Source organism: Scyliorhinus canicula, chromosome 4 (assembly GCF_902713615.1).
Source record: "Scyliorhinus canicula chromosome 4, sScyCan1.1, whole genome shotgun sequence".
Classification (NCBI taxonomy): Eukaryota; Metazoa; Chordata; class Chondrichthyes; order Carcharhiniformes; family Scyliorhinidae; genus Scyliorhinus; species Scyliorhinus canicula.
The window spans coordinates 22,818,443-22,890,531 of NC_052149.1; the positions used below are offsets into that span (position 1 = coordinate 22,818,443).

General features: G+C 47.5%; 1 protein-coding gene across 1 annotated transcript; it reads left to right on the forward strand.

Moving 5' to 3' along the window:
* The first annotated feature begins 26,450 nt into the window (after nt 1–26,450).
* LOC119964415 (protein Dr1) lies at nt 26,451–52,392 on the forward strand. The gene is made up of 3 exons (XM_038793855.1): nt 26,451–26,965; nt 40,980–41,143; nt 51,182–52,392. Exons 1-3 carry the CDS (start codon nt 26,746–26,748, stop codon nt 51,329–51,331), a joined length of 534 nt encoding a protein of 177 aa, XP_038649783.1. The 5' UTR covers nt 26,451–26,745; the 3' UTR covers nt 51,332–52,392.
* Nucleotides 52,393–72,089: the final 19,697 nt, after the last annotated feature.

The following is a 72,089-nucleotide window of genomic DNA, read 5'->3' on the forward strand; positions in this document are numbered from 1 at the left end:
CTGGCCTCACCGTACTGCAGTGGGAGGAGCCTAGCTGTGAGCTCCAATTTTCAGTTCAGTGTTCTATTTGGATCTGGAGGGGGAAAACGGGTGGGTCTCAGATGGGGGTTCAGTGTTGGATCGGTAGGAAGATCGCAGAACTGAGCACTGCAGTCAAGAGGGGGAGGGGGTTTAGGTATGGCAAGTAGGTTAGGGCCAAGACTAGGCCAGAAGGGAGAACTGGGAAGATCTCGAGGCTAGTGCTCTTGAGAATGGAAGTGGTGGTAAATTATGCAATGCATCTGCCTAATTTTTTTTTAATTACATGGAGTTTAGAGTTCCTGGAGGTGAGTTGCACTGGCAAACCAAAGCAAAACAAAATTGCTTCAGTGGCTAGAAGCAGGCATTATGCCCCATAGTTACATAAATTAGTAACACCTGCTTCAGGGATGGGTAACAGATGCCTCTCTTTCTCTATGGCTAAGATGACGCCGATGCGCTTCTTGTCCGATGTGCCTGAGCATCTAGGACCCCGTTCTCAATCCTTAAGTGGCTACATAATGCCTGAAAAACCAACCCTATACGGCCCAATCTACCCGTCCAAATATTGCTTCCTCAAAAAAATCCATCATTTTCTATACACCATCTTCTGTTCTTTTGATGCAACCCCACTCCATATGTGCAACCTAATATCTTTATGTGCGGATGTGTGTCTATGTACATATACAATTGCTTAGTTATATGATTAAACCATTAAGACATAATGGGAGGGGTTTAGGAATTGCATAAACCATGGGATGCAGTGCATGATGGTTAGTTATGTGACTAGTAATACAGAGATCTGGACTAATAATCCAGAGATGTGAGTTAAACATCCTGCCCAGGCAGTGGGGATTTGGAATTCAATTAATTAAATAAATCTGGCATAATAATCTGGTATTAATCATGGTTATCATTGATGCGACCGTCAATTCACACGAGACGGAGAGTTGAAGTGAACAGTGGTTTTAATCAGCTAGGACTGTGCCTGCCTGTGAATGCTATGCATTGAGAGCCGCCTGCAGGGAAGCAGTTCTATACATCTCCCCCTGAGGGGGCGAAGCCGGGGCGGAGCCCACAAGGGCACCAACATGATACAATGCAATGTAATAGAATGGTCCATAGGTGGAGCCCACAAGGGCAACAAAATTGCACAATGCAATACAGTGGTGAATGGTTGCCGTAATACATTCACCACAATCATTAATGTTTTCAGGGCAGGAAATTTGCCATTCCTCCCCGGTCTGGCCCTTACCAACAGCAAGGTGATTGCCTCTTAGCTGCCCTCTGAAGGGGCCGAGCAAGCCGTTCAGTTGTATTGTAGAAGGCAGCTGATCACCACCCTCTCAGGGCGGTTAAGAAAAATAAATGCCGGCCCTGTCAGTGACACATGACCCATGAATGAATTTTTAAAAACAAACCACAGAAGATGCCATGTCAAAAATGATTGGTGTGTTTGTAGAAGCATCAATGGTTAGTGTTTGGTTACTCAGTGGGAGATGTGTATGAGGTACGTTGATCTCAGTCATGTGGCAACGTAAGTGTGTCACAATTAACCTCAGTGACAGAGAGTGACAGAGACTACCTTTGCAGAGAATACTTGTCAATCGTGATCAGCTACTGCCAAAGCTCGTGGCAACTCAATCATTCAGATGGAGCCTATATAGAGAATTATCTGCTTCTGAGGATTGTCTGGCTGTATTGTCGTTTTATTAAATGCTGACTGATGGATTTTAATTTCCGACATTGTGTGACAGTAGGTTTGTGATGGTGATACAGAATTCATTGTAAATCAAAGCTCCCAAACAAAACATATTTCACAGCTTTTGATGAAAGCAGTGTTCGCACTGGCTTATTTAACTTACACAAAGACATGATTAAGTACTGAGGAGCCCAGGCCACGGCATCATTGTTCAGGCAGCGCAGGATTGTAGCCATATTTCTTTGTCATCTATTTGTGCTGAAACAAATCGTACAAATTCGAGTTGCCAAGTCGCTGCTTTACAGAAAGCTTACTCTGTCAATGTAATCTCTTTATGGCTCACTCATGTACCACGCTGATCATGGAATGTCACTATGTCTGACAGGGGTGGCAATATATTTCTATTGACTGTGGTGAATATGACAGGCACGTGATCCAATAGTGGCCATTTTATGCAACTTCCTGAGACATATTTCCACCCCAGAGTTTCAAAAAATAAAGCAAATGAACCGACTTTAACCCGACATTATATTCAGATACTGTCAAACATTAAGAATAGTTTCTAAAGTTTCTTCCCTTTATTTCAATCAGATTAGGAGCTAATGGGCGGGATTCACCGGTCGCCGAAATTGGGTTTGGCGATGGGCCAGAGAATCCAAGTTTCCGACGAACAGAGTACGCACCCCCCATTACTCCACCCCCGACCGGCCAAATTCCCGACGGCGTCTGTCTCTCATGGTCTCACCCGTCGGGAACCCGGACTCAGTCCAGCGCCTCCACAGTTGGGGGGCGGGGGCCAATCCGTGGGCAGGGGAGGACATTATTCAGGGCTGGGAGCACTGTGGGGGAGGGGGGGGGGGGTGTGGTCCAGGGTGCGCGAGCCAACCGAGGGGGGGACTATTTTGTGGGCCGGGTCCGCGAGCGGCGGCCACCATGTAGCACGGTGCGGCTGCTGCAGGCCACCACCGTGCGAATGCGCGGCCACGGACCCGGCAATTCTCCGAGGCATATCGGTAGTTAGAGCTGGGTGCTCTACGCTGCCTTTCTGCGAGCCCCCAGCAAAGCGGAGGATCGGTGGCTGTTTTACACTATTTTTTCTGCTTAAAACGGCACCGTTCCCACGCCGGCGTGGGGACATAGCCCCAGAATCGGAAAATCCAGCCCAATATTCTTCAACTCTTAAGCAGCTACATTAGCATATATGCTCACGGCAGGATGGTGGCGCACTGGTTGGCACTCTGTCTCACGGCACCGAGGTCCCAGGTTCGATCCCGGCTCTGGGTCACTGTCCGTGTAGAGTTTGCACATTCTCCCTGTGTTTGCGTGGGTTTAACCCCCACAACCCAAAGATGTGCAAAGTAGGTGGATTGGCCACGCTAAATTGCCCCTTAATTGGAAACAAAAGCGAATTGGGTACTCTAAATTGAAAAAATAAACATATATACTCACGTGCCCTAATTTTATCACCTCTACCAACCATCACAACCTCTAACCCCCATCACGTTGTGGTGAGAAATCGGCTTCTAAGGGGTTAAATTGTGACATTGCCCCCGCAGCCTCTATGTTCACGTCGATGTGAGCCCAATGGCTCAATCTATCTATAGATTTTTACATTTCCATTCTCATTTTTTTGTCAAATGCTTCTGACTCACCAGGGCTGTTCCCTCCTTATTGAATCAGTGTTATTGGCAGTGAGCCATGGCCAGTTTTTTAAACATGTAGGTACTCAGTCACAAGCCAGATCTTATCCCAATCTGTTACCCAGCCATGTACACTTCCAGAAGTTACAACATAAGGATCAGGATTAGGAATTTTAGCTGATTTTCCCCCCCTCTAATTTAGTGACACTCAGGAGAATTTGGGGTTGAGTGGGATACCAGCCTCCCCGGACAGGCGCCGGAATGTGGCGACTAGGGGCTTTTCACAGTAACTTCATTGAAGCCTACTCGTGACAATAAGCGATTATTTTCTTTTATAAACATTTTTGAAATCTCAAACCAAGCACAACCTGCATGATTCTGATTTTGATAGAGACGGAACAGGGGGATTCTTATGAGAATCTGGAGATGATGAAGACCTCTCTGCTCCTCCGGGCATATCGGATCCTTGCCACTGCCTGTCCTCCATTCTCCGGCTCCTCTTCGGGCTCATCCTCCAGCCCCTCCTGGACCGCCTCCTCCTCCTCCTCAGAAGAGGCCGTATGTCCCTCCGCCTCCTCCTGCTCCTCCTTCAGCATGTCGCCCTGCTGCTGTGACAGATTGTGGAGGGCACAACAGACCACCACAAAGTGGGAGACACTCCGGGGGGTGTACTGCAGGGCACCGCCAGAGTGGCCAAGGCATCGGGACCGCCTTTTGAGCAGCCCGATGCACCGATCACGGTTGGCATTGTGGGCCTCATTATAAAGGGTCTCCGCCTCGTTCTCAGGCCTCTGCACCGGCATCATCAGCCAGGACTTCAGCGGGTATCCCTTGTCCCCCACAAGCCAACCCGTCATCCTGGGGTGTTCCTCGAAGACACCGGGGATCTCCACATGCCCCAGGATGTTGCTGGGGGGGGGGGGCGGGGCCGGGGGGGCGGGGGCCGGGCCGAGGGGGGCGGGGCCGAGGGGGGGCGGGGCCGAGGGGGGGGGCGAGGAGGGGGGCGGGGTGGCGGGGGCGGGGCGGTGTGGCGGACCCGAGGAGGGGCGGACCCGAGGAGGGGCGGACCCGAGGGGACACGCGGGGGGCGGGCAGACACGGGGGGACGCGGGGGGCGGGCAGACGCGGGGGGACGCGGGGGGCGGGGGGACGCGGGGGGCGGGCGGACCCGAGGGCGGGGCAGGGCGGGGCGGGGCGGGGGGGGCGGACCCGAGGGCGGGGTGGGGGGGCAGGGCCGAGGGGGGGGGCCGAGGGGGGGGCGAGGAGGGGGGCGAGGAGGGGGGCGGGGTGGGGGGGGGCGGGGTGGGGGGGGCGGGGTGGGGGGGCGAGGAGGGGGGCGGGGTGGCGGGGCCGAGGAGGGGCGGACCCGAGGGGACACGCGGGGGGCGGGCAGACGCGGGGGGACGCGGGGGGCGGGCGGACCCGAGGGCGGGGCGGGGCGAGGAAGCGGACCCGAGGGCGGGGCGGGGTTGCGGACCCGAGGGCGGGGCGGGGGGGGACCGAGCGGGGGGGCGGACCGAGCCGGGGGGCCACCCTGGGGGCGGGCGGCCACCGCGCATGCGCTGGTTGGCACCGGCCCAACTGCGCATGCGCGGGACCCGAGTCTCTGGCGCCCCCGAGCACATGGCGCCCCGGGCGACAGCCCGAGTTGCCGGTGCCTTGAGCCGGCCCTGAGGGCACGCCCTGATGCCCCGGTGCTCACAGAGTGACATGCTTTCCATCGATCACCCCCTGGACCTGGGGCATCCAGGCGATGGCAGCAAATCCTGTAGCTCAGGCATCTTCATGGGCCTGGTCCAGGTCGAAGGAGATAGAGTCTGATGCCCGGACATACAGAGCATCCGTCAAATGGGCTGGTTTAGCTCACCAGGCTAAATCGCTGGATTTTAAAGCAGACCAAGCAGGCCAGCAGCACGGTTCGATTCCCGTACCAGCCTCCCCGGACAGGCGCCAGAATGTGGCGACTAGGGGCTTTTCACAGTAACTTCATTGAAGCATACTTGTGACAATAAGCAATTTTCATTTCATTTCATTTCATTTCATTTTCAAATGCCGATGTACCTGTGGGTGGAAGATTGGGATTAGCCCCACAGGTCCTCGCTCGAACCCTGGAATGACCCAGTAGCATAGAAGTTGAGGGCTGCACGTGGCCTTTAGGGGGTGTCCTCCTATTCTATGGGGTGCCATATCGACAAGGACCTGGCACAATGCCGCACTGTCTCTCCACTGAGACATAGTCTTCTGTGACACATGGTGTCCATCAGCTCATTGAATGACCAACGACGCCTGTACACCTTGGGCCGTCGCTGACCGCCCCTCCTGGGTCCCTCCTCAGCCTGATGGGTGGCCGGGTCTTCAGGGTGTGTGGCGGCACCCTTCACATGGGGTGCCGCCTCCAGCCTGTGTTATCGCTGCTGCCTTCTACAGCATCTGCACAAGCAACGTGAAGGAGGGAGACCGACAATCAGTTAGGACGTCCACTCCAAAACCCTCAAATCCCCCAAGCCTCCCCCACCCTTACCATGACTGTCCCACCTTCTCTTAGAGTGCCATCCAGTGAGCCAGTTTAGGTTGCCGGGAATATAGGGAGGATGTGCTCAGCTGCCCTCCGCTCATCCACACACTTACCCTTTGGTCACGAGAGGATCCTAGTTGTGAAGCCCAACTCTTCAGTGTTTGATTGTTGGCAGCTGCCTCTATGGTGCTGACACTCCGAGAGTTCATGCAAACTGTTCGGGCACCGAAGGTTGCTGGACATGTAATAACTTTTTCATCCTCTGAGGCATGGCCTCTTTTCCCCTCGAGGAGGCACTTGAGAATTCAGGAGTGTGAGGTGCTCTCACAACTAACTACACTAATTCCTCATTTGAAGTAGCCTTCAGCTGTGAAGCTCGAGGCTGCTCACAGTCAAAGGGAGTGAAATTGGATTCCAAGAGAGAAGCTGCAGCAGGTCTCTAACCTCGAAGAGTTTGGTGGGACAGATAGGCAGAAGCTGTGGTTGCCCCTGTTGTGGGTCTCCAGAATATTTTTTTAAAAAATATTTTTATCCTCCTTTTTCACATTTTCTCCCAAATTTACACCCAACAATAAACAATAATCAGTAACAAACGGTATGTCAATCCCCATATCAATAACAACAATCCCATCCTCTAACCCCCAAACAACTGCCCGCATGTTAACATAAACAAATGACAAAAAGGAATCAGGAATCCCCCATAGTCACCATTAAGACATACAGTACCCCCCCCCCCAACCCTCCCAACTAATGTTCGATGTGATCCAATTCTTGAAAGTGCATAATCGATAACGCCCGTGAATTGTAGAACCCCTCCATCCTTCCCCTCAGCTCAAATTTGACCTTTTCAAGCGTGAAGAATCCCAGCAGGTCCCTCCGTCCACGCCAGGGCACAGGGTGGAGAGGTTGATCTCCACCCTAACAGGAAAACATATGAATGTAGTGTGCGGGGCCCCCCGCAACGATCACACTCATCTTCTACACCCTCAACGAGCCAGCTCATCCTCACCCTTGTAAGGTGTGCTCTGTACACCAGTGTTCTTCAAACTTTTTTTCCAGGGACCCATTTTTACCAACCGGCCAACTTTCGGGACCCAACCCGGCCGACCTTCGCGACCCACGCCGGCCGACCTTCGCAACCCACGCCAGCCGACCTGAGCGACCCACCATTTTCTCTTACCTTGTTTGCTGCTGATAAAGATGAAGGAAATAGCTTTGGGTCCCTTTGGCCCTCGTACACGCTCCTCCAATGGAACCTGTTGGATGAAGGTGAAGCCTTCCGGTGTCGGAAAGTATGGAGTCTCCATCTGTCCAAGGTTCTGAATTTTCTTTCCTGTAAACATTTATCAAATACATCCTCCGAAATTTGTAAAAAAAAAATGAGTAAAATAAATGAAAGAAATAAAAATTAAATGAATAAAATAAGTGAATAAAGTGAATAAACCCCCCCCCCCCCCCCGAACTTGTAAAACAAATAGCTGCGACCGTTTAAAAAATTAGCGGCGCGGGAGGGGCCGGAGCCACAGAGAGAGGGAGGGAGTCTCACACAGCCTCACACAGCCCACTGCAGCTTCCCCGCCTCACACAGCCCACTGCAGCTTCCCCGCCTCACACAGCCTGCCGCAGCTTCCCCGCCTCACACAGCCCGCTGCAGCTTCCCCGCTCCAAACCCCGCCTCACACAGCCCGCTGCAGCCTCCCCGCTCCAAACCCCACCTCACACAGCCCACTGCAGCTTCCCCGCTCCAAACCCCACCTCACACAGCCCACTGCAGCTTCCCCGCCTCACACAACCCGCTGCAGCTTCCACGCTCCAAACCCCGCCTCACACAGCCGGCTGCAGCTTCCCCGCCTCACACAGCCGGCTGCAGCTTCCCCGCCTCACACTGCCCGCTGCAGCCTCCCCGCTCCAAACCCCGCCTCACACAGCCCACTGCAGCTTCCCCGCCTCACACAGCCCGCTGCGGCTTCCCCGCCTCACACAGCCCGCTGCAGCCTCCCCGCTCCAAACCCCGCCTCACACAGCCCGCTGCAGCCTCCCCACTCCAAACCCCGCCTCACACAGCCCGCTGCAGCCTCCCCACTCCAAACCCCGCCTCACACAGCCCGCTGCAGCTTCCCCGCTCCAAACCCCGTGTGGCGCTAACAATTATACTCAAAGCCGAGAGACTAGTACAATAGAGGCTTTATTGCTGTACGATGTTGTCCCTCCATCCGCAACTGTAGACTGAGGGTCTGAGCAGCTCTCATACATTTATACATAAGCTCCCTGTGGGCGGAGCTAGCCGGCAGGGGCTGACCGGAGGAACCTGTATTACAGGTACAGGCATACATCCCCCTACTGCAGTACACATAACTACAGTGGTTATCTCACCACATTCACCCCCTGTAAAAATGAGTCCGGCGGGGGTGACATGTAACTCTAATACAAAGGATGCTATTTACAAGAGGGTCCAACAAGGAAAATCAAGAGTCCATCCGGTTAGCAGGTTACAGGTTGAGCCGAATCGGTGGTCGGACGTTCCGCTGTGATCGGCGTAGCTGTGGTGGTGACGTCGGCACAGGCGGTGATGGCCCCGATGGTGCAGGTGCTGGCGGTGTTGGTGCTGGCTGCTGGCGGGATGACTCCGAGAGCAAGCCGAAATCTTCCATGTCCTCCAGGGTGGGCAGGGGGATGAGGGGTGGACCTGATGGGGACGAATAGGGGGGCGCTGGGGTTGGCGCAGGAAGGGGTGTGGGCATGGGATCGGCACCTGAGGGAGCCAGGTCCCGGAGCGAGACTGTGTCCTGGCGGCCGTCGGGGAACTCCACGTAGGCATACTGAGGGTTGGCGTGGAGAAGGCGTACTTTGTCCACCAGGGGTTCCGCCTTGTGGTGCCGTACATGCCTACGGAGAAGGACTGGGCCCGGAGTCGTGAGCCAAGTCGGGAGCGACACTCCGGATGTGGACTTCCTAGGGAAGGCAAAAACACGTTCATGGGGTGTACTGTTAGTTGCGGTGCACAGTAGCGACCGAATGGAATGGAGCGCGTCAGGGAGGACCTGCTGCCAGCGAGCGGCTGGGAGGTTCCTGGACCGTAGGGCCAGCTGGACGGCCCTCCATACCGTCCCGTTCTCCCTCTCTACCTGCCCGTTACCCCGGGGGTTGTAGCTGGTCGTCCTGCTGGAGGCGATACCCCTGCTGAGCAGGAACTGACGCAGCTCATCGCTCATGAATGAGGATCCCCTGTCACTGTGGATATAGTCGGGGAAACCGAACAGGGCGAAAATGGAATCCAGGGCCTTGATGACGGTGGCAGACGTCATATCTGGGCATGGGATGGCAAAGGGGAACCTAGAAAATTCATCGACCACACTAAGGATGTAGGTGTTGCGGTCGGTAGAGGGAAGGGGCCCTTTGAAGTCCACGCTGAGGCGTTCAAAGGGGCGGGATGCTTTCACCAGGCGCGCGCGATCTGGCCGGTAGAAGTGCGGCTTGCACTCCGCACAGATCTGGCAGTCTCTGGTGACTGTCCGTACTTCCTCGACGGAGTAGGGCAGATTGCGGGCTTTGATCAGATGGTACAAGCGGGTGACCCCCGGATGGCAAAGGCTGTCGTGCAAGGCACGGAGCTGGTTCACTTGTGCACTGGCACATGTACCTCGGGAGAGGGCGTCTGGGGGCTCGTTGAGCTTGCCGGGGCAATACAAGATCTCGTAGTTAAAGGTGGAGAGCTCGATTCTCCACCGCAAGATTTTGTCATTCTTGATCTTGCCCCGCTGCGTGTTGTTGAACATGAAGGCTACCGACCGTTGGTCAGTGAGGAGAGTGAATCTCCTGCCGGCCAGGTAATGCCTCCAGTGCCGCACCGCTTCAACGATTGCCTGGGCTTCCTTTTCGACAGAGGAATGCCGAATTTCGGAGGCGTGGAGGGTGCGTGAAAAGAATGCCACGGGTCTGCCGGCCTGATTCAGCGTGGCGGCAAGGGCGACATCTGAAGCGTCGCTCTCTACTGGGAAAGGCAGAGTTTCGTCTACGGCGTGCACCCCCGCCCTGGCTATGTCAGATCGAATGCAGGCGAAGGCCTGTTGTGCCTCGGCCGAGAGGGGAAAATGTGTGGACTGGATAAGTGGCCGGGCCATGTCTGCGTATTGCGGGACCCACTCGGATGGAGGGACAACCAACATAGTACAGCAATAAATTGTGGCGCTAACAATTATACTCAAAGCCGAGAGACTAGTACAATAGAGGCTTTATTGCTGTACGATGTTGTCCCTCCATCCGCAACTGTAGACTGAGGGTCTGAGCAGCTCTCATACATTTATACATAAGCTCCCTGTGGGCGGAGCTAGACGGCAGGGGCTGACCGGAGGAACCTGTATTACAGGTACAGGCATACATCCCCCTACTGCAGTACACATAACTACAGTGGTTATCTCACCACATTCCGCCTCACACAGCCCACTGCAGCTTCCCCGCTCCAAACCCCACCTCACACAGCCCGCTGCAGCTTCCCCGCTCCAAACCCCGCCTCACACAGCCCGCTGCAGCCTCCCCACTCCAAACCACACCTCACACAGCCCGCCGCAGCTTCCCCGCCTCACACAGCCCACTGCAGCCTCCCCGCTCCAAACCCCACCTCACACAGCCCGCTGCAGCTTCCCCGCCTCACACAGCCCACTGCAGCTTCCCCGCCTCACAGCCCGCTGCAGCTTCCCCGCCTCACAGCCCGCTGCAGCTTCCCCGCCTCACACAGCCCGCTGCAGCTTCCCCGCCTCACACAGCCCGCTGCAGCTTCCCCGCCTCACACAGCCCGCTGCAGCTTCCCCGCCTCACACAGCCCACTGCAGCCTCCCCGCTCCAAACCCCACCTCACACAGCCCGCCGCAGCTTCCCCGCCTCACACAGCCCGCCGCAGCTTCCCCGCCTCACACAGCCCGCCGCAGCTTCCCCGCCTCACACAGCCCGCCGCAGCTTCCCCGCCTCACACAGCCCACTGCAGCATCCCCGCCTCACACAGCCCGCTGCAGCTTCCCCGCTCCAAACCCCGCCTCACACAGCCCGCTGCAGTTTCCCCGCCTCACACAGCCCGTTGCAGCCTCCCCGCTCCAAACCCCGCCTCACACAGCCCACTGCAGCTTCCCCGCTCCAAACCCCACCTCACACAGCCCGCTGCAGCCTCCCCACTCCAAACCCCACCTCACACAGCCCGCTGCAGCTTCCCCGCCTCACACAGCCCACTGCAGCTTCCCCGCTCCAAACCCCACATCACACAGCCCGCTGCAGCCTCCCCACTCCAAACCCCACCTCACACAGCCCGCTGCAGCTTCCCCGCCTCACACAGCCCACTGCAGCTTCCCCGCTCCAAACCCCGCCTTGCACAACCCGCTGCAGAGTCTCCGCTTCAAACAAACCCCGCCAACAGCGCGCTTTCACCGGGAAGGGAGGGAGAGACCCTCACACTGAGACCCCCACCAAAACAAATAGTGGCCGCACTGCACATGCGCACACACACATAGTTTTGCGCCTGCACGCCGATGATCATCCGCGCATGCGCAACGCGGCCAAATCTTTTGTTTACATGTTAGCGGCCGCTTGCAGCCGGAGTTATGAAAAGCCGGCTGCTGCGCGGGGATTTGCGCGATCGGGAGTACCGCGGACAACGGCTCCGCGACCCTCCCGACACCCGTCCTCAACCCACCTGTGGGTCGCGCCGCCGACTTTGAAGAACACTGCTATACACCACCTTCAGCTGTATCAGCCCCAACCTCGGCCACGAAGTGGAGGTGTTCACCCTCCAGAGCACCTCACACCAGAACCCCTCCTCCATACCCTCGCTCAACTCTTCTTCCCACTTTGCTTTGATCCCTTCTAGGATCACCTTCTCCTCCTCCAAAATAGCCCCGTAAACCGCCGATATTACCCCCTTCTCCAGTCCCCCTAGGGTGTCCACAATATTTAAAGATGGCTTGGAGGCCTCACATATACAAAGCCCCTCACACCCCGGCCCAGGGACAATGCCCGACCTGGAATGCTTCAGCCCCCTGACCAAGTCCAACACCCCACCCCTCCCTCCCCTTCCCGAGCACTGGGGCAGTAACTCCGGTGCCCTTGAGCTGCATGCCGGCAAATGGGAATGGCTACTCGCCTCCTCATTTCCCTTCAGTAGCCATTGCACCAGGTTCCCGTTTTTGAAAAGGAGTACTAAAAGACGCCCATGTGACTTCCTGCTGGCGAGTCGGGTAATTCCCGGGAGGCCGCTGCATTCGACTTCAATCTCGTTAATGAGATTGAAAGTAATGCAAATTAGGGTTAAGGATATTCTCGACATTTTTGGGCGTGATCCGGAACTCGCCATCGGGAGCAGGCCAGGGGAATCACAAAATGGTTTCATGCCTGGCGGGAATCTCGATTTTGCCCGCTCCCACTATTCACCCAGCACGCTCCAATCCGTGCCGGGCACAACGCGGTTGCTGAATCGCACCTGTGTATTTAGAAGGAAGAGAGATTAGCTTTTGCACAACATCTTTCACAACCTCACAACAACATCTCTGACAGTGCAGTGCTATCCCTCACTGGAGAGTCAGCCTAGGTTTCGTGCTTAAGTCCAAATGAGGTCACTGAGCATTCGTCAATATCAATACACTGCCAAGGATATTGCCTACACTTCTATAACAGATTAAATATAAACCTGTAAATCCTTCCAACAAAAAACACTGGCAGGTGGTAAGAGTGGGAGAGATTCCTGGTCAGCTATCTGATGGAAAGATATTTGGAGCCTCCACCATCATTATCCACAGCTCCAGGCTATAACATGCATGTAAATTGTATGTTGCCACAGCGCCTTGGACTCCTTGGGCGGGGAGAGGGTGCTGGTTGGCTCTGTTGGTTGAAAGGCTAGTGTTTGGTGTCAACAGCGTGAAGTTTGATCCCTATTCCTGAGGTGGATTTGACACCTGTCTCCTTGCCTTACCTGTGGTGGAGGTCGTGGTGCTCTGCCCTGAGCACTCCGGAAGAAGTGTTGACATAGGAGTCAGTTCAGAGAAGGTTCACTTGATTCCTAGGATGTGGGCAGGGTTTTAAAAATTCTTTTAATGGGATGTGGGCTAGCCAGCTTGTATTGCCCATCTCTAATTACCCTTGAGAAGGTGGTGGTGAGCTGCTTTCTTGAACTGCTGCAGTCAATGTGGTGTCGGTACACCTATGGCGCTGTTAGGGGTGGACTTCCAGGATTTTGACCCAGTGACAGTGAAGGAACGGTAATATATTTCCAAGTCTGGATGGTGAATGGCTTGTAGGGGAACTTAGAGGTGGTGATGTTTCCATGCATCTGCTGCCCTTGTCTTTCTAGATGGCAGCGGTCGCGGGTTTGGAAAGCTCTTGGTGAGTTTCTGCAGTGCATCTTGTAGATGGTGCATGCTGCTGCCACTGAATGTTGCTGGTAGAGGGTTGGATGTTGAAGGTGGTGGATGGAATGGCAGTCAACAGGGCTGCATGGTGTTGAACTACTTGAGTATTGCTGTTAGATAGGTTCTTGATAAGCAAGGGGGTGAAAGCTGATTGGGGATTGGCAGCAATGTGGAGTTGAGGTTACAATCTGATCAGCCATGAACGTATTGAATGACAGAGCAGACTCGAGGGGCCAAGTGGCCCACTCCTGCCCCTGATTCATATGTTTGCATGTTTAGTTGAATGAGAGGTAATTTTACTGAAAATTATAAGATTTTGTGGGAGCTTGACAGGGTAGACAATGAAGGGATGTTTTCCTTCCTGTGGGAATTTAGATCTAGGGAATATATTTTCAGAATTAAGGGTTCATCCATTTAAGGCCCATCGGATCTGCACTGACCCTCTGAAAGAGCACCCTACCTAGATCCACTCCCCCACCCCATCGCCAGAACCCCACCTAACCTCCAAACCTTTGGACACGAAAGGACAAATTAGCATGGCCAATCCACCTAACCTGCACATCTTTGGACACTAAAAGACAAATTAGCATGGCCAATCCACCTAACCTGCAAACCTTTGGACACTAAAAGACAAATTAGCATGGCCAATCCACCTAACCTGCAAACCTTTGGACACTAAAGGACAAATTAGCATGGCCAATCCACCTAACCTGCAAACCTTTGGACACTAAAGGACAAATTAGCATGGCCAATCCACCTAACCTGCACATCTTTGGACACTAAAAGACAAATTAGCATGGCCAATCCACCTAACCTGCACATCTTTGCACTGTGGGAAGAGACCGGAGCACCCGGAAGAAACCCACGCAGACACGGGGAGAAAGTGTAAACGCCACACAGTCACCCAAGGCCGGAATCAAACCTAGGTCCCTGGCGCTGTGAAAGCATCAGTGCTAACCACTGTGCCACTGAAATGAAATGAAAATAAAAAACACTTATTGTCACAAGTAGGCTTCAAATGAAGTTACTGTGAAAAGCCCCTAGTCGCCACATTCCGGCGCCTTTTCGGGGAGGCTGGTACGGGAATTGAACCCGCGCTGCTGCCCTGCCTTGGTCTGCTTTCAAAGCCAGCGATTTAGCCCAGTGTGCTAAACCAGCCCCACTGTGCTGCCCATGGGGCGATGAGAAGAAATTAATTTTCTCAGAGGTTGGGAAAGCTTTTGAATTCTCCATCCCAGAGAAGTGTAGAGTCATTGAATATATTCAATATAAAGTCCCAGGTTCGATCTTCAAGACTGAGATAGACAGATTTTTGAATGACAATATTGAGAAGTCAAAAGTGATGAGGAACAGGCAGGAAAATAGAGCTGAGGCCAAGAACAGATCAGTGATGGTGAAGCAGGCTCATAGGGCCAAATGGCCTACTCCTATTTCTTATGCACATTAAGATGAGCTTTTATGCTACCTTCGTGGTCACTTAAACATCTGTGCTGTTGAATAACATGAGAGGGATAGTAATGCAAATGGACAAGTTGTCCCTCGCAAAAAACAAACCTACCTGTATAAACACAAACCAGCTGCACCATATTGTATTAATTCATCTGCCACTCAAGCAAGGTAGTATTAACATATGCTTCAGTTACTGTTCCCATGACAACACTCTTCCAAACAAACTGTTAACCACTATGGATCATTCATACCACATGATAAAATACAGTAAATGATGTACAGTATGCTGCAGGGTTTATCTTGGGTTCCTCTGCTTTCCATTAACCACATACCAGACCATTGCGAAGACTTCCACCAGCAATTAGCTTTCACAAGGGGGAAAACTATTTCATAAAAGTAAGATCCAGCGTCTCGACTGCCGTCAGTTTATCCTTGTCACATTGAGGCAACTGGGAAATATTGCAGTCTTTAAGAAATGCTGCATTTGAACAGCAAGAACAATTTATTTTCTTACAATTCTGCTCATATTAAAAATGGAACATTTCAGAACAATTTAAATGGGGGAAGAGACCATGGAACATCATGGGGAAATCAAAGACCCGTTGGCCAGGTACGACTTTGGACTGTTTTCTAAGGAAAGGAGAGCAATAGCAGTCTACAATCATTTTTTGAAGAACATCTGCAGAGACAGGAGCATTGTGGCATGAGGTTTTATCCCTACTGTGCCTGGGGTGGATCCAGGACCTGCATCCTTCCCCTACCTGTGACGAAGATCGTGAAGGGCGCGATTCTCCGCTGCCCACGACGGATCGGAGAATAGCGGGAGGGCGTCCCCGACATTTTTCCCGCCCTCCTGCTATTCTCCCCCCCCCCCTCCCCACGGCCGCCCCATGACACGAATCACTGCTCGCCGTTTTTTACGGCGAACAGCGATTCTCCCAGGCCGATGGGCCGAGTTCCCAGGCCTTTACGGCCGTTTTTACAGCAGCAAACACACCTGCTTGCTGCCGTCGTAAAAACGGCCGCAACATGCCCATTCTGGGCATTCAGGGCCCCGATTGGCATGGCTGTGCCAAGGGGGGCATGGGCCCGTGATTGGTGCCCACCGATCGCGGGCAATGCGTCCGTAACGGACGCACTCTTTCTCCCTCCGCCGCCCCGCAGGATCAGTCCGCGGGGCGGCCGAGGGAGATGACGGCCCCGTGCATGCGCTGGTTGGAGCCGTCCAACCCGTGCATGCGCGGCTGACGTCATCGTGCGCGTCAGCCGTCGAGACGCTTGGCGCGCGGACTTAGCGACGGTCGCTAAGGCCGCGATGCCGTGCTTCACGGGACCCGCTGCTAGCCCCGCCCGGGGGGGAGAATCAGGTCCTGGGAGGGGGCGCGGAGGCTGCTGTGAAACACGGCCAGTTTCACGGCAGCTTTTACGACTCGCCGCATTTGCGGAGAATCGCGCCCATTATGGATGGAACCTGCCTTTGGCAGAGAACTCTAGAAGAAGAGTACTTGCATTGGAGTCAGTTCAGAGATGTTTTGCTTGATTCCTGGGATGAAGGGATTGTCTGATGAGGGCAGGTTTTTTTTTCAATTTTTAAGGCGGAGGTAGATTCCTGATAAACAAGGGGGTGAAAGGTTATCTGGGGAGGAGGGTGCTCGGCAAGAATGCGGAGTTGAGTTACAATCAGATCAGCCACTGTGCAGGATGATCACTTTACACTGATGATGCAGAAGTGTTCTAGAATAAGCTGTGCTGTTACGATCCTTGGCAAGATCCCACATGGGGGAATGGGAGATCAGATCAGGGACCAATAACGTTTTGTTTAATAATAATAATCTTTATTGTCACAAAAGTGAAAGCCCCTAGTCGCTACAATATGTTGTCTATTTGGGTACACAGAGGGAGAATTCAGAATGTCCAATTCACCTAACAAGAACGTCTTTCGGGACTTGTGGGAGGGAACCAGAGCACCCGGAGGAAACCCGTGCAGACACAGGGAGAATGTGCAGACTCCACACAGACAGTGACCCAAGCCGGGAATTGAACCTGGAACCCTGGCACTGTGAAGCAACAGTGCTACAAATTGTGCTACCGTGCTAATGTAGATACACTTTAAGATTCAAGACACTTACTAAGCAAATGAACCCACAGGATTCCACGGATTTGAACAAACAAAAACAGACGTTACTATACAAGGTCAGAAGACAAAATAATTTCAATATCTACTTTATACTTGAACATTCAGGGTTAGTATGAGGTACATGTGAATTAACAGGCAAATTGTGGTCATACAACACACACAACAGAATAAAAGCCAAATACAACCAAACCCAATTTAATGGATTTCTGAACAACCCACCTCGCGCGTGAGTCAACCAATCTCACTGAAAATCTGTCTTTCTCTTGAAGGTTTCCAATATTCACCTTCGAAGATCTTGGGCGGGATTCTCCCGTACCCGGCGGGCGGGGGATCCTGGTGGGACGGAGTGGCGTGAACCACTCCGGCGTCGGGCCGCTCCAAAGGTGCGGAATCCTCTGCATCTTCAGGGGCTAGGCCAGCGCCGCAGTGGTTTGCGCCCCGCCGGCCAGCGTGGAAGGCCTTTGGCGGGGCCGAAGGGACTCCGCCGGCCGGTGTGGGTCCACGTATGCGCGGGTGCGTCAGCGTCTGCTGACGTCATCCCCACACATGCACGGGGGGGGGAGGTCACCTTCGCAACAGCCATTGCGGAGGCTTACACGCCGGCACGCAGGAAAAGAGTGCCCCCATGGCACAGTCACGCCCATGGATTGGTGGGCCCTGATCGCGGGCCAGGCCACCGTAGGGGCACCCCCCCCCCCCCCCCCGGGGCCAGATCGGCCTGCGCACACCACCCCCCCCCCCCCCCCCCAGGACCCCGGAGCACGCCTGCGCAGCCAGGTCCCGCCGGTAAGGGACCTAGTCCAATTTACGCTGGTGGGACCTGCATAGAACGAGCGGGACTTCGGCCCATCGCGGGTCAGAGAATCGCCGGGGGGGCCCGCTGCGAGCGACCGCCAACCGGCGCGGCCCGATTCCCGCCCCCGCTGAATCTCCGGCGGTGGAGAATTCGGCGGCTGGCGGGGACAGGATTCACGCTGCCCCCCCCCCCCGGCGATTCTCCGACCTGGCAGGGGGTCGGAGAATCCCGCCCCTTGCCTTGAGTTCTCTCCAAGCATCACTCCAGCTCGTATGGTTTTAACCTTAGAAATAGATGTAGATAGATTAGGAGAGTGGGCCAAAATATGGCAGATGGAGTTTAATGTGGATAAGTGTGAGGTAATGCATTTTGGTTGAAAAAGTGGAAAGGCAACTTATTATCTCAATGGGCAGAGACTTTGGGGTGCTCCGATGCAGAGGGATCTGGGTGTTCTCATGCATGAGTCACCAAAAACGAGCTTTCAGGTGCAGCAGACAATAAGGAAAGCAAATGGAATGTTGGCATTTATAGCAAAAGGAATTGAGTATAAAGGTAAGGAAGTGTTGTTGCAACTATACAAGGCATTGGTAAGACCACATCTGGAGTATTGTGCACAGTTTTGGCCCCTTATTTGAGGAAAGATGTAGTGGCATTGGAAGCAGTTCCAAGGTTCACTAGATTGATTCCAGAGGTGAGGGGTTTGTCGTATGAGGAGAGATTGGACAGTTTAAGCCTAGAGTCTCGAGAGTTTAGAAGAATGAGGGGAGATCTAATTGAGGTCTACAAGATTCTAAAAGTTATGGATAAAGTAGACGTGGAGCTGTTACTTCCTCTTGTGGGGCATTCTAAAACGAGGGGTCATAATCTTAGAATAAGAGGTAGCAAAGTTAAAACTGATTTGAGGAAAACCTACTTCTCCCAAGGGGTTGTGAATCTGTGGAATTCGCTACCCCAGAGTGCGATGGATGCAGGGACCATGAGTAAATTTAAGGAGGAGTTGGACAGATTTTTAATGGGTTGAATGGTTCTGGAGAACGGGCAGGACGGTGGAATTGAGGCCAGGATGGGATCAGCCATGAGGGTGTTTAGGCCCGGGAGGTTAACTTGCCTATTCCTGCTCCTAAGTCATGTGTTCTAGCAAGGAGATGGTCTGGCTGATATGGCAATCCAGATCTGGGTCTGTAGCATTGTAGGTAGCAGATGAGGAACATTACAGCCATGATTGAATGATGCAGCAGGCTCGATTGGCCGAATGGTCTGATTCTGCTCCTATATCTTATGAATTTATGAACGACTGCCTACCTTGCAGGGTTTCAATCTAGACTTCCGAGATTACCTTCCCCTGGATTTCCAGGAACACCACTGTTCCAAAGGTGCACCTTTGCCACAGCAGCCCGCAGCATCAAATAGACATCTACCGAGCCCACTTCACCTTAAGTTTGATAACTGCAGCCCTTTTCATGCTTTTTAACATAATTGGGACCTCTTCCTGTCCCCCCTCCCTTGTCCTTTCACCTGGGACACTTACTGGCCGACTGACCAAAAACTGACTCAAACTGACTGTTCAAGAGTGCTGTTCATGAACCCTTGAACTGATCTGGTGATCTATCAAAACACTTCAAGAAGATCCCACTCTTGTTACTAGGCAGGAACAAATGTATCAAGCATTGGAACATCCTGTGCTTTAAATGTTCTAACTGCCATAGACCGTTAATTTACATAGCACACAAAATAAATAGATTTCAGAACAATGCACACTCAGTGCAATATTGGGAGTTTCAGGGCTGCTATTGTACGACCCAACTGCCTGTTTGATATCACGTGTTGGATGAGTAAGAACTTCCTGCAGCTCAAGTTTGGTAAATTGAAAACACTTGGTTCACCTCTAACCACAGCTTGCATTCTGCCAGCTTGGATTCATCAGCTACTCCGCGGGATTGCTCCCTTCGGTTGAGCTCTGTGGCTCATCGTCTCAGCTTTCTCTGTTGAACTAGGTGCCCGATGTCCAGCCAGTCACCAGGACCATGTTCTTCCACTTTCAGAACATTACCACCACATCACTATCATAGAATCATAGAATTTACAGTGCAGAAGGAGACCATTCGGCCCAACGCGTCTGCACCGGTCCTTGGGAAAAGCACCTTACTTAAGCCCACACCTCCATCCTCTCCCCATAACCGAGTAACCCCACCTAACCTTTTTGGACACCAAGGGCAATTTTTGCATGGCCAATCCACCTCACCGGCATAACTTGTTGGCCGCTGAAATCTTCATCCACGGTCTCGATGCTCTGGGGATCCAGTTTTTTGCTTGTTAAGATCTCCTTCTCCACTCTTCACAAATTTCAATTAATCCAGAACTCTATAACACCTAATCGTTTCCACACAAGGTTTTTTTGCACACACAGCATTCCTGTCCGAACCTTGATCCATTGGTTCCCTGCATGGCAATGAAATGACCCGGCAGTGGGTCGGGGAATCCCCTGGGGGGGGGGATGCGAGAATCCCGCCCTGCCGCCGGCTTCCCGTTCACCCCCGCTGATTCTCGGGCGCCTGTGGGATTCCCGCCGCGCCGGCGGGGCCGTTGAAAGCGCCCCTCCCCCCGGCGATTCTCCAGGCCCTGACGAGCCGAGTGACCGACGGGTTCGGCCGAGTCCCGCTGGAGTGGGTTACTCAGGTCCCACATGGTGTGACCTGGAAGGCGTGTCTGTGGGGGCCGTTCTGGAGGAAGGAGCGGGGGGGAGGGGGGGGGGGATCCAACCCTGTGGGGGCCCCCACGGTGGCCTGTCCCGAGATTGGGGCCTACCGATCGGCGGGCGGGCTGGTTCCGTGGGGGGGCCTATGTTCCTCCGCGCTGTAGGGCTCCGCCATATTGCCCAGGGGCTGGTGCAGAGAAGCGAACCTCCGCGCATGTGCGGAATCACGCCTGCCGTTCCGCGCCGGCTGGCGCTACAGGGACCTCTCCGGCCCCGACCTAGCCCCCTAGGAAGGGGAGCATTCCCATTATCTGGGACCTTTGATGCCGGAGTGGTTGGCACAGCTTTTCATGCTGGCGTGAGAACATAGCCCCATTATTGGAGAATCTCGCCCCATATGTCCCAACCTGCTCAATCATTGTAAGGGGATCCTTTAGCCACTTTGCACCTGTGTAGCCTCTAAAGATGTATTCAAACATAATTGCACTTTTGCCGTAAAAAGGTATCCCTTAAAAAACTATCTGCTCAACCATGCTTTTGCTCTCCCCCATCAGGTCCTTTGCGTCTTGCTGCATATAGGGCCCGCCCCTCTTTCTAAGTGCTCTGAAATAGTATTTTTGGTAAGGCAGCACTGTAAGAATGTAAATTGTTGCGGCTGTTCAGAATGCAGCATTACTTAAAGGTTGCAAAATGTTCCCATTTCTTTGATGTGACAAGATTAAACAGTCAGTGAGTGGCATTGAGGATGCCTTCTGAAATAATGGTCCTCACAGGGTAAGCCTATTTTAACGGAACAACAAGGGGCAAACAAACAAAGGGAGTGAGTAAATAATTGATGTGCAATATTTGTTTAGAAATGGCAACTGCATGTCTCTTTGTAGAACCGGGAAATGAAATAGAAATATGGAGTCAATGTGGGAAGTCAATTCACAAATGCACTTCCATTAAATGGATATTTAGTGCCACCCATTGGTGACTGTGAGTACAACATCTGACAACTGATACGTGCTCCAGACAGGGTGCATACACAAAATGCAAAAATAAAACTGGAGATGCTGGAAATCTGAAACAAGAGTAGAAAATATGTTATGAATTCTCACCATGTTGGGCAGCATCAATGTTGGATGCTGTTCCTTTATCAGAGGTTTTCACAGATGACCAAAATTGTTTTAAAAACACAGACCATTGGAAATTGGGAGCGAAAACACATCAACACGCACACATTTACACACAAACGAGCAGACACATAAACAAACAGACACACATAAACAAACACAACACTTTTTATTCCAATTAAGGGGGAATTTAGCGTGGCCAATTCACCTACATTGCTCATCTTTGGGTTGTTGGGGTGAGACCCATGCAGACACGGGGAGAATGTGCAAACTCCACACGGACAGTGAACCGGCGCCGGGATTGAACCGGGTCCTCGGCGCCATGAGGCAGCAGTTCTAGCCACTGCCCCACCACGCCGCCCTTGAAACAAACGGTGCTATGTCTTTTCGTCCGACGTCACTTCGTCCAACGACACTTCATCCACGTCTTTTGGTCCAACGTCTTTTTGTCCGCCCGTCTTTTGGTCCAACGGCACTTCGTCCAATTATCCAATTAACTCCGTATAAAACCATTTAATTGATAAAATGCAAGTACAATACAGCAAGTGAATTTAATTGCTAAAATGCAAGTAATTGATAAAATGCAAGTAAAATGCAAGTTGAAAAATGCAGTTTAAAAATCTAAAAATGCAGTTAAAAAATCGTAGATCTTGTAGAACACGCTGATTATAACTATAACTATCCTTTAACGAGGCTCGTTAAAGGAAAGAGACCGGTAATAAAAATCCTTTATTGCATAAAAAGTTAATGTGGGGAGTGGAGTGGAGTGCTACAAGTTACAAAAAGTCAAGTTACAAAACGTTTTTGATAAAAAAAATTATTAGTAAACTTTTAGATTTTTTAACTGCATTTTTAGATTTTTAAACTGCATTTTTCAACTTGCATTTTACTTGCATTTTATCAATTACTTGCATTTTAGCAATTAAATTCACTTGCTGTATTGTACTTGCATTTTATCAATTAAATGGTTTTATACGGAGTTAATTTGTAATTGGATAATTGGACGAAGTGACGTTGGACCAAAAGACGGGCGGACAAAAAGACGTTGGACCAAAAGACGTGGACGAAGTGTCGTTGGACGAAATGACGTCGGACGAAAAGACGCGACACGGAAACAAACACATATAAACACACAGACACAAACAAACACACACTGGCAGACAAACACACATATATACAGACACGCAGAAGTACACACACACATATAAACACACACACTAGCACGTAAACATGCACACACACATGGAAATAAATACAATTAACTGCTCAAATGGAAAATGAAGATGACTAGCAGATGTTGACATCAGACGATTGGAGACATAATACAAAACAATTTGGATTTGTATAACGCTTTTAATGTCAGTTATAGATGGGTGGAGTGTAACCCAGAATGATGCCAATGTTATGGGTGCAATCCCTTTTCATGCCCCATGGAGTGCTGCCCCTCAAGCTACATCACCACGTGTCTCTCTGCCAGTGAAAGATGCCTCTGGTCCCTCTTGGACTGTGGCTATAATTTTAATATTGTAAAATACCCTAAGGCATGAGCTTCATGAGACAAAGAAAGTTGAGAGAAATCAAAGAGGCAGGTAGAAATGGAAGCACAGAAAGTTAGCAGATCCGTGCAGGAGCCTTGGGAAAAGAAAGAACAAAGCAAGGCAGCCCCAAGGGTGCCAATATCTCCACCAATGGAAGATCTCCAGCCAGCACACTCATCCCACTACTTTTCAGAAAGAAAGTAGGGGCTATCTTTAAGATTTGAAATTCCTAATGTCAATATGAAGCTTAGCGTGCTGCAAGTTACCTTGCAGAATGTTGAGGCGTTTCTCAAACTTGCATTGAGTGTCAATGGAGCAAGATAGAGTGAGCAGATTAGAAGCAGCACAAGGAGTTAAAGTGGAAAGTGTCAGGGTCACACCTGTACTCAGAACTGTTTCCCAATCTTCCTCTGGTCTCCCCAGTACAGAGGAGACCGCACAGCACAATCAATCCAAGGAACAGTCAATGTGCACTGTTGCATTTTTGTCAGAAACCGTGCTTCTACATCTTTCTAGTTTTTATTTAGTGTTCTGTTAGCAACTGAGCCTCGATGTGACAACATTATTTCCCGAGTATTGGAGTTTCTATGGGAAACATTTTAGCTTGTTCAGTTAATGTATTTTGTGCAAGGTCAACTTTGGGATCTATTTTTTGCTAAATTAATATTCTGTTCCAACTCATGGTTCCAGTTTAACAGAATATTTACTATTAATAAATTCTTAAAACTATTAATTTTATGATAACATCTGTTTTATATTCAGAAATAATGCACTGTAATTTTGCACTTTACTGAAAAGGGGCCCAGGGGTTGAAGCAATGATAGCAGCATCTATCTCAATTTGGTCAGTGCATATGAATTCTGAGATTTTGAAGCAACAAAAGTTTGGTTAACTGGCATTTTTAATCCATATGTCCTGTAGTACAGTGCCTAGTTTTACTCGACACATAGTTTGAGAATGGAAACTTTTAATAATTTATAATTGATTGAGACAAATGTAACTGCCTTCCTGCCATTCAGCAAAACATCACAATCCCATCGAACTATAGAAAGGTTACGGTGCAGAAAGAGGCCATTCAGCCCACCCTGTCTGCGATGGCCAAAAAAAGAGAAAAATTAAAACGTTAATCCCACTTTCCAGCAACTGATCCATAGCCTTGCAGGTTCCAGCACTTCAGATGCAGATTTGGGGACCTTTTAAATGAGTTGAACATTTCAGCCTCAACCGCCAACTTAGGCAGAGAATTTCCGACACCCACCATCCTCTGGATGGAAGTCTTTCTTTATGTCCTCTCTAATCCTTCTATCAATCACCTTAAATCTATGCCCCCTGGTAAATTGATCCCTCCGCTAAGGGAAATATGTTTTTCCTGACTACCCTATTTAGGCCGTTCATAATTTTGTAGGACTCTATTAAGTCACCCCTTAGTCTCCTCTGTCCTAAGAAGAACAACCTTAGCCTAGTCAGTCTCGCCTCATAGATGCAATTTTAAAGACCTGGCAGCATTCTTATAAATCTCCTCCGTACTCTCTCCAGAGCAATTATGTCCTTCCTGTAATATGGTGACCAGAACTCTGTGCAAAACTCCAGCTGTGGCTTTACCAGTGTTTTACAGTTCCAGCATTACATCCCTGTTTTTGTATTCAATACCTCGCCCAATAAAGGAAAGCATTCCATATGTTTTCGTGACCACTTTGTCCACTTGTCTTGCCACCTTCAAGGACCAGTGGACATGCACTCCAAGGTGTCTCACTTCCCCTCGCAATATCTTCCTGTTTGTTGAGTATTCCAAGTACTCCCCAAATACATTAACTCACTTTTCTAGATTGAATTCCAATTGCCAAGGTGAGCTGCCTTCTTGAACCTCTGTAGTCTATGCACTTTAATGATGACTTAAGGACGCAAGGGAAAATTCCCAAACTCTTTTCGAGTAGTGCGATGGAATGTTTTACATGAGGGGCAGATGGAGCCTCAGTTTAACATATAACATGTGGAAGATGGCAGATGAGCAAGGGCGGAGGAGGGGGGAGACACTCAGGGCGAGATTCTCCCATATGTGGAGAAATCGTAAGGCTGGCGTCAAATCCGGGCGGGTTTGACGCCAGCCCACCCCCCCCCCTTCCCGACCGGGAACCGATTCTGGTCCCCGGTCGGGGCTAGCATCCCGACGCCGTAAACTCCGGCATCGCGGACTTAACGAATTTCGTTAAGCCCGCTTGCCAGAGTTAGCGCCGGCTGACGCGTCATATGACGTCAGCCGCGCATGCGCGGATTGGAAGACTCCAACCCGCGCATACGCGGACGACGTCATCGCGCATTTGCGCGAAACCCGCGCATGCGCGGGCCGGGATGTCCTTCAGCCGCCCCGCGAATGGATACTGCGGGGCGGCGGAAGGACAAAGAGTGCGCAGGCATCGGGTCCGCTGCCCGCGATCGGTGCCCACCGATCGCGGGCCCATGGCACCCTTGGCACGGCCGTGGTACTGCCGTGCCAATCGGTGCCATGGTTTTAAAAATCGAGAGTTTACGGCCGTTTTTATGAACGGCCAGACCAGGTGTGTTTGCCGTTCGTAAAAACAGCTGTAAAGGGTTGGGAACTCGGCCCATCGATCAGCTGAGAATCACTGCCGGCCGTAAAAAAACGGCGGCAGCGATTCGTATCAGGAGTCGGGCGTGGGGGGGGGGGGGGGGGAGAATAGCGGGAGGGCGTCAGAACAGCGTGGCCGTAAAATTTTACGAGCCACGCTATTCTCCACACCGTCGGGAGTGCGGAGAATCTCGCCCTCAGTACTGCACTGAACTGTCAGCCTAGCATTGTAGCACAGTGGTTAGCACTGTTGCTTCACAGCAGCAGGGTCCCAGGTTCGATTCCTGGGTCCGGTCACTGTCTGTGTGGAGTTGCACGTTCTCCACGTGTCTGCGTGGGTTTCCTCCGGGTGCTCCGATTTCCTCCCACAGTCCAAATATGTGCTTGTTGGGTAATTTGGACATTCTGAATTCTCCCTGTGTACCCGAATAGGCGCCGGAATGTGGCGACTAGGGGATTTTCACAGTAACTTCATTGCAGTGTTAATGTCAGCCTACTTGTGACACGAATAAGATTTTTTTTAAAACAAATTACACGGATGCTGGAATCTGAAACAATAACAGAAAATACTGGACAATGGGACAGCTTCTGTGGAGAGAGAAGGGGGCTAACGTTTCGAGTCTGGAGGAAGCTAGATTTTGTGTTTTGGTGTATGGAATGGGGCTGAGACTCACATCCTTCAAAGTGACGGCTGGAAGGATTGAGATGGGACGAGCGGCCTCCATCCTGACCTGCACCTGGAGGTCCTGCAGAAGTGGGAGATTCGGGAGGGTAGATTCTGTCCGCTGCCGCTGGGGGGAACCATGAAAGCGGCGAGAGGAGGGCAGGGGGGAGGGAGCGGGTGCAGGGACCGGAAGTGCGGCTGGATTGGGCTGCGCGGACAATTTCCGGTGGCTGATTCAAGATGGCGCCGTGGCCGGGAGAGGAGGAATGAGCGTGGGAGATACTAGGACCTGGAATTTATCAGCGGAGCCGCCCGCCAGTGGCCTGGATGCTGGGAGATTTAAGGAGAGCTTCCTGAGGGCCCGTGTTGGTGGCAAAGGAGGAGAGGGAGAGAGGCCCTGAGGAAGAAGAGGGGGTTTAAACCACACACTGTGGGCGGGCAGGTGGGGGGAGGATTTTAATCCAAGGAAGGCATATATTTAAAAATACACATTACCGAGTCATGGCTTCGGCGTCCGGCAACGACGACGATCTGACAATCCCCCGAGCGGCCATCAATAAGATGATCAAAGAGACGTTGCCCAACGTGCGGGTGGCTAACGAAGCCCGGGAGCTGGTGGTGAGCTGCTGCACCGAGTTCATTCACCTCATCTCCTCCGAGGCCAACGAGATCTGCAACAAGTCGGAGAAGAAGACCATCTCCCCGGAGCACGTTATCCAAGGTGAGGGCAAGGGCAGGGTGGAAGCTGAGGGCCCGGCTTGGGTGGTCCTGGCGCCCGAGGACAAAGTGGTGACAAGAGTCGGAGGGAAGTCGCAGCTGGACTCGACTCGTGTCTCGCACAAGGTTTCTTTCCTGTCCTTTTTTTTGTGTGTTTTGATTTCACTTTTGGTCTCGCAGGGTGGGGGCAGCCACCAACATCCAGTTTAGAAATCGGGAGGGAAATGGTGAGATGAGCTCATTTCTCCACACCAGCCTCTGGGTGAGCAACATGCTAGAAATTGATGCTTGAAAGCAGTTTCCGCATCTCACTCGGTTCGTGAATTGGACAATTTGAGTAACATTCAGATTTTGTTACTTGCTGAATGGACAATTCCAAGAATATCTTTTTTATAATTGTGATGAACCTCATCCAAACAGTTTAACAATTACAGATGATACCAAGATGTGTTGCATGTGGATACGGATTTAAAGCCTATATATGGATATCATTGGTGAAGGAAAACTGAATCGTATTCATCTGAAAATGTTGACCCTGACTAGCTGAACTTAATTTGCATGCATGTAAATTCCTTCATACTGGAAAGTGTGACTGAAAATGTGAATATTAAAGCAGAAATCATTATATCTGATTTGCTTTTTGTTTTTAAAAATTTTGACCACTCCGGTATAAAAATAGAATTACTCTCTGAATATTCTGTGCCATGTACCAAGAAGTGTAAAGATCTCAGTAGCCCCATGCCCATTAACAGCACAAATGGGCAATTATTTATATGTGCTGGGCACATTGTGTTGCAGTAGAAGGATTTATAAAAATCTCAAGCCTTTTTGGATAGATGAACTTGTCTTTTTACAAAATTACTTGTGTGACTCCTCAGTATTCATATGAATTATATTAGTACAAAGATTGGCATAGGTGCCAATATTTCAAATTAGCCAGGTGCAGGAGAAGTTAGTTTGAAATGTTTACACGCATTAATCCCATGAATTAAGTTTTGTTATAAAGTCAAACCAGAATTTGCTAGATTGTATTTTTCAACCTATGCGTATGACTTAACTAATAAACTGAAAACTACAGGAATGCTTGTTTACATTTGGAGTTGTCCTTCGAATAGGATCTGTTGGCCTAAATGGGATAATTATGCAGTTAAGTGTTGTTTAATCTGACTAATTAGCAGATGAATTAATTTTTTAGCGAATGAAATATTCAAATCAGATATCTTCCTCATAAACCGATTCATTTCTTTCTGCACCCCAGTCATATGTGGCACATTTTCAGCTCTTTGATTTTGTAAATGACCAGGTACCATTGTCTACTGGAATAGTGGAGCAGACTCGATGGGCCGAGTGGCCTAATTCTGCTCCTATGTCTTATGGTTTTATGGACTACTTGTAAATTAAAGGAGCTTGTCAGAAACCCTTCTGTCCGTTGCAGTGGTGGAAGGCCCTATTTGAATAATTTAAAAAAAACAATTTTGGCTTGACTCAAAGTTACCCTGGGACGTCAGCTCTCCTTGGGTGATTTATATAAAATGAAAGATGAGTCAAAGATAAGCTTAACTAAAAAAAAGAAATTAAACTTGCTTATTGTCACACGTAGGCTTGAAATTAAGTTACTGTGAAAAGCCCCTAGTCGCCACATTCCGGCGCCTGTCCGGGGAGGCTGGTACGGGAATTGAACCGTGCTGATGGTCTGCTTTAAAAGCCAGCTATTTAGCCCTGTGTTAAACCAGCCCCTGTAACTAAACCAGGGAAGTTAGTTAATCACTGAGATTAATGGTAGTTTATGCTTTAAACTATGCTTTCCTTGCATCTTTCAATTTTGTCACTTGCTTTTAATTAATTTCGCCATACACAAGATGTGAGCTGTGCAGCTGGACAGGTGCCAACAGTGTTGCTTAGTGACAGGAGGTATGAATTAATTGTCAGCCATTTTCTCCCTTCACTGTTGCATATGGTAATCTGCCCAGGCAATCTTTACATGTTGAATATTGATCAGGACCTCGATATTTAGTTCCTTGTTCTAGAATTGCCAGGCTCTCATCTAAACTACATAGTGGGATACAATAATCTTTTATTAACTTCTCCCTCTATGCGTCAGTCAGTAAATGTCGAAACATCTTTTTAGTGGAAAAAAAGCTGATGATTGCTGATCGCTATATATTTAGTGCATCTTTAAGCATTTAACCATTGAAGTCAGTTTTAGGTTCCCAGTGTGCATATGAGCACAGCGGAAGAGCAGATTACGTGTTTTTCACAGACTGTTTCTTTTTCAGCTGCTTTTAAGCTGAAAGTTGTTGAATATACCAAAGACCGTGGAAATCGTCCTGTAGAAAGACACGGTGTGAGCAAATGCAGCGTTCGTTTGCGATGAAAACAGAAAGTTTGGGTAGGTTTTTAAGAAAAACTACCAAATTGTTTGGTTCTAGAAGGCAAGGTTTTTAACAAAAAAATCAAATGTTTGACTGGGCAACTGAGGGCGTTGAATTTTTTTAACTCGCTGGTGATTTATTGCGGGGTGGTGGGAGACGGTTGTGTTGTGTTAACGTCACTGGTGAAATTGAATTAACCATAAAAAATTTGGCTTTGAAAGCTTAGCTAAGTGATGATGATCAAGAAACTATCACCGATTGACATAAAACCTGTCTGCTTCACTAGTGCCCTTTAGGGAAGGAAATCTGCCGTCCTTACCTGGTCTGGTCTACATGTGACTCCAGACCCACAGCTGCATGATTGACTCCTAACTGCCCTCTGCCATGGCCTAGTAAGCCACTCCGTTCAAGGGCAATTAGGGATGGATAACATGTTCACCCATCTAGTGATACCTATATCCCATGAAATTTTTTTTTTTAAGTCTTGAAATCGAAAATCAGATGTTGAATACGTCAGTAATAGCATTGGTGTCTAGTTTAAACTTATTATTTCCTGAGTAGAAAATGAAAAATGAATAAACAGGGATTTTCTAGTCTTAGTGCCACATAAAAACGCTGTAGTTTTGAATTTGTGTGGCAATGTTTGTCTTCCAAACACCAGTCATTTGACTAAAGTACCAGTTATTGCTAAGCACTGTTTGCATTGCGTGTAGGTGTGAAACCCACATTTTAGTTAATTTACCATAAATATGCTCAAGGCAGGTCAGTTGCATAGGTAGTGGCATATTCAACATATTCAAGTCTGTGATGTGCATGGAACATTTCAAAGCTAGGGACTTGCTTGTATACCTTTTAAATACTTGCCTGCAATGAGTTTTTATGGGTAGTTCTGGTAACAGGGACAATGGTAAACGGTCATGGAATAGAAATATGATTGTCAAATCTGTGTTAATAAGCTAGTAGTCCCAGACATTAACTACACGAATCGTCAAATTTGGCCTCATCAGTCGATGTAAAACTTTGTAAAATGAATTGTTGGTAATGTGCATTGAGACATTAAAGAAACAAGGCCTGAATTAATTTAATGTTCCAGGACGTGGAAACCATGCTCCATACATAATGTTTTAGCAAATAACTGAGATACATTTCCACATCTGACTGCGTTATTGAAGGTGATAAATTAAAATTCAGGCTCTTTCCTGAATTGGGGATGAAGCATTGACCATTTCAGACTGAACCTCGTGGTTTTGTTCAGTGGATCTCTCCTCCCAAGTGTGCAGTATTCAGATTCTCTATGGGTACATTTTTATTTGGTTATGGTAGATTTTTGTTACCTGCCCACATTAATAGGAGGAAGTGGCGATCCACATTTTTCTTTTTGCAAATGACAGGAAAGAAATTGTTCACAAGAGAGTAAGTCTGTTATTAGTGTAGTTATTAGACCTATTTCTACCTTAACATTCCTGGAGGCACCTGTCTCGGCTCATCCGCTTTTGAAACCCTCATTCAAACTTTTGTTACTGCTAAACTCGACTATTCCAATGCACTCTTGGCCGATCTGCCTTGTTCTACCCTCCATAAGCTTGAGGTCATCCAAACACTGCTGCCCATTTCTTACCTTGCACCAAGTTCCATTTAGCTATCAACCCCTGTGTGGCTGACCTCATTGGCTCCCGGTCAAGCATCTTAATTTTATCATTCTCATCCTTGTTTTCAATTCTCCCTATTGCCTTGTCCTTGCCTATCGGACATACGGACATTACATTCCATCTGCAGCAGGAGTTTTATCCTCAAACTTATTCCCCTTCTGTCATGAATGTCTTTCCATATCTTTGATTTTTTTTTTGTTATTGTCATGTCCACTTTGAGTCTCCCTGGTAATTATTGAGGCAAAGTAACAATTCTATATTTTCGGCATTTCACTGTCACTGACTATGTGTTTATCCCTTAGTTATCATATCCCTGCTCTGATATTTATTTTGTTACTTGCGTGCATGTGGAATGCTTTATTTCCATATCCTTTGCTGGCTCAATTTTGTATTTTGACTTGCTTTCCTAATTACTCATTTTTAACCTTCTCCCTTTTTGTCTATGTACATACATGTGTACTTTAGTTTCAGTTTTGTTTTTATCTAATCATCCATAATATTCCATTATTGGCTAGTTTGTTCTGGTTTTATAGAGGAATATATTTTTCCTGAACTATATTTGACCATTTTAAATATTTCTCACTGCTGTTTGGGTACTGTACAGCATTGGCGATCATGTCTTTAGCTGCTGGGAGCTTAAACTCTGGGATCCCCTCCCTAACCCCTCCCCTCTCTAGCTGTCTTTGTTTCACATGCTTCTTAAAACTACCTCTTTGACCAAACCTTGATTTTGTTTGAAAGCACTCTTGTGAAGCAAGTTTGACCGTTTTGCTATAACAACAGCAACTTGTCTTTATACAGCACCCATTAATGAAATAAAACGATCCCATGACGTTTCTTGGGACATTATAAAAGTACCACTGAGCCACATAAGGAGATTTTAGGTTAGGTGACCAAAAGCCGGGTGAAAGACGTAGGTTTGATGGAACATCTTTTAATGAAGAAAGTGAGGTGAGAGGCAGACAGGTTTAGGGCAGGTAGTTCAGAATTTCGGCCCAGACAACTGAAGGCGCTGTCACCAACAGGAGAGCAATTAAAACCGGGCATGCTGATGAGCGTAGGCATCAAGAAGGCTGTAGGGCTGGTAGGAAGGGCAAGACCATGGAGTGATTTGAAAACGAGGTTGAGAATTTTAAAATCATGATTTTGCTTGAACCGTAACACTGTAGATCAGTCAGCACAGGGGTGATAAGGGAGTGGGACTTGGTGAGAGTTAAGACGTGGGCAACAGAATGCTTAATGACCTAAAGTTTACAACGGTAGCATGAGAAATCCAGCCCAGGAGTGCAGTGGATTAGGGAAGTTCAGAGGTAACAAAGGCACAAATGGTGCTTTTTAAATGCCGCTTGCCTATTTCCTGGGCTGGCATAATTGGCGGCAGTGGCATTTGCTGACCCGTACTTTCCTGTTTTTATGTATGCTGAAGTCTTTTTTTTTAAAGAGGTTGAGATTGTCAAAATCCATAGAATCCATAGTTATAGCTGTGGTCAAGAATTAAGCAACATTGTGCCTTCTTAAAATTCCTTGTTTGGTCATGTGAAATACTAACAAATCTATTTTCATGACTAATAGCTTAGAATTAAATCCGCATGGAACATACATTGTGCTTTGTATCACTGGGCAGCTAGTCATCTCCATTTTGCAAATGAGTTTTGGTTATTAGGAGAGTCTGATTTGATTTACTGTCACATGTATTGAAGTACAGTGAAAAGTATTTTTCTGCGGCCAAGGGACCGTACACAGTAGACAAAAGAATAATCAACAGAGAACATTGACAAATGGTACATCGACAAACAGTGATTGGTTACAGTGCGGAACAAGGGGCCAAACAAAGCAAATACATGAGCAGGAGCAGCATAGGGTGTCGTGAATAGTGTTCTTACAGGGAACAGATCAGTCCGAAGGGGAGTCGTTGAGGAGTCTTGAAGCTGTTCCTATGTCTGGATGTGCGAGTCTTCAGACTTCTGTACCTTCTGCGTGATGGAAGGTCTGGAAGAAGGCAATGCCTGGGTGGGAGGGGTCTCTGATAATGCTGTCTGCCTTCCTGCGGCAGCGGGAGGTGTATATAGAATCAATGTGGGGGATTCTGCTTTTGAAAGTGGGTGTCGTGTCTCTGTTCATACACCCACATGTACAAGTACACAGAAATGCATAAATTGTTTGCAAGTTTATGAATTACTGTAGCTATCTTTTGATGACTTGAGAATGGCAGAAGTATATAGAACAATTGCTTCCACATCTTAACTGTTGAATTGAAACATTGAATAAAGTTAAGTTTAGACTTGCCACCCATATTTCTGATACTTGAATTTTATTTGCACTGCAGGATTTAATTTTTTATAATGAATTGTTAAATTCAACAGCTAGAAAAACAAACTAATCAACTTCCATTTGAGTTTTGCAATTCGTGTTATTTATAGGTGTTGTAAAATACTGCAATGGAATGATTGTTTCAATGCACAATTGTGAAACAAGGTGTTGTGGATGTGGTGCAGGCCCTTCAGGTCACATATTTCCCACGTTTTGTGTAGCTTCTCAATAATGGCCAATTGGTGAAATCTAACAATGCATTGACACAGCAAAATTAGCTACAGTGAGCTTTCTTTACAGCATTTGCTTGTGTTGAATGTTGAAAAGGAGACGTCTGGAAAAAAATTTAAAATACCTTCGAAGGCACTTATGTTAGAGGTATGAAATCATTTGAAAATACTTCTAAGAATATCCTTATTTAACATAATGCATGTATATTTGCACTTGTTCTGACTTTTGACACACAGAGTGCTATTTTGATTTGAGTTTAGCTTCCGCAGACAGAATTAATGCTCTTTGACTTTAACATGTAAAGCAGCAGATATTTTAGTGTTTCCTATCTTTTATTTGGCTTTGCTTCACCGGAGGACGATTTAAATCCCCATAAATGTGGGTGGCACGGTAGCACATTGGTTAGCACTGCGGCTTCACCATGTCAGGGACCCGGGTTTGATTCTTGGCTTGGGTCACTGCCTGTGCAGAGTCTGCACCTTCTCCCCGTGTCTGCGTGGGTTTTGTCCCACAAATCCCGAAAAGAGGTGCTTGTTAGGTGAATTGGACATTCTGAATTCTTCCTCTGTGTACCCAACAGGGGCTGGACTGTGGCGACTAGGGGATTTTCACAGTAACTTCATTGCAGTGTTAATGTAAGCCTACTTGTGACACTAATAAAGATTATTATTATTAAATTTATTGTGTGTATATATATATATATATAACTCCTGGGAGATTTTATTGTGCCTTGTTGATATCCTATATCATTATGTAGTGATATCTGTAGTTAAAACAAATTAAATTAACTAGTTGCAATTCTGCCCTTGGATTACACAATAGTTAGAGTTGGCTTTAAGACAGGTGTTTGTAAATTAGAGATATTGAATATTAAATTGAGGTATAAACATGAATGAAGTGCAAGTTGCATTAATCAAATAAATTCTTGTTGGTTTTTAAATGAGCTCAGAATACTTAGAACTAATCGTTTTTAGCAGGTATAATAAGATATTTTCAATGGCAAGCATAGCCATCTTTTAAACTTGTCCGCAGCGCTCATTTTATTAGTTCTTTAACAAATCATGCTGATCATGTTCATTAAATTCAAGACTGTTAATTGCAGTATTTTTCTATCTGCCCATTCGTTCTCCTTAAGGCATCTCGACACATGGATAGGATGGGTATAGAGGGATACGGCACTAGGAAGTGCTCAGGGTTTTGGCCAAAGGTAGTTTCATGACCGGCACTTGCTCGGAGGGCCTGTTTCTGTCCTGTATTGATATTTGTTCTTTGTTCTCATACCCAGGTCATGGATCAAACTACATTTGCAACCTTAATTTTAAATTATTATTTTATTTGATCTATCATCACTTGATTTATTTTTTGCAGCACGTATGTAGTGAGTAAACTTCCTAATTTTAAACAGACTACAGCTATTTTTGTTGGCTTGCAGAAGTGACGTTTATGCATGCTGTATTAGCACTGGGCAAAGTAGGTGCAGCATTTGGATTGGATTTGTTTATTGTCATGTGTACCGAGGTACAGTGAAAAGTATTTTTCTGCGAGCAGCTCAATGGATCATTAAGTACATGGGAAGAAAAGGGAATAAAAGAAAATACATAATAGGGCAACGCAAGGTATACAATGTAACTACATAAGCATCGGCTGAAGCATACAGGGTGTAGTGTAGAGGGTCGTTTAGGAGTCTGGTAACAGCGGGGAAGAAGCTGTTTTTGAGTCTGTTTGTGGGTGTTCTCAGACTTCTGTATCTCTTGCCCGATGGAAGAAGTTGGAAGAGTGAGTAAGCCGGGTGGGAGGGGTCTTTGATTATGCTGCCCGCTTTCCCCAGGCAGCGGGAGGTGTAGATGGAGTCAATGGATGGGAGGCAGGTTCGTCAGATGGACTGGGCGGTGTTCACGACTCTCTGAAGTTTCTTGCGGTCCTGGGCCGAGCAGTTGCCATACCGGGCTGTGGTGCAGGCAGATAGGATGCTTTCTATGGTGCATCTGTAAAAGGTGGTAAGGGTTAATGTGGACATGCCAAATTTCCTTAGTTTCCTGAGGACGTATAGGCGCTGTTGTGCTTTCTTGGTGATAGCGCGACGTGGGTGGACCAGGACAGATTTTTGGAGATGTGCACCCCTAGGAATTTGAAACTGCTAACCATCTCCACCTCAGCCCCATTGGTGCTGACAGGGGTGTACAGTACTTTGCTTCCTGAAGTCAATGACCAGCTCTTTAGTTTTGCTGGCATTGAGGGAGAGTTTATTGTCGCTGCACCACTCCACTAGGTTCTCAATCTCCCTCCTGTATTCTGACTCGTCATTTAGAAGTACACAAAGCAATAATTAGAAACGGCTTTGTTTTGCTTCAGGCTGAATTTTATTTCTGTAAAGCTACAATAATCTGCTATTAGCAAACTAGCCGTTGTTATATTTTTTATAATCTTAAAATGAATAATGCTGACAAATCTATCTAAAGTAGATTTGCACTTGGCCTGATGTTTCCTTAACAAAAATAAACTGGTGCATGCTATTTTGATCTGGTTTCAGCTTTAATGGGCAGAATTAATGCTCTTTGATCCTAACATTGAATATGCAGTTGAAGCTTCAGTGTTTCATATGTTTATCTTGTCTTTGCTTCATTAGAAGCCAATCAACATTTTACATAAATTTTTTCTAAGTGAAAACTTGCTGTTCTTTATTGATGTGTCAAAACATTTGGTAGTGAATTTACTTCCAAATTTAACATTTGCCACGTTTATGAAAATCTCTCTGTTTTCACCTTCAGGCCCCTTCTGAGTTTGCAGTTTGAGGATTTAGTGCAAATGCAGATTAACATGGGAATGTGAAATTGTGACCTGTCATTCACTGCACCACAAGCTGAACTCCAAACCCCACCCATAGCTAGCAAACAAAGAAATAAATTGATTTAGTGAGAATGTCCCCATTTCTGCTCTAATATCATTGTTGAAACTCAAAAAAAGTTGAGCTTTGTTTGGGTTTTTAATGGTGATCTCAGTAATAACTACAGCAGAACAACCGACCTGTCCTTAAAAATGTATGGAATGTTGTTAAATGTCTCATTACTCTATTGTTTCAGATTTAAAAAAATAAAAGATTGAGTTTTCAAATTTTTCATATGTCAGCTTCTCCCTTCACCTCAGTCTTTTTCTTTTGCTTTGTGTGAATTTTTAAAAAATGATTTTATTTGGTTTTAATTTTTTGGTTTGTTCATCAGAATTGTTTAATGTGATTGGCTGCTTGATCAGTTTGATGACATCACTGCAATTTGACATTGGGATTCCTCCTTAAACACGCTACAGTCAATTTCACCATGAGAGTTAAAGTTCTTGTCACAGACATCACCACATTCCCTAGTGAGGCTTTCTGTGAGGCTGGGGTGAGCAACCTTGCTTCATCGCTGACTGCAAACTGGACGAATATAATTGACTATTTGTGATTCCGGCACTTGTATTGCACAGAGGTTAGAACACTTGCAGCTAGGCAACTTTAAACAGATGTCTGGTTTATCGATTTATTTTCCTTTGGTGCTATCACAATATAGTTACTCAATAGAAGTCGAGGAAGAATGCAGTTCCTGCCCAATCACTCTGTGCCCTGTGAGCCAACTGGTAGAATCTTAGTTGTTTCCTTCAAACCTGCCCATGGCTCCATTCTAGCTACTTTAGCAATCTTCACTGGTTATTAATTCTTTTTTTGTTTAATTTCCCAATTAAGGAGCAATTTAGCGTGGCCAGTCCACCTACCTTGGGTTGCGAGGGTGAAACCCTCGCAGGCACGGGGAGAATGTGAAAACGCCACACGGACAGTGACCCGAGGCCGGGATTGAACCCAGGTCATTGGCTGCCGTGAGGCAGCAGTGCTAACCACCGTGCCACCCATCTGGCTATTAATTCCTGCATGCATACCATCTGCCTCTAGATTGTTGCTTATTCTGTGCTCCAGATCTATCATCTGCCGTGGTTGAGTGATGCCATTCTTGTCTCTGTCCATTATAAAGTTAAATACCTATTCTAGGGATGTGAGTGCATAGCCTACGGCTGACATTTCAGTGCAGTACTTACCAGGTCAGGTGGTGGACTCCTTATTGGAGTATGTCTAAGCTGTAAGCCAGTTCATCATCCTATGTGGGTCCTCTGATGAGCAGAGGGTCCGATGTGAGATTGGATTGGATGTCCTCGGGCCTGGCAGACCAGATTGTCATTGGTACTTGAGGAACATCTGCAGCTGTGATGCCTCTGGCCTTAATCTGGGCATGTTGGATGTTGTGTTTTTTGTGTAGATGGTCCTCAAAACATGCTGAACCAGTGTTTTCCCAAGTTCAATGTTTTCCAGAGGGGTGGTCTTTAATACAGAAGTTTGTAAGGCTATTTTTTAGGATCTCCTTGTATCATTATACTGATCAACTTGGTACTGTTTGCTACTTATCCCAACAACATGTCTACAAAGATTTAACAGGCTCTAGAGCATTGATTCCCTCTGTTCGAACATGTTTTGGAATTTGGTATTGTCTACAGTACTTGCTGTTAATGAATATATGTTAAAACCATTTGCAGTAATATTTTCGTAAACAACAAATGAATGATAACATTTTTCTATAATGCAAATGAATATTGTTTTGATGCTGATATCAACTACCTCCTGTTGTTCAAAATTATGACCCGACCCATCTAATACTCCTCCGTCTGATCAGAACCATATTCAAATTATGCCCTTATTTTGTCAGATTTGTTCAAAATAACATTTTCATTCTGAAATAGTGTTTGTGAGCTGTTGAAAGTTGGCAGTGTCACTATATCTTATGAATCCTATTAACTAAATCAAATTTTAAAAAATTAAATTCCTGGACTTGTATTGTTAACCCCTTTTGAGTGTTGAAATCATAGCCAATTTATTTTGAGGATAAGACCTTTTCCTCCTCAGTCATATGCCATAAATATTTGTCCAAATACTCTCCCTGTCAGACACTGCTGCAGCTACCCTGTTAAGTGTGATGCTGCTACTAGGGCAGTGAGTGACACCAATAAGAGCAGAGTTTTAAATTTGAGGCTTGACAAAACATGAAAGTTGGCCTGATTTTGCCTGATGCAGCCATATCCAGCTTTAAACGTCCGAGCCGGAATTGGCTGGGAAGCCAGGCCTTAGGGCTGTTTTTGAAACAATGCAGGCCAATTTCTCATTTGCAGAGGGGACATCTGAGAAACAGGTAAGTGAAGTATTTAAATAGAATATTTAGAAATGTTGTGATAGGAATTTTAAGATTTTAAATGGGGAGAATTAGATATATGTATGCAGCGCTTTTCTACTTTTGTATCTGAAGAGTGTTGGATTGTTAAAGTAGAAAAGCTGCTGCCTTAGTAAATCAGGTACTTTGTTAGTATTTGTTTCAGTCTTGCTGTGTGTGAGCTGAAAACAATTGATGTGGTTGCTGCCAAGTGACTGGAGGTATGGCATCCAGAATTTGCAGTTAGTGGTTTTGGGTGCCATTTCATCAATGAGTCCTGGAATGACAATTTTTTACCCTGCTCCTACCATTTGCACCATTGAATACTCCTAGCCACCCTGTTTAAATTTATTACTGAACTGTAAAATTCTCTATTTAAAATTATGCAAAACATTTATACAAAACTGTGACATCCTCAAGACCGCATTGCTTCCAGTGATTTTATCTCCTCAAGGTGCACCCTTGTGTTCAGGAATAGTGACCATTCAATCATTGTCATCTTGATTCTCCTCTTGAGCCTAGAGACTCACGAGGCAGATGAAGCACATGCCTATTCCAATATCTGCTTCTGTATGTAGCTATTTTTCCTGGGGCAGGTCACTAGCCTGTCACCTAAGGCTTATAACTTGAGGTGCACCACTCCACATCAAGCATGGCTGACCAGGAGACTCTTGCCACCAACCATCTGCATATTGGAAGGATACACATGTTATGAAAGCATCTCTGTGACCATCAAGCTCTGGGGTGGGACTCAAATTCTGTGTTTGTGTCTCAGAGAGGCAAGGGAGGTTAGTCACTGTCACAAGGCCTCCAACCATTCAGTACCTCATCTATATGTATGTTCTTCATGTGTGACACCAGCCAGTGTGATGATAGGGCATCACACTTGAGTGTAGCTCTGCCCTAGATTGGCCCATGTATATTCCATTAGGAGTCAGTGGAGAGTAATTAGGAGGAGAAACCCATGATTTGCCCTTTGCCCATCTCGCCAGCAATACCGCTGTAATCTACACTAGTGTCCCAAATTGAGATCAGCTAACCTAGCATTGGTCGGATTCAAACCTGGCCTTTATGACTTGGTATCGCCTCAAAGGCCATAAAGTTCAAATCCGTGTTTCCATTAGTTTGTATATATCTCCAGTTGGTACTAATAAACCTTTTCAGTGTTCTGACCTAAAATGTATCCACAATGAGACATTGATGCTCCGTCCACTCTAAATTTCTGGGCTCTCAAAATTCAACCAGAGCAGATCAGAAAAATCAGCATTAGTTGGACCAAGCTGAGCTCTGTTTCAGAGATTGGACTGTTAGGACTGAAACTGTATCTGACCCGTAAGCAACAACTTGGACACCCATGCACTTGGCCATGAACTAAGTGTTGAAAACTAAATTCGCCAAAAATTAGGTCCAGTGCCCTAAATACTGCTATCAGGTTAAACAGCAACTTACTTGTTCTATTTTTAGTTTAGTATTCACTGCTCACGATTCTCACTCCTCCAAACACAGATTGTGTGACCTCTTTGATAAACTTCTTCATTCCGTATTCAAACAAAGCTTCAAGTTGCCTGTTGTTTTAATTCTCAGCCCCTCTCTCACTCCACTGCCTCCTGCACTTTTCCAATGAAATTCAACATATGTTTGATTAGGTGCTTTACAGTCTACCAGGCACAACATTGAGTTCAAGAATTTTATATCACAACCACTGTACCCATTTCTGCAGATCGTAGCAGTTGGCAATGATTCTGCTATTCCACTTGTACCTCCTCTTGACCAATCTTTTATTTTAATGAACAAAATATGTCAGACCTGTTGAGTATTTCAAATAGCAGTGGAGAGAACAGGAGTTAATGTTTCACGTCGAGACAAATCAATATTTCATAATTCAGATTTGGAAATAACCTTGGCATTGTCAGAGACCAAGAAAGCTATGGATGGGAGTGAAATGTTCAAACTAGCATTTCCACATTAAACCCAAATTCTCAGGAATTAAAATATGCAATTGTTAAGCACTGAGAACATGTTGACAAGATAACGATCATCAAACAATTGCCTGCAAAATGAAAATGTTGTAAATAAAGGGTGGCAAACAATATAAGAAATTAGCAAATTGTGTGGGGTGTAGATGCTTTGTTAGTTTCAGTATGTATCCTGGCATTTCAGATTTCTGTTCATGGACAGTTATTTTTTGTAAATGCTCATATGCTAATCATTTTCTTTCTTTTTATTTTTAGCCCTAGAGAGTCTTGGATTTTGCTCTTATATTAGTGAAGTAAAGGAAGTCTTGCAAGAGTGCAAAACAGTAGCACTAAAGAGGAGAAAAGCAAGCTCGCGTCTAGAAAACCTTGGCATACCAGAAGAAGAACTACTGCGGCAACAACAGGAGCTATTTGCAAAAGTAAGTAGTGGAATTGGGAGCAAGTCGCATGTGGCCATTTAAATAGCTGCTGTCATTCATAAAAACATTTTATTTCCAAAATATACCAACAATAATCAGGTTTTCCAGTTTTCATGGTAACATATTGGATTTGGTACTTGGTAATGAACCAGGGCAAGTGATAGATTTGTTAGTGAGGGAGCATTTTGGAGATAGTGACCTCAATTCTGTGACTTTGACTTTAGTAATGGAGAGGGATAGGTGCGTGCAACAGGTCAAGGTTTACAATTGGGGGGAAGGGTAAATACGATGCTGTCAGACAAGAACTGAAGTGCATAAGTTGGGAACATAGGCTGTCAACGGGTGGTACCAGGGGATTGGCCAGTGGTAATTGTCGTGCCCCTGTTCAAAAAAGGGTATAGGGATAACCCTGGGAATTGCAGGCCAGTTAGTCTTACTTCGGTTGTAGGCAAAGTAATGGTAATGGAAAGGGTACTGAGGGATAGGATTTCTGAGCATCTGGAAAGACACTGCTTGATTAGGGATAGTCAGCACAGATTTGTGAGGGGTAGGTCTTGCCTCACAAGTCTTATTGAATTCTTTGAGGAGGTGACCAAGCACGTGGATGAAGGTAAAGCAGTGGATATGGTGTACATGGGTTTTAGTAAGGCATTTGATAAGGTTCCCCATGGTAGGCTTATGCAGAAAGTAAGGAGGCATAGGATAGTGGGAAATTTGGCCAGTTGGATAACGAACTGGCTAACCGATAGAAGTCAGAGAGTGGTGGTGGATGGCAAATATTCAGCCTGGAGCCCAGTTACCAGTGGTGTACCGCAGGGATCAGTTCTGGGTCCACTGCTGTTTGTGATTTTCATTAATGATAAAAGCAAATTACTGCGGATGCTGGAATCTGAAACGAAAGGGAAAATGCTGGAAAATCTCAGCAAGTCTGGCAGCATCTGTAGGGAGAGAAAAGAGCTAACGTTTTGAGTCCGATGATGACAAAGAGTCATCGGACTCGAAACGTTAGCTCTTTTCTCTCCCTACAGAAGCTGCCAAACTTGCTGAGATTTTCCAGCATTTTCATTAATGACTTGGATGAGGGAGTTGAAGGGTGGCTCAGTAAATTTGCAGACGATACATAGATTGGTGGAGTTGTGGATAGTGAGGAGGGCTGTTGTCAGCTGCAAAGAGACATAGATAGGATTCAGAGCTGGACTGAGAAGTGGCAGATGGAATTTAACCCTGAAAAGTGTGAGGTTGTCCATTTTGGAAGGACAAATATGAATGCGGGATACAGGGTTAACGGTAGGGTTCTTGGCAATGTGGCAGAACAGAGAGATCTTGGGGTCTATGTTCATAGATCTTTGAAAGTTGCCACTCAAGTGGATAGAGCTGTGAAGAAGGCCTATGGTGTGCTAGCGTTCGTTAGCAGAGGGATTGAATTTAAGAGCCGTGAAGTGATGAAGCAGCTTTACAAAACCTTGGTAAGGCCAAATTTGGAGTACTGTGTGCAGTTCTGGTTGCCTCATTTTAGGAAGGATGTGGAAGCTTTGGAAAAGGTGCAAAGGAGATTTACCAGGATGTTGCCTGGAATGGAGAGTAGGTCTTACGAGGAAAGGTTGCGGGTGCTAGGCCTTTTTTCATTAGAACGGAGAAGGATGAGGGGCGACTTGATAGAAGTTTATAAGATGATAATGGGAATAGATGAGTAGACAGTTGTTCCCCGGGTGGAACAAACCATTACAAGGGGACATAAATTTAAGGTGAATGGTGGAAGATATAAGGGGGGTGTCAGAGGTAGGTTCTTTACCCAGAGAGTAGTGGGGGCATGGAATGCACTGCCTGTGGAAGTAGTTGAGTCGGAAACATTAGGGACCTTCAAGTGGCTATTGGATAGGTACATGGATTACGGTAGAATGATGGGGTGTAGATTAATTTGTTCTTAATCTAAGATAAAAGTTCAGCACAACATCGTGAGCCGAAGGGCCTGTTCTGTGCTGTATTTTTCTGTGCTCTTTTTCTATGTTGAGTTTATCTTTTGTGACAATAAATTTGAAGATCTACCATCAAATATTGTTCCAATATTTATATTTTATATGTATGTGGCTGAGCCTCTGTTTTCAGTTGTTGGAGGAGTGTCAGTGTGGGAGATGTTAACTCATGTTCTTCTAGGGTAATTGCTTAGACTTCTACTGCTTCTAATTTACACAAATCAACAGTGTGTTGTAGCCAGTTGTATGCTTGTCCATTTTCCAGAACACTAAAGAGGCTGAGTGGTTGGGCTAAAGAGTGAAGTCAATGATTTGTTTGGGTATTTAGATCAATTTTGTTATGTAACCGAAAAAGTAAATTTTACACAATTTTATATAAGTATTACATGTACCATATATACTCGCGTAACATGCGACTTTTGAGCACCTAAATTGTAGCCTAAATTTGGGGGGTCGCATGATACGCGAGATACAAAATTCGTGGGTGTTTTACTTGCTGTTTTTTCTGATGGGAAGATGTTCAGCCACTTGCCGTTTCCATTCATAAAAACATGAATGGAAACGTCAAGTGGCTGAACATCTTCCCATCAGTATACTACTCTTCAGATTTTGACCACAGCATTCTGATGGGAAGATGTTCAGCCACTTGACGTTTCCATTCATGTTTTTATGAATGGAAACGGCAAGTGGCTGAACGACGCTAGTAAAGCCAGCTGGAAAGCTGTTCGAATCGCGAACAGTGTTCACAGCAGAATCCACTCTGCAGAAACCACACACAATGAGACCATTTGGAAGTTTTAGTTTCCAAAATTAATTTCCAAAAAAATGACTCGCATGATACATGAGGTATACCATAAAATCATGTTTTGGGGACGAAAATTTAGGGGTCGCATGATACGTGATATCGAATGATACGCGAGTATATATGGTAAGCGCCATAAAGTCAGTTTTGCTTGAAGAAAAGTTGAATTATCCAGTTGTTCAAATTATGTAAATGGATGGGTCAGGAACCACTTTCTGCATGATTTCTGTTTTAATTAAACTTCAGATTGGGAGGAGTAGATTGTAGGTGTGGAATGGATTGAATAGAATTAGTACATGGAGATTCTCTGGACTTGCAAGTTTTAAAAAATATAAATTTAGAGTACCCAATTATTTTTCTTACCAATTTAAGGCCAATCCTAACCTGCACCTTTTTGGGTTGTGGGGGTGAGACCCATGCAGACACAGGCAGAATGTGAGAACTCCACACCGACAGCGACCCGGGGCTGGGATCGAACCACTGTCCTATCTTGCCGCCCATAGCTCCCCAATCTCATCTTTAATAATGGACTCTTAAAATCTGACCAATGACCAAAGTCAGGATAACCGGCCTATAATTTCATGTCTTCTGCCTCCCTCCCTTCTTAAACCGGGGTGTTACATTAGCCACTTTCCAGTCCTCTGGGACCCTCTCAGTATCCAGTGACTTCTGAAAGATCACCACCAATGCCTCCACAATCTCCTCGGATATCTCCTAGAAACCCTGGGGTGTAGTCCATCCGGTCCAGGTGATTTAGCCACCTTCAGATCTTTCTGTTTCCCCACAACCTTCTCCTTAGTGATGGCCACTACACTCACCTCTGCCCCCTGATTCTCCTGGAGCTCTGACATCCCATTGGTGTCTTCCACCCGTGAAGACTGATGCAAATTAACCATTCAGTTCATCTGCCATTTCTTTGCTTCCTATTGCTACTTCTCCAGGCTCATTTTCCAGTGGACCAATGTCTATTTTTGCCTCTCTTACCTTTTTATATATTGAAAAAAACTCTTCCTATCTTTATATTACTAGCTAGCTTACACTCCTATTTCATCTTCTCCCCCTTGTCGCTTTTTTAGTTGTCCTCTACTCGCTTTTAAAGGCTTCCCAATCCTCTGGCTTCTCACTAATCCGTGCCATTTTGAATGCTTTTTCTTTTGCTTTTATGCTGTCCTTGACTTCCCTCGTCAGCTCATGGATGACTTGTCCTCCACTTAGGGGCAGCATGGTAGCTTTGTGGATAGCACAATTGCTTCACAGCTCCAGGGTCCCAGGTTCGATTCCGGCTTGGGTCACTGTCTGTGCGGAGTCTGCACATCCTCCCTGTGTGTGCGTGGGTTTCCTCCGGGTGCTCCGGTTTGCTCCCACAGTCCAAAGATGTGCAGGTTAGTTGGATTGGCCATGATAAATTGCCCTTAGTGTCCAAAATTGCCCTTAGTGTTGGGTGGGGTTACTGGGTTATGGGGATAGGGTGGAGGTGTTGACCTTGGGTAGGGTGCTCTTTCCAAGAGCCGGTGCAGACTCGTTGGGCCGAATGGCCTCCTTCTGCACTGTAAATTCTATGATAATCTATGAGTAGCATGTTTCCTCCTCCTTGGGATGAATCTCTGGTGTGCCTCCTGAATAACCGCCAAAATTTCCTGCCATTGCTGTTCCACTGTCTTCCCTGCTAGGCTCTCCTTCCAATCAACTCTGGCCAGCTCCTCCCTCATGTCTTTGTAGTTACCTTTATTTAATTATAATACCGTTACATCTGATTGCAGCTTCTCCCTCTCAAACTGCAGGGTAAATTCTATCATATTGTGGTCACTGCTCCCTAAGGGTTCCTTCCCCTTAAGTTCCCTAATCAGATCTGCCTCATTACACATCACCAAATCCAGAATTGTCTGTCCCCTAGTTGGCTCTGTCACAAGTTGCTCCAAAAAACCATCTCTTAGACATTCCACAAATTTGTTTTCTTGGGATCCACTACCAACCTTATTTTCCCAGTCCACCTGCATATTATTGTAATATTTCCTTTTTCATGTACCTTTTTTATTTCCTGATTTATTTCTGTCCCACATTCTGACTACTGCTAGGGGGCCTGTACATAACTCCCATCAGGGTCTTTTTACCTTTGCAATTCCTCAACTCTACCACACAGGTTCTACGCCTTCAAATGGTATATCGCTTCTTGCTATCGATTTAACTTAATTCCTTACAAACAATGCAACCCCGCCACCTTTTGCCCATCTGCCTGTCCTTTCGATAGAACACACATCCTTGTACATTTTGATCCCAGCCTTGGTCCCCTTGCAGCCACGTCCCTGTGATTTCCACAACATCGTACTGGCCAATTTCAATGTGTGCAACAAGCTCGTTTACCTTGTTCTGTATACTGCGTCCATTTAGGTACAACACCCTCAATCCTACATTGACCACCTCCCTTCTTATACTTGTCACCTTTTTTGCTCTGCCTGAGGTTAGGGGCGGAATTCTCCGCTCCCCACACCGGGTGGGAGAATTGCGGGAGGTCCGCTCTCGCACCTTCCACGATTCTTCCTCCCCCCAAAAATGGCACGCCGCTCGGAGAATCGCGGGCCGTCGTTTTTGACGGCGGCCCGCGATTCTCCGACCCGGATGGGCCGAGCGGCCTGCCGTTCGCGACCGATTCACGACGGCGGCAACCACACCTGGTCGCTGCCGTCGTGAACATGGCGTGAGATGCCAGTTTGGGGCTTGTGGGGGGTGTACAGGGGACTGAGCACCACGACCGTGCTCGGGAGGGGACAGGCCCGCGATCGGTTCCCACCGATCGTCGGGCCGGCATCTCAACGGGACGCACTCTTTCCCCACCGCCGCCCCGCAAGATCAAGCTGCCACGTCTTGCAGGGCGGTGGAGGGTGGACGGCAACCGCGCATGCACGGGTTGGAGCCGGCCAACCCGCGCATGCGCGGCTGACGTCATTAGGCGCGTCGGCCGCGTCATTCTCGACGCACCGAGCCTTGACGCCAGCGACAAGGCCCGGCGGCCGAGATTCACGGCACGGCCTCCTAGCCCCCCGGTGGGGGGAGAATAGGGGGCCAGGAGCGGCCTCCGACACCGTTGTGGACCTCTCCGGGTTTCACGACGGCGTCGGGCCTGGTGGAGAATTCCGCCCTAGATTTCTGCCACCTATGCTCTCTGTTCTATTACATGTTCTGGAAACTTTACTAACCTCGCCTGAGCCCTTGGCTCCTTTAACTAGTTTAAAGTCCTCGTCATTATCCTGCACTTCTACCCTCTCCTTTAACTTTGATTTTCTAATTCTATATCTACAGTCCTAGTTATACAATTCGACAGGACTCTGGTCCCAGCATGATTCAGATGAAGACCGTCCCATCGGAACAGGTCCACTCTTTCCCCAGTATTGAAACTTGTATTTACAAGTTTTAGTTTCAACTTAACAAGTAGGATCTTTAGGGCTGGTCACTGTCATTGCCCCTATTGTAATTACTTGAATATCTAGGATCTGGTGACTTCAAAATTGTTCAGAAGCTGCTTGATGAGAATGAGAATATAAAGTTTCTGAGATTCCTCAAAACGCCTTCCTTACAAATCTGATTTGATTTTGATTGTAATACTTTCTTTTGGGTGTCCCCTTTTCTGTCATCCCATAGCCAGGATGTTCAAACCAGGTTGACCTAGGAGGTAGATCAAGTGTTTTTGGATAAACGTTTTCCATAATTGTTCACGCACTTGTACTTATGGTGATAAAATCATGTGTCATTGTGAAAACCATTGATACTGAGGTTTGCATCTTGTACTATCGTATGCACTTTTGTCCACCTGTGTTGGTCCTTTTTGATCAGGCCAGAATGGGTTACTGATTTCCTGCTTGGATTTTTCAACCTTACTTCAATTCCCTTACTGCTGAAATCATTGTACACGAGCCCATTAGCCAGATGCTTTTCTTGTTTTCCAGTTATATCCAACATAAACTGCAACTTGACTCTAATTCTGCTGCCATCGTCCAATTCTGTTTTGCACTCAGCACCTCTGTCCTTGTCAGACTCCATTGGCTCCCAGTCCTACTGTATCAAATTCAAAATCCTTGTCCTCGGTTCCCATCTATCCATGGCTTTTCCTCTCCATGTTGATGTATCCCCCTCCAGTTCTTGTTGCTAGAATAGTGTGTCTTTCAAACTTTTGATTCTGGTCACACTTGCATAACCATCCACCCCTTACCCCAACGACACATCTATTCCACTTAAGTTGCAGAATCCATGTTCTGCACTGTTGCTTCACAGCACCTGGGTCCCGGGTTCGATTCCCGCTTGGACCACTGTATGTGTGGAGTCTGCACGTTCTCCCAGTGTCTGTGTGGGTTTCCTCTAGGTGCTCCGGTTTCCTCCCACAAGTCCCAAAAGACATGTTGGTAGATGAATTGCACACTCTGAATTCTCCCTCTGTGTACTCAAACAGGCGACTAGTGTGGCGACTAGGGGATTTTCACAATAACTTAATTGTAGAGTTAATGTAAGCCTACTTGTGACAATAATGCCCATTATTTATTTATTTATACTCCCTAATCTCTACAACTTGATACCAATCTAAACTGAAGTCAATCTTTTTATGTTTCTCAGCAAATATTTAGTGTTCTCTTTCATCTCTGAAGTGCTTTGGGAAATTAATGTTGCAAATTCTGTACTTGGCCATGGCAAGAAGACGAGTGGTTTAGAAAAACATTTTCCTAATCTGTTAGGTTACTTAATGAGCACTTCGGGATTCTAATCTAACAAAAATTAGATTAGAATCTTCTTGAATAGTTATGTTAAATATTCTCCCTCACTCTGCCACCCGTTCAAATTTAGGTGGCCAACTTTGAAAGCATCTGTACTCGCAACATGGAGTTCTTTGGAGGAAGAAAGTATTAAGACCTTTGAGCTTTTAGGTCTAATCAGTGGTTCCCGTGCTTTTTTACATCATGACATACTTCAATACTATAAAACCTTTGAGGCACACCTATCTTCTCCGACTTAACCGTCCTCTCGCAAAAACCTTTTGTCTCTAAAAGCTCCTTAAAAACCTGTCGAGCCTTCATTTAACACAACTTTCATTAGTTTTAAGAAGTTTACAAGGAAAGCCTTATCACCATTTGCATGTCAAAACAATATTGGGCAGCACAGTGGTTCGCACTGTGGCTTCACAGCGGCAGGGTCCCAGGTTCGCTTCCCGGCTGATCACTGTCTGTGCAGTCACAGTTTTGATTTTTTTTTTTTACATCATTTTTTGGATCTGTATGCACGTGCCTGACCAATGTCTACAATCGAGTGAATGACCATAGACCATAGAATTTACAGTGCAGAAGGAGGCCATTTGGCTCATTGAGTCTGAACTGGCTCTTGCAAAGAGCACCCTACCCAAGGCCACACCTCCACCCTATCCCAGTAACCCCTCCCAACACTAAGGGCAATTTTGGACACCTAAGGACAATTTATCATTGGCCATGATAAATTGCCCTTAGTGTCCAAAATTGCCCTTAGTGTTGGGTGGGATTACTGGGTTATGGGGATAGGGTAGAGGTGTCGATCTCAGGTAGGGTGCTCTTTCCAAGAGCCGGGGCAGACTCAATGGGCCGAGTGGCCTCCTTCTGCACTGTAAATTCTATGATAAAATCCTGGCCAATCCACCTAACCTGCACATCTTTGGACTGTGGGAGGAAACCGGAGCACCCAGAGGAAACCTACGCGCACACAGGGAGAACATGCAGACTCCGCACAGACAGTGACCCAAGCCGGTAATCGAACCTGGGACCCTGGAGCTGTGAAAAGGTTGTGCTAACCACTATGCTACTGTGCTGCCCAAATGAGATCTATAATAATGAGTTTCTCTGTCTGGGGGTGGGGGAGAGGTATTGAGAGGTCCAGCGACGGGGGAGGAACGCATGGCGACAGTAAAGCAGAGAAAGGCCACTATTTTGCGAATCTGAGATTATTACAGTGTAAATTGATTCTCATTGTATGACTCCAATGATGTGAAAATGTGTGAAAAGCTAGTCATCACTGCGCAGGTAGGAACTTGCATTTTAACCCATGACACAAGCAGGGATTTCCCTATCACAAGGGAAGCACTTCAAAAAACAAAATGCCAGATGTGATCCTTTGCGTGGCTGAGAAAGGGCACAACACAAGATGTATTTGGGGAAAATCAGTGCTCAACTTGCTGGCTTGGGATTTAAACATCTGGTCCAGTGACAGAGAAGCAGAATTGCTGATGGCTGGACCACTCCTGACACTGAAATCTGCAGCTTTAAACACTCACAACGTGCGGCTGATTGTAAAGCGGTGAAATGTCTGGTCCAACTGAGTAGGAGAATTAAACAGAAGACTGGACCTGGGCAGCACAGTGGCTAGCACTGTTCCATTACATCGTAGTGTTCCAGCTTCGATCCCGGCCCGGGTCACTGTCCGTGTGGAGTTTGCACATTCTCCCCGTGTCTGCGTGGGTTTAACCCCCACAACCCAAAGACGTGCAAGGTAGGTGGATTGAACACGCTAAATTGCCCCTTAATTGGAAAAAACGAATTGCGTACTCCCAGAAGACTGGACCTAGTCTTCACCCAGAGGAGATTCAGGCTTCCGACTGGTCAAACTGTACCTTGCCAAGACCCAAATTAAACAAAATCCAGCCCTCCTGTGACTGCAGAAAGGACACCCTCTGAACCTGGCAGCCCCTCCCGCTCTCTGCATCCAGGTCTGCCACACTCCCACTACCTCCTCCTCTCTCACTGCTCACCTCACCGCCACACTCTCAGTCCTGGGTTTTTTCTTGATCTTTCTCGGGCTCCTTTGGTGCGCACTGTTTAACGCCTACTCCAGGGTGTGGCACACATACTGGTTGGGAGCCACAGACCTACTAAGTGACACAGACGGTATGAAAAACAGTGCAGCTTTCTGGAAGCATAAAGCTCTCGTGTCAAATTTAGAGTCTGCAAACTTAAAGTAACCATTTCTTCACATCAGTCTGCATTCTTGCCCAGTTTATTTACAAAGATTTGTGTATGCTGTTGCTTTGTACATGATCATGTTTTGTGATAATGCTAATCTCCCATTGCCTTGGTTTAAAATGCCATGCCACTCCAATGAGCCCTTGTTCACTTCCTGCCATCATGTAATTTGATCAGCTGCATTGTTGAAGGTGCATTATTTTTGTGTGCTTCGGTTAGTCTCTCCTCAAACAACATTTGGCAGGGCACTAAACCATGTTTGTGTGGAAAGCATTTACAGGTGTCCTTATTTTTACAGGCCAGGCAGCAGCAGGCAGAATTAGCCCAGCAGGAGTGGTTACAGATGCAGCAAGCAGCCCAGCAAGCACAGTTAGCAGCATCAGCCACAACCAATCCAGTCAACAAAGCAGGATCATCGCAAGATGAAGACGAAGAGGATGACGTGTAAACCTCACTGGCAAATTAGTTGCTCGCAGATATCCTTTTACCACACATTAACAATGACTTGGCCTGTCTGCAATTTCCAGCTTCATTCACAACTTCACAGGCTGGCTACTCGTGTCAGTGGGTCATTGGTCAAGTCGCAGTTGTCATGAGTTTTCATGTGTACCAACCAACCACTTTTCTTACATCTAGAAGTGTATGGGATTGGAAGTTTTCAGAGTAATATTTAATATTTACACAACAGGTGATCAGAATCGGGAGCAACAAATCAGTGCAGTACTCTCAAGCTCCATCGTCTGTTTCTTGTATCTCTCCGGAATTCAGTATTGTTACTGCTCATGAATCTGAGGAGTAAAGCTTCAGTTTGTGTAATTGGTTGCTTCCCTACTGTTTAATACTGAGAGCAAATTCATTAAGTGGCTTATTTAAGTTGTTTTAATGTAAAACTTGTAACCAGTGGTAAAACTGACTTTAAAAAGAAAATCACATTTAACTCCCTGTAGTCCATTTCCCCCCCAAAATACATGTCTGCCTGGTTTCACAGAATTTTAAAAAGTAACCTTATTAACTTTGATAAAACCATCAGCAGACCTATAGGCTATTTAGTCTTAATTTTACATGGCACATGTCCTTGCTTCATGGTTAGTTTTAACTCCTGGATGTAAAGTAAACTCTTATTTCCCAATGTCAGTGTTTAAAAACAAACACATTTAAGTCAGCAGTCATAGTACTGTACCAAAGAGTGAACTCGACAGTGCAAAGATTGACAAACAAGATAGGGTACTTAGAAACTGTATTAACTGCTACTTAAATGTTTTGACTGTTTTTGGACTGTAATGTTTCATGTTCATAACTGTTAACTATTTTGGGATTGATGAAATAATTCACCTTAATCTACCTGTGGGAGTTTCCAATGCAGAGTGTATGTTTTTTTAAAAATTGCATTGCAAAAGTTAATTGTGCTAGTTAATACGTATCTCTTCCCTGGTGCTTATTGTTCTCTCATATTTTTCATGTGCTTTTTCTCTTGGCAATAAAAAGACATGTTTTTATTCATGTTCAAAATGAACTTTTTATTTTGGTGTCCATCTCAAAACTGCACTGCTGCCAAGCACAAGTTGACATTCAGCACTACGACAAATGTCTGATTTCCTTCTGGAAATGTTGAACAAATTCTATATTTTTTACATGCTCCCTCAATTCTAACTCCTGCGCAATGTATCATTGAAGTCGCATGCAAATGATTAGCTGCAAGACATTCCGAATCTGGGAACCAGAGTGGCATTTACTTCCTTTTAGAAGTTACTTGGAACAATAGAGTCTGATCAAACAGCAATTCTGCTGTTAGTATGTCCATTTCAGTGAATTGCACTTTGTTGAGCAAAAGTGCTAACATGCGACCATGAATATCAGCACTGCTGTCATGGTTTGTTAAATAAGTCTGGATGGGGCGGCACGGTGAGGACCCGGGTTCGATCCCAGCCCCGGGTCACTGTCTGTGTAGAATTTGCACATTGTCCCGTGTTTGCGTGGGTTTCACCCCCACAACCGAAATATTTGCTGGTTAGGTGGATTGGCCACACTAAATTGCCCCTTAATTAGAAAAAAAATAATTGGGTACTCTTATTTTTTTTTTTAAATTAAAAATTTTAAACTTTGGATGTTTATTGATATTTGGCCATCTCTTTTTGCTTATTCCTACTTATATTAGAGATTTAAATTGTAAGACTCCTAATTGGAGAATATTCTTGGTATGAAAGTGTAATTAGAAACTTAAATCATCCAAATACACCCAGCTTTGCAGTGTCCTTTTTGACATTTTGTGTATTTGCAACTGAACTAAAAGTAATAGTGTACTGGCCTAATTGCTTTCAACAAAAGGTGACCCCTAACGTGCAATTCATTGTTACAATGATTACCTGCAGGTAGGTGACCATTGGTTTACTGTGATGTTTTAAATGTTTGTTATAAGTATGATTAAAATTCCTTTATTTTTAAAAGGTTGAGATTTGTCTTGTCATTCTGAAGCTACATTTTTGGATAAAGTCATCATGTGATGCCACAGTGCTTAGCTCTGCTGCCTCACAGTGCCAGGGCCCGAGTTGACTGTGTGTGGAGCCTTGGGTGACTGTGTGTGGAGTTTGCACGTTCTTCCTGTATCTGCTTGGGTTTCCTCCGGGCACTCCGGTTTCCTCCCACAGTTCAAAGATGTGCAGGTTAGGTGGATTGGCTGTGCTAAATTACCCTTTAGTGTCCAAAAGGTTAAGTGGGGTTACGGGGATTGGACAGGGTGCTCTTTCAGAGGGTCGGCGCAGATTTGATGGACCAAATGGCCTCCTACACTGTAGGAATTCTATGATTCAATGTTTGCTTTGGCTGTAATTGAATATTATTTGGCTCCTTGTACTATACTAGTAGCAGGGCCATTATGTAAAATGCAGCAAGGGGTTTCCACTCAAAAGCATGTAAAGTGGAAATCCAAACAGTTTGAAGCCTGTAATCTGAAATAGATTGTTAACAAATGGATTTTGAACTGGCTATTTTTTTTCTAGTTTGTGACTAGTTAGTATATGTGCACTGAGTAACCTGATTTCATGTACTTCATCAATTTAGCAAATTGTCCATTTACCATCTTGCTATTTTCCGCTGTAATAAAAGACCATCTATCTGATATTGGAGCTAGAAGTTATCAAATCCCTTAATTTAAATCCCAAATGCCTTAAGGATGCATTTGTCATTGTTTCCTTGGAAGCACTGAAAATTGCTGACAAGCATTTGAAAATAATTATTGTGCCATCTATTAAACCAAAATATGCATTTTCCCATTATAGTGTTACCTTGGAACAATTCCAATTGTAGTGACATTGTAGAGATCTAATGCTTTCTTCCCAAATCACAATGACACTTACATTAATTGTAGTTCCCCTGCCGCATGTGTTGGGGTCATTTAATTCAGTCAAGATCGAGAGCCGTGGTTTTACATGCTGAACCAAGAGACAGCCACTGGTTATGATAGTATTATGACGTGTAAAATATGGGATTAAGCCTTGTTGTTCATAATGGTAGGAGCCATGACAAGGAATATTGTCCACTGAATTGTTCAAATCGAACAACCTTCATTTTCTCCCAAAAAACATCAATATGAAGGATCCGTTTTGCAACTAGTCTTATAACCCAGCCTTTCTGAAATTTGAAACGGCAATAATATAAAGTCAGGCAGTGTTAGCAGTGTCTTAGGAATTTACATAATCTATGTCCAAACTCTACTGGCAACGGGCCCATGCTGTAAATGGATTACATTTCTTCACATGATGTCAACAGGAAATTGAACAATATGGAGCAGGAACACAGCTTCAAATATGGAACTCCCATTGACTCAGGCATGATGGGCCAAATTATGTTTTATGTTGAAATTTGTATGATATTCTAAACTGTTTAAAGGTTTGCCCAAAAGATAGTGACGATTGACAGCATTGTGGGCTCAAATGATTGGCTTCGCAGTTGATGGTGAATGAAAATTGCTTTGGAGCTTCTTCCTTGGCTTGTGGCATAATCTCTGTGTATACTGAGGGGTGATTGGGATCATCGTCTTGCTGCATAGCTCCAAGTAAATTTCCTTTTTTTTTCTTTAATTTGTGACTTTCATATTCTCAGTCCATTCCTAGATGTTTTGCAGCTAATAAATTACTTTTGAACTGCAAGTCACTCTTGTAAACTGGGCAGATGTGGTAACCAATTTTCAAATATAAATGTTACAGAAACAGGATGTACATAACCAGATAATCCAGTTACAATGCTAGTGGTTGAGAGAACGATTGTGATAGCATCTGGAAAACTACCCCCCCCCCCCCCCCCCCCCCCCCCCCCCCCCCCGGCATGGTTCCAAGGCATACTTTGAGTACAATGGCGTAGAAAGACATGGCCTCGGTTTAATGCCTCATCTGAAAGTCAACACTGGCAACAAAGCAGCACTCCCTCACAACGGCACTGAAGTGTCAGCCTAGGTTGTGTGCTTAACTAAAGTGGGATTTGACCTCGTAACCAAGTATTGAGCATGATACTACTGAACTATGACTGAAATCTTAACCTTGAAAAAATACTTGTGGAACATTATGAAATGTCTTGTGTGAGTTAAAGTTCATTTTGATTAGTTGCCCCTCAATTTTTAGCTTAGTAATTTCCAGCAGGAAGAGAAGTGTGATTAGTGCTTCCAAATCCCTATTTGCTTCTTTGATCTTTGGCAAAGCATTGATAACTAGCTTTATTTCTGCACTGTAGTTAAACTGATCTATAATATTCACTTTCACACCTCATTGGAATATTTACGCAAGTTCCAATAATTATAGATTATCCTGCAGTTTTATACCACGTTGCTAGTATTATTACTAAACAAATTGTTTTGGTAAATAATCACCAGATATGAACACAAACATGAACCTTGCATGTACTGTTCCATTATTTGGACATCTTCTTGAGGCAATGGTGTGCTGTGATGTTGTAATAGAATTGTTACAACAAAGAACACGGCTGTTTAGCTTGTCAAGCCAGCACCGGCTCTCTGAAGAGCAATTTAATGAGTTCCAAAACCCCCAGCCCTTTCCGCATGGCTCACAATTTTTTTTTCCTTCAAAGGCTTGTCCAATTCCCTTTTGGAAGTCAGCTGCGTTCACTACCCTTTTAGACAGTGCATTCTGGATTCTAACAGCTCACTGCATAAAATAGTTCATTAATATGCCTTTGACAGAAAAAGCAAGCATATACCTCTATCAAACTAGCCTCCACCACCCTCAAGAAGTTGGTTCCAGACTCCAACCACCAATTGGGTGAAAAATTCTTTCCTCACATTGCTTTTAGTCATTTTGCCAATTATCTTGAAACTGTGCCCTCTAATTCTTGATGTTCTCTTGCGTGGGAACAGTCTATCACTATTTACCTTGTCCATGCCCCTCAGGATCGTGAATACCTCGTATCAAGTCTCCTCTCAGCCCTCTTCGAGGAAAAGAGTTCCAGCCTCTCCGATCTTTTGCCCCCACAACCCAGAAGATGTGCAAGGTAGGTGGATTGAACGTGCTAAATTGCCCCTTAATTGGAAACAAATGAATTGGGGACTCTGTTGCCCAGAACTGGATGCAGTACTCCTGATTAGGCTTAACTCGTGCCTTATAGTGTTGGTGTTTACTGTTACTTCAGGCAGCATGGTGGCGCATGGTAGCACTGCAGTCTCACGGCGCCGAGGTCCCAGGTTCAATCCCGGCTCTGGGTCACTGTCCATGTGGAGTTTGCACATTCTCCCCGTGTTTGCGTGGGTTTCGCCCCCACAACCCAAAGATTTACAGTGTAGGTGGATTGGCCATGCTAAATTGCCCCTTAATTGGAAAAATGAATCGGGTACTCTAAATTTATTTTTAAAATAAATAAATAAAATATTTTACTGTTACTTCTCTTCCAAGAATTCCCACCTTAAGGTTCTGTTCTCTCCACTGGGATTTCTATTTGTTTCTTCTACTTTGTTAACCTTCATTGCTCTCTTATTTCCCTCCTTGTGTTTGATCAGGTATCCACCAAGAACTCGCGCCAAGATTAATCAATGCTGCCTTCACCTGCCCCTATAATTTCCCCCTTCCCTTTATTATTCGGTAACTTTTTTCATACAAACGTTCGGTGATGCGGCAAATTTTATTTGGGTGGGTTACCAGTATTTATTCAGAGTGGATTAATCAAATATTCTAATGAGAAACGAGTGTCTTTCACGAAACGGTGTATAAACACCAGCAGTGAAGCAAGCGAGAAATGTTTCCACACTTGGGGCTGAAATTCACTGACTTTGTACATTGCTCCCTTGCTGGATATTTCTTAGCTTCGTTGCTGGAGAATTCTTTGCATTGTGGTTATTCAAAACTTAAAGATGTAACTTTTAAAACCATGTTTTTAAGGCTACATGAGTGAGAGTGGACTTTTTTTTTGCACAATTCTTGAAATGTGTGGTACAAAGCCCTGGGAGTACCTGGTGAATACTTTAGCATATGGAATCTTTGAACAAGCAGTTGCTGGCTCTGTTTGAAGGGCAAAAACAAATTAAAAGAGAAAAAAAGGTATCCACCAAAACTTGTGGTGATCCTTAAGGACCTTCTGTCCTATGTGGAACCAAGGCAGCGCACCCCCCCCCCCCCCCCCCCCCCCCCCCATGTTCATTTTAACCACAAAAATCTCCAGCAGCTAGTCCATGAGCCTGGAATCTTTTCTCTGCCAGGTGTATCCTTCTTTACAACTGCAGCAACAGTATTCAGCAGCCCCCTGTAATTCAATTCAGCTTTTCTTTTAAGAGGGGCAGTCTGCCTTTAAGAACAGCAGGCTGGCTGTTCCATATGCTCTTAGCTCAGGCTGCTCGGTTCCCCACAGGAGCAACCAGTAGCACGGGAAAAGCTCTGCCCTATATTACAATAAGGTAAATGAGGTGGCAGTATCAATATCTGCTTCTTGTCCTTTTTCCACCTCAATCGACACAGGCAGATCATGAATCACACCTGTGTCCAAAAAATGGCATGGCCCAATTTCTAACCCTTTGTGGGCAGCACGGTAGCATTGTGGATAACATAATTGCTTCACAGCTCCAGGGTCCCAGGTTCGATTCCGGCTTGGGTCAGTCTGTGCGGAGTCTGCACGTTCTCCCCGTGTCTGCGTGGGTTTCCTCCGGGTGCTCCGGTTTCCTCCCACAGTCCAAAGATGTGCGGGTTAGGTGGATTGGCCATGATAAATTGCCCTTAGTGACCAAAATTGTCCTTAGTGTTGGGTGGGGTTACTGGGTTATGGGGACAGGGTGGAGGTGTTGACCTTGGGTAGGGTGCTCTTTCCAAGAGCCGGTGCAGACTCGATGGGCCGAATGGCCTCCTTCTGCACTGTAAATTCTATGATAAATGTTTTATGTTTATATCAAGAAGATGAATGTCTGGATTTTTTGTTTTGGGTTATTGAACAAAAATATACATTTTGCCCAATTAGTAGTCTTGGGCTTTAACTCCAGTAGAGCTTTATACTGTGGTTCCTTTGCATTATGTGATCCCTCTGCTGGAGGTTTTGTCTGAAGTTTAAATACCAGGTAAGACTAGATGCTGATTGAATCTTGATATGCTTTACAGTCAAACAGCCTCACATGTTCTTACATTGAGTGAGACACCAGAGGGCTGGCAGCACCTGTGAAATTCTACCTGAGCAACAACTGCAATTGTGGAAGAGAAGAAACTTTTAAGATTTAAAATGGTATTAAACAAAAACGTTCTAGCTTTAGTTTCTGGTATCAAGTATCTGTTTATGACCCTCAGCAGTTAGTGGGTTGATTGCACATAGTTAATATAGTTTGTCTCATGGCCTAATGTACACTAGGAAGGTGACTCAGGCCAGACTCGGGTAGGTTATTTCAAACTATTTTATTTGCACTACATACACTATCCATGTACATGATTGGGTACTAGGTAAGTACTTCTGTTCCCGAGTAGTGCAGAAATGTTATCACAAAATGTATCTACACTCCACTGATTTAAAACAAAACCTCTATGTAGAATTAATTTTTGGTGATCAGTTGTGTTCATTATCCAATGCACCATATTACTTATTAAACAGCATTCTGTGACCTAATTAATTACCATATCTAGTAGTGTCATTCATTCAACTGAACTCAATGTATTTATCTCACTTATTAGATTGCTGCAATCATTGTTTTAGATTCTTAAAAGTATTGTCCCCTCCCTCTCAAAATCACAGTCATCACTTCCCTTTTTACAAGAAACACATATTCCATCCTTTTGTTCTTGCAAAAACTTGGCACTTTTTTGAATTCCCTTTCCTCTCCATACTTCATCAAACTGTTACTGTATCCAAATTGCATTCCTCTTGCTTAAAACTCTGTTTCCTAATCAGTTTTCCAAACTTAAGCAATTTCAACCAATGTCAAAAACATTGGGTTACGAAAATATGTTGCTTCACAGTGCCAGGGTTCTGGGTTCAATTCCCGGCTTGGGTCACTGTGCGGAGTCTGGATGTCCCCCCCCCCCGTGCTTGCGTGGGTTTCCTCCGGGTGCTCCGGTTTCCTTCCGCAAGTCCCGAAAGACGTGCTTGTTAGGTGAATTGGACATTCTGAGTTCTCCCTCAGTGAACAAGAACCAGAATGTGTTAACTAGGCAATGACTGTTCCTTGACAATGCCATTGTCCAAGAGCCCGGATGTCGGAGTCTTTTTTAAAAAAAAAAAAAATTTAGAGTACCCAATTCATTTTTTCCAATTAAGGGGCAATTTAGTGTGGCCAATCCACCTAGCCTGCACATCTTTTTGTGTCGTGGGGACGAATCCCACGCAGACATTGGGAGAATGTGCAAACTCCACACGGACAGTGACCCAGAGCCAGGATCGAACCTGGGACCTCAGCACCGTGAGGCTGCAGTGGTACCACTGCGCCACCGTGCTGTCTTCACGTTGGATCCTGATTTCTCCCCATCTCAATGTCGGGGCCCCCAAGGGGTGATATCTCCAGGCCCCCTTGTGCCAGGCCGGCAAAGCTGGAGGACGGTTCTTCTAGTGAGGTTTGTTTTGACCCTGGCTCTCTGCTTTAGAGGTGGTCTTGGTGCTTCCGCACTGTCCGTTCCCATGTTTTTATTAAGTGGAGTCTGTTTCACCACGGTCCCTGGAATCCACCGGGCAGCATCTCCAAAGTTTTGGATGTATACTGCACCCCCTGGTTGGAAAATTCTCGAGATTAAACGGGGTACTGTTGCCTGTGACTCAAACCTTGAGGATGTTATGAGTACTGAAGGAGAGCCGTGGTTTCTCGATGGTGACCTTTTAAGTGGTGGACGACAGTTGATGAACATCTAGAATTTGGAATGGGCATCCACTAACAGCAAGAACATTTCATCTTGAAATGGTCCGGCTGGTAGGTGCACCCAAGGCCAGTCCGACCATTCCCATGTGTGGAGTTGTGCGACTTCTGGGAATTTCTGATGCTCCTGGCATGTGGCGCATTGCTGGCCAATTAATCAACCTCACCATCCAAACCTGGTCACCATACGCAGCTCCTGGCTAGCATTTCCATCTTTGACACCCGCAGGTGTCCGTTGTGTAGATCTTGGGTATGCCTGTCTGGCCTGACTTGGGATCACAACGCAAACTCCCCACAGGATAACAATAATAATAACCTTTTATTGTCACAAGTATGAAGTTACAGTGAAAAGCCCCTATTCTCCATATTCCGGCGCCTGTTCAGGGAGGCTGGTACGGGAATTGACCTCGCGCTGCTGGCCTTGCTACTGCATCACAAACCAGTTGTGTAGCCCACTGAGCTAAACCAGCCCTCCTCCACGCTGAGCTCTTGCTGTTTGGTCTCCGTTAGTTCCTTAGGAAGTTTCCCTTGCTGGCCCCTGTGTAAGACAACATGGTGTAACATTGCCCACACTGGGCTCTTCCTTTATTGCCACGGTGACCAGCAAGGTATCCATAAAATTTAAGGTTGATGCAACCTCGTCAGTCCTTGGTGGAGATGGAGGGCATGTAGGCAATGGGAGTCGCCTCAGAGTGTCCGCATTTGCGATCTGGGTGCCCAGGCGATGCTCAAACACGTACTCGTACGTCGCTAACAATAGGGCCCATTGCTGCATCCGGGCAGATGCAATGATGGTGAACTGACGCCCATACATGTACTGGTGAAATTTCTTCACTGCAAAGCCGAAGGCCAGCCCTTTCTCAATCTGGACATTATTGCGCTCCGCAGCGGCACAGGCTATCGTTCTCTCCAGTCTGTTGTCCATGCGTTGGGATAACACTTCCCCAATTCCAAACGGAGAGGCATCACAACTGACCAAAAGGGGCTTTGAGGGGCCATAATGGATTAACAACCCTGATGATGACGACAACTGCCGCTTCACCCTGGCGAAGGCTTCTCCCTGCGGCACTCTCAACGGGCATTCTTTTTTTTTTAAATTTAGAGTACCCAATTCATTTTTTCCAATTAAGGGGCAATTTAGCGTGGCCAATCCACCTAGCCCGCACATCTTTTTGGGTTGTGGGGGCGAAACCCATGCAAACATGGGGAAAATGTGCAAACTCAACAGGGACAGTGACCCAGGCCCGGGATCGAACCTGGGACCTCGGCGTCGTGAGGCAGCAGGGCTAACCCACTGCGCCACCGTGCTGCCCTCCCACGGCTATTCTTGATATTTCTTCAGTAGCACATACAGTGTTGCGAGGATGGTGGCCAGGTAGGGATAAATGTTCCGTAATAATGCACGAGTCCTAAGAACAACTGCAATTCAGACAGCTTCCGTTGCTGCTATGTGAGGGGACAATGCGCACAAGTGGCTCCCGCTGGAAACCTAATGTTTTTGCTACTGGCGCCATGGGTCTTATCGTTCTTGATAACTCTTGAAATTTAGAGGAATGGAGTTCTTCCTGTCCGAGATTTTTTTTTAATGTTTTCCAATTCAGGGGCAATTTAGTGTGGCCAATCCAACCTTGCACATATTTGGGTTGTAGGGGTGAGACCCACACAGACACAGGGAGAATGCGCAAACTCCACACGGACAGTGACACAGGGCCAGAACTCCTTTGTTAAAAAGCATAAATTGTGCGCTGTTCAATCTGTTTTATGGCTTTATATTTTTGTCTTTTCATGTTTGTTGTTTGGGTGTGCTCTTGATGCCTTTGGTTAGATTTGTGAGATCTCTGCTATTTGCTTTTTTGCATTAATCTATTGTTCTCTTTTGTCTTTTCATCATTGTCGATTGGTGTGACATTTAGTCACTCATGTGGCGTTGTAAGTTAAATAAGGTTACATTCTCCAGTGGGTTCTCCTTGCTAGCGACAGTGTTAGTCAATGGGAGTGGTTTTCCAGGGTTCTCTGCAGCTCATTACAATAGTTTTTTTTAAATTATCTCAAAATTTGTGTTTAATTTTGTTTGATAATTATAGGTTTTAGAGGGCGGTGTGGTCGAGCAGTGGTTAGCACTGCTGCCTACGGTGCTAAGGACCTGGGTTTGATCCCAGCCCTGGGTCACTGTCTGTGTGGAGTTTGCACATTCTCCCCTTATCTGTGTGAGTTTCACCCCCACAACCCAAAGGTGTGCAGGGTAGGTGGATTGGCTGCTCTGAATTGCCTCTTAATTGGAAAAAAATAATTGGCGACTCTAAATTTAAGAAAAAAAATTATAGTCTTCAAGAAACTTATTGTTTGCTATTGTTCCATTTTCTTTTGGGTGTGGTTATAATCAAGTGTGATGGCATTTTTGGGGTGGTGAGGGAATAGTGGGGGTGGGTTTTAGTATTAACCTGCTGACAGTGTCTGTTGGTTTCCTTTCGTTGAGTCATCTGACTTGGCTCGGTGGATCTTTTTGCTTTATCTTTTCAGTATCCCCTGTTTGATATCTCTCTTTGGGAATGGCTAACTCCAGATTAAGGGGTGTTGAGAGACCTCCAATCCGTCTGGTTACCTGGATGTCAGGGGTTTGAATGAACCCATAACGCAGTCGAGGTAATTCGCTCATCTTAAGCGCCTAAACTCTGATATTGCTTTTTTTTAAATAAATTTAGAGTACCCAATTAATTTTTTCCAATTGAGAGGCAATTTAGCGTGGCCAATCCACCTACCCTGCACATCTTTGTGTTGTGGGGGTGAAACCCACGCAAACACAGGGAGAATGTGCAAACTCCACACACAGTGACCCAGAGTTGGCATCGAACCTGGGACATCGGCGCCGTGAGGCTGCAGGGCTAACCCACTGCTCCATCACGGTAGCATGGTGGTTAGCATCAATGTTTCACAGCTCCAGGGTCCCAGGTTCGATTCCCGGCTGGGTCACTGTCTGTGTGGAGTCTGCACGTTCTCCCCATGTGTGCGTGGGTTTCCTCCGGGTGCTCCGGTTTCCTCCCACAGTCCAAAGATGTGCGGGTTAGGTGGATTGGCCATGCTAAATTGCCCGTAGTGTAAGGTTAATGGGGGGATTGTTGGGTTACAGGTATACGGGTTACGTGGGTTTAAGTAGGGTGATCATTGCTCGGCACAACATCGAGGGCCGAAGGGCCTGTTCTGTGCTGTACTGTTCTATGTTCTATATTGCTTTTTTGCCGGAAATGCACTTGCATGTCAAGGATCAGTCCAGGCTATGCAAAGGTTGGGTTGGGTAGGTTTTTCATTCCGGTTTCAATGGCAGGACCAGGCAATGTAAATGAATAAATCCACGGCAATTCGCACACCGCCACAACCGGTCCACAGCAGGCGCCATCTCCCTGGCCCTACACTCATTTTTGGAGCATCATGACAACAAGGACTCCTACGTCAGACTCCTATTCATTGACTGCAGCTCCGCCTTCAATACCATAAACCCAGCCAAACTCATATCAAAGCTCCAAAACGTAGGACTTGGCTCCTCACTCTGCAATTGGATCCTCGACTTTCTGACTCAGAGACCACAATCAGTAAGGATAAACAACAACACCTCCTCCACGATAATCCTCAAATTCCTTGGTGTGCACATCACCAACAATCTGTCCTTGTCCACCCACGTCAACGCTACGACCAAGAAAGAACAACAGCGCCTATACTTGTTCAGAAAGCTAAGGAAATTCAGCACGTCCACGTTGACACTTATCACCTTTTACAGATGCACCATAGAAAGCATCCTATCGGGCTGCATTATAGCCTGATATGGCAACTACAGAGAGTCGTGAACACCGCCCAGTCCATCACACGAACCTACCTCCCATTCATTGACTCTGTCTACATCTCCCGCTGCCTGGGGAAAGTGGGCAGAATAATCAAAGACAACCCCCCCCCCCCCCCCCCCCCCCCCCCCCCAACCCGGCTTACTCGCTCTTCCAACGTCTTCCATCGGGCAGGAGATACACAAGTCTAAGGAACACGCACAAACAGATTCAAAATCCGCTTTCCCGCTGTTACCAGACTCCTAAATGACCCTCTTATGGACTGATCTGATCTCTTCACAAATCTTCTTTACTGAGTGGTATTACCCTCCTGTATGCATCACCCGGTGCCTGTGTCTATGTATTTACATTGTGTATTTTTGTTTGCCGTATGTAGTTATCTTATGTATGGAATAATCTGTGAACTGTACGCAGAACGCTACTTTTCACTGTACCTCGGTACACATGATAATAAACAAATCCAAACCTAATAAAAGAGTTTAGTTATCCTCTTCTCAAATTATGGCTGACCCCAATGGTTGATATATTGTCGTTTATGGTTCCCTGTCGAACACCCCAGTAATTATGGTCAAAGTTTCTGCCCCAAAATGGATAATTCAAATTTTATTAACTCTGTTAACTTCTCTCCTCAATCTCAAATCACAACAGCTGAGTGATCTGTATCTTCAACCAGAAATTGGATTGTTCCAAACCTATATGGGGGGGGGCAGGACTCTCTAATCCCATGGCAGAGTGTCCACGCCATCGTAAACACCGTCTGGCCCCTACAGGGGCAAGCATGGCACTGGAGTGGTTCACGCCGCTCCAGCTCTGATCCCGGTGCGAACTGGGTGCCACGCGATCCGTGCATGCGCAGTGGCGCCAGCGCCAATGCACACATGCGCAGTGCCTTCCTTCAACGCGCCAGCCCCGACGCAAAATGGCGCAGGACTACAGGGGCCGGCGCGTAGGAAAGGAGGCCCCCAGCCAGAGAGGCCGGCCCGCCGATCAGTGGGCCCCTATCGCAGGCCAGGCCACATCGGAGGTGCCCCCCCCTGGGGTCGGATCCCCCCCCCCCCCCCCCCCCCCCCTCCCCACAGGCCACCCCACGGCCCTTCCACGCCGAGGTACTGCTGGCTGAGAGCAGATGTGGACGGTGCCGGCGGGACTCGGCGTTTTCACGATGGCCGCTCGGCCCATCCCGGGCAAGAATCAGTGGGGCGGCCACGTAGAGCGCCCCCCGACTGGCGCCGTGCCAATCACGCCGGCACCAATGGTGCCGATTCTCTGCTCTGAGGAGAATCGTGTGCCGGCGTCAGGGCAGTATGATTCTCCGGCCCGGCCCCAGGCTGAGAGAATCCCGCCCCTGTTGTCCCATTTGGGAAAGACAGGGCTTTGTTTTCTTTTATGACTCAGGTGGGAGGGAGGTGGGGGTAAGTCCCTGGAATATTTTACACCCAAACGACAGAGGTTTTTCCTTTTTTGCACATGCCCACCATGCGCTTTCACGCATTGATTTTTTAAAATTTTAGATAGGGCTCTCGTCCCTTTGGTAGGGGCGGCTGAGTATTCAGCAATTGTTATTTCTGACCACGCCCCACATTTTCTTGATCTGTTGCTGGAGTCCGGTCCCACACAGCGCCCATCCTGGAGGTTAGATACTACTTTGCTGGCCGATTTTTAGAAAAAATAATAATTTTTCGAGCGTTTGCCCTCCTCCACAGATGACTACATTAAATTAAACAGGTCCGACTCAATCTTCCTATCCATGTTACGGGAGGCCCTTAGGCTGTCGTCAGTGAAATTTGTGGGCAACAAAGTTGGAGCAGCAGACTTTGGTGGATTCAATCTAGAGGTGGATCACCAGTACTCGCTTGATCCTACTTCAGAGCTGTTGGCAAGCAGGAAATAAATTACAGACCCAGTTCGAGTTACCGTCCACTAACAAGGCTGTAAGTCCAGGGGCACTTTTTATAAATATGAGGAGAAGGCCAATCGTCTCCTGATTCACCAACTCAATCGTCAAACAGCCTCCGTGAGATCCCTCAGATAGTCAATCCAGGCAGCAACCTCGTTTCCACCCCTCCCCAGGTCAATACAGCTTTAAAATGTTATTACAATGACCTGTATGAATCAGGATGTGGAGATGCCGGCGTTGGACTGGGGTGAGCACAGTAAGAAGTCTTACAACACTAGGTTAAAGTCCAACAGGTTTGTTTCAAACACTAGCTTTCGGAGTGCAGCTCCTTCCTCAGGTGAATGGAGAGGTATGATCCAGAAACATTTATATAGACAAAGTCAGAGATGCTGGACAATGCTTGGAATGCAGGCATTTGCAGGTAATCAAATCATTACAGATCCAGAGAGAGGGATAATCACAGGTTAAAGAGGTGTGAATTGTCTCAAGCCAGGACAGTTGGTGGAATTTTGCAAGTCCAGGCCAGATGGTGGGGGGTGGATGTAATGCGACATGAATCCAAGATCCCAGTTGAGGCCGCACTCATGCGTGCGGAACTTAGCTATAAGTTTTTGCTCGGCAATTCTGCGTTGTCGCGTGTCCTGAAGGCTGCCTTGAAGAACGCTTACCCGGAGATCGGGGGGGTGGTGGGGTGGGGGGGGGGGGGGGGGGGAGAATTGTGTACATGGGTTTGTTGGATGTGGCGGGTGTTATCTCTCCTTTTTGTTGTTTGCTTTTTTTGTTGCTGGGGGGAGGGTTGGTTGTTGTTCTTTGGTTTTTACTATGGTTGTCTGGTTAATATTGTTTTGTCGTTTATATTTTGTGAAAACCTTAATAAAAATTTTTTTTTTTTAACTATGGGAAGGTGAGTCCAGTTAGGCACATTACCCTTCCACCTCTCTAATACAAGTTTTTGTTAATTGGGGGTCAGGGTGGCCCACAATTGGGGCTTATTTCATAAGTTAAATTATTCAATAATGTCAAGACGGACCTACAGAGGTGGCACAACCTTCCTCTATCTCTGGCGGGTAGGGATTCAAACAATTAAAATGAACGCACTCCCTAAGTTTTTATTTCTCTTTCAATGTCTCTCCATTTTTCTGCCCAAATCCTTTTTTAATAAGGTTAACAAATTGACATCTGCTTTTATTTGGGCGGGTTAGATTCCCGTATCCGCAGCGTCCTACTCCAAGGGAGTGGACAGACATGGCTTAGCCCTCCCAAGTTTATTTCCCAAGGCGGAAGAATTTGCGTATCCTGGGCCTCACGGAGGGGCTGGAGGGGTCGGACCTGGTGGCTTATGTGGTCGTTATGCTGAACTCGTTGATGGGAGCTGGGTCTTTCCAGGGGCCCCTGGAGTTGGAGGGGGCCCACAGAATTCTGGCTAGGAGGCCCAGGCCGAACGAGCCGCCGTGGGCGGTGTTGGTGTGGTTTCACCGGTTCGTTGATCGGGAGTGCGTGCTCCGGTGGGCCAAGAAGGAGCAAGTGGGAGAACACGGAGGTGCGGATCTTCCAGGACTAGACTGCGGAGGTGGCGAGGCGGAGGGCCGGGTTCAACCGGACGAAGGCGGTGCTCCACAGACGGAGCGTGAAGTTTGGAATGTTGCAGCCGGCGCGTCTGTGGGTCACCTACAAGGACCGGCACCATTATTTTGAGTCCCCGGAGGAGGCGTGGGCCTTTGTGCAGGCCGAGAAACTGGACTCAAACTGACGGTCAAAGATGGGGGTTTTTGTATGATAATGTAATTGTGTTTAATTTTTGCTCTGGAGGGGGGTTTTTCTCTGTTTCATGCTGGATGTGTGTTGGCTTTAGGGTGGGTGGGGCGATGTCGTTATGTCTTTTTGTATGGGTCTGGTGGACGGGTTCGGGCAGGGAGGTAAACTGGGAGTGCGGGGAGCTGGTGGTGGGGACTGGCAATGGGAGTTGCCCTAGAGGAGGCGGGGTTGGGCAGGGTGAAAGCGCGGGCTTTTCTCTGGTTTCCCGAGCTGTGGGATGATGGGGGCGGGGTCGGGGCTGGGAAGCGCGGGTCTTTGCTGGCTGTTATTTTCCCACGCCAGAGCGGGAGTGGGGGGGGGGGGGCCTGCTGATGGGCACGAAGGAGGAGGAGTAGTCCCAAGTGGGGAGGAGTGGGAGGTATGGCGGGAGTCGCCGTGGTCAGCAGAAGTTAGCTGGCTCACGGGAGTGCTATGGAGGGAGGGGCGCGGCTAGGAGGGGTCCTAGCCTGGGGACGACGACACCGGGTTGCTGCTGAATTGGCCAGGAAGGAGCTGGAGTATGCAGGGGGTGCTTGGGGGGGGGGGGAGTTGCCGCCGTGGGGAACAGGCAGAGCGGGGGACGCTGGCCAGTGGTGGGCAGGGGATGGGTTATGGCTAATCGGCAGGGGAGGGGGGCAGGGAGCCCTCTGATCCAGCTGATAATCTGGAATGTGAGGGGGCTGAACGGGCCAGTCAAACGGGCCCGGGTGTTTGCGCACTTGAAGGGGCTGAAGGCGGATGTGGCCATGCTCCAAGAGACACACCTGAAAGTGGCGGACCAGGTTCGGCTGAGGAAGGGATGGGTGGGCCAAGTATTTCATTCAGGGCTGGATGAGAAGAATCGGGGGGTGGCGATCCTGGTGGGAAAGAGGGTGTCATTTGAGGCATTGAGGGTGGTGGCTGACAGTGGCGGGAGGTATGTGATGGTGAGTGGTAAGCTGCAGGGGGAGTGGGTGGTGTTGATGAATGTTTACGCCCCAAATTGGGACGATGCGGGGTTTATGCGGCGTATGTTGGGCCGCATTCCGGACCTGCAGGTGGGGGGGGGGCCTGATCATGGGGGGGGGGGGGGGGCTTCAACACGGTGCTGGATCCCCCATTGGATTGATCCAAGTCCCGGACGGGTTGGAGGCCAGCGGCGGCTAAGGTGTTGAGGAGGTTTATGGATCAGATGGGAGGGGTGGATCCCTGGAGGTTTGCGAGGCCGAGGGCCAGGGAGTACTCGTTTTTCTCCCACGTGCATAAAGCCTATTCGAGGATTGTTTTTTTTGTCCTGAGCAGGGGGCTGGTTTTGAGGGTGGAGGATGTTGAATACTCTGCCATTGCCATTTCGGATCATGCCCCGCACTGGGTGGACCTCGGGCTGGGGGAGAGGGACCAGCGCCCGCTCTGGCGCATGGAGGTGGGGCTGCTGGCAGATGAGGAGCTGGCCGGGAGGGTTCGGGGGTGTATTGAGAGGTACCTTGAGACCAACGATAATGGGGAGGTCCAAGTGGGGACGGTCTGGGAGGCATTGAAGGCGGTGATTAGAGGGGAGTTGATTTCCATCCGAACCCATAGGTGAGGGGGGAGCAGAGGGAGAGGGATAGATTGATAGGGGAGATGGTGAGGGTGGATAGGAGATATGCGGAGGCTCCGGAGGAGGGATTGCTGGGGGAGCGGCGTAGCCTTCAGGCTAGATTCGACCTATTGACTACCAGAAAGGCGGAAGCTCAGTGGAGGAAAGCACAGGGGGCGGTGTATGAATATGGGGAGAAGGCGAGCAGGATGCTGGCACACCAGCTCCGAAAGCGAGACGCAGCCAGGGAGATTGGGGGAGTGACGGATAGAGTTGGGAAGGTGGTGCGGAGGGAGGTAGACGTTAATGGGGTCTTTAGGGACTTTTATGGGGAACTGTACCGGTCTGAACCCCCGGTGGAGGGGGGGGGGGGGGAAATGGGGCGCTTCTTGGACAAGCTGCGATTTCCGAGGGTGGAGGAGGGGCAGGTGGAGGGACTGGGGGCGCCGATTGAGCTGGAGGAGCTGGTTAAAGGGATAGGGGGCATGCAGTCGGGGAAGGCGCCGGGGCCGGATGGGTTTCCGGCCGAATTTTATACAAGGTATGCGACCTGTTGGGCCCCCTGTTGGTCCGGACTTTTAACGAGGCAAGGGAGGTGGGGGGGGGCTTTGCCCCCAACTATGTCACGGGCGCTGATTTCCTTGATCCTGAAGCGGGACAAGGACCCTCTGCTGTGCGGGTCATATAGGCTGATCTCGCTGCTAAATGTAGACGCCAAGCTGCTGGCAAAGATCTTAGCCACAAGAATAGAGGATTGTGTGGCGGGGGTCATTCACGAGGACCAGATGGGGTTTGTGAAGGGAAGGCATTTGAATACTAATATATGAAGGCTCCTCAACGTTATTCTGATGCTGGCTGTGGAAGGGGAGGCGGAGATAGTGGTGGCATTAGATGCGGAGAAGGCCTTTGATAGGGTTGAGTGGGGGTATCTGTGGGAGGTGTTGGAAAGGTTTGGGTTTGGGGAGGGGTTTGTCTGTTTGGTGAGGTTGCTCTATGAGGCCCCGATGGCGAGTGTAGCCACGAATAGGAGGAGGTCGGAGTACTTTCGGCTGTACCGGGGGACAAGACGGGGTGTCCCCTGTCCCCCTTGCTCTTTGCGTTGGAAATTGAGCCCCTGGCCATGGCATTGAGGGAGTCAGGGAACTGGAGGGGCCTGGTGCGGGGTGGGGAGGAGCATCGAGTGTCGCTTTATGCGGACGACCTGTTGCTGTATGTGGCGGACCCGGTGGGGGGGATGCCGGAGGTGATAAGGATTCTCAACGAATTTGAGGGCTTTTCTGGGTATAAGCTCAACCTGGGCAAGAGCGAGTTGTTCGTGGTGCACCTGGGGGATCAGGAGTAGGGGATTGGTAGGCTCCCACTGAAACAGGCAGGGAAGAGCTTCAGGTACCTAGAAGTCCAGGTGGCTGGGAGCTGGGGGGCCCTGCACAAGCTCAACCTCACAAGGTTGGTGGAGCAGATGGAGGAGGAGTTTAAGAGGTGGGATATGTTACCGCTGTCACTGGCGGGGAGGGTGCAGTCCGTTAAGATGACGGTGCTCCCGAGGTTTTTGTTCCTGTTCCAGTGCCTTCCAATCCTTATCCCGAAGGCCTTTTTTAGGAGAGTTAACAGGAGTATTACGGGATTTGTGTGGGCGCATGGGACTCCGAGGGTGAGAAGGGTGTTCTTGGAACGGGGCAGGGATAGGGGGGGCTGGCGCTGCCCAACCTCTGTGGGTACTATTGGGCTGCCAACGCAGCGATGGTGCGTAAGTGTGTAATGGACGGGGAAGGGGCAGCATGGAAGAGGATGGAGATGGCGTCCTGTGTGGGCACGAGCCTGGAGGCGCTGGTAACGGCGCCGTTGCTGCTCCCTCCAACGAGGTATACCACGAGCCCAGTGTTGGCGGCTACCCTCAAAATTTGGGGGCAATGGAGACGGCATGGGGAGAAGTGGGGGGCTCGATGGAGGCCCCGATACGGGGGAACCATTGGTTTGTTCCAGGGAGCATTGATGGCGGATTTCTGGGTTGGCACAGGGTAGGGGTTAGGAGGTTGAGGGACCTGTTTGTGGAGGGGAGGTTCGCGAGCTTGGGGGAGTTAGAGGGGAAGTTTGGGCTCCCCCCGGGGAACATGTTTCGGTACATGCAGGTTAGGGCGTTTGCCAGGCAGCAGGTGGAGGGGTTCCCCTTGTTGCCCCCACATGGGGTACGGGACAGGGTGCTCTCAGGGGTGTGGGTTGGAGGAGGGAGGATTTCGGACATATACTGGGTAATGCAGGAGGTAGACGAGGCCTCGGTGGAGGAACTGAAGGTTAAATGGGAAGAGGAGCTGGGTGAGGAGATTGAGGAGAGGACGTGGGCGGATGCCCTGGAAAGGGTGAATTCCTCCTCTTCCTTTGCGAGGCTTAGCCTCATACAGTTCAAGGTGCTGCATAGGGCCCACATGACTGGGACGAGGATGAGTAGGTTTTTCGGGGGCGAAGACAGGTGTGCTCGGTGCTCGGGGAGCCCAGCGAACCACGCCCATATGTTTTGGGCGTGCCCAGCGCTGGGGGAGTTTTGGAAGGGGGTAGCAAGGACGGTGTCGAGGGTGGTGGGATCCAGGGTCGAGCCAGGCTAGGGACTCTCAATTTTTGGGGTTGCAGTGGAGCCGGGAGTGCAGGAGGCAAAAGAGGCCGGTGTTCTGGCCTTTGCGTCCCTAGTAGCCCGGCGGAGGATTCTTCTTCAGTGGAAGGATGCGAGGCCCCCAAGCGTGGAGGCCTGGATCAATGATATGGCGGGGATCATCAAATTGAAGAAGGTGAAATTTGCCCTGAGGGGATCAGTACAAG

What these genes read in the sequence shown, in the direction of transcription:
- LOC119964415 (XM_038793855.1), top strand. Translation starts at nt 26,746, where the DNA reads ATGGCTTCGGCGTCCGGCAACGACGACGATCTGACAATCCCCCGAGCG. An exon ending in CCCGGAGCACGTTATCCAAG is followed by an intron (nt 26,966 to 40,979) that starts GTGAGGGCAAGG and finishes TTTTATTTTTAG; the next exon opens with CCCTAGAGAGTCTTGGATTT. An exon ending in AACAGGAGCTATTTGCAAAA is followed by an intron (nt 41,144 to 51,181) that starts GTAAGTAGTGGA and finishes TTATTTTTACAG; the next exon opens with GCCAGGCAGCAGCAGGCAGA.